Source organism: Zingiber officinale, chromosome 1B, assembly GCF_018446385.1.
Source record: "Zingiber officinale cultivar Zhangliang chromosome 1B, Zo_v1.1, whole genome shotgun sequence".
NCBI lineage: Eukaryota > Viridiplantae > Streptophyta > Magnoliopsida > Zingiberales > Zingiberaceae > Zingiber > Zingiber officinale.
Window position 1 is genome coordinate 7,119,239 of NC_055986.1, and position 71,747 is coordinate 7,190,985.

Genomic DNA, 71,747 nt, shown 5'->3' on the forward strand with positions numbered 1-71,747 from the left:
AATCTCAAAAGTACCAGAGAGCTGTTGAGCGGCCAACTGCGAATCTGAATGTATTGTCACCCGTCCGGCTCCCACATGCCGAGCTGCCTGCAAGCCGACTATGAGGGCTTCATACTCAGCTTCATTGTTTGTAGCTCTATAATCCAGCCGAACGGATAAGTGCATCTTCTCTTCTTGTGGAGACAACAATAACACACCAATACCACTCCCGAGCCGGGTGGATGATCCGTCAACAAATATCTTCCACATGGCTTCGGGCTCTGGCCTTTGTACTTCGGTGACAAAATCCGCCAAGGACTGCGCTTTTATCGCCGACCGGGGTTGGTATTGAATGTCGAACTCGCTCAACTCCGTTGTCCATTTGATGAGCCGTCCGGACGCTTCTGGATTCAGCAATATTCGTCCAAGCGAGTTATTAGTTTTGACAATGATGGTATGCGCCAGGAAATATGGGCGAAGGCGCCGAGCGGCGAGGACCAGAGCGAAGGCCAACTTCTCGATCCCCGTGTAGCGAGATTCAGCGTCTTTTAAAATATGGCTCAGAAAATATACAGGCTCTTCTCCGCTCGCCCTCACTAATGCCGAGCCGATTGCTTGCTCATTTGAAGATAAATAGATACACAGAGGCTCACCTACGGCTGGCTTGGCTAGTACCGGGAGAGAGTTCAAATATGTCTTCAAATCTTCGAACGTCCGATCACATTGTTCGTCCCAGTGAAACTTGGTGGCTTTTTGCAAGATTTTGAAAAATGGGAGATTCCGATCGACAGTTTTCAAGATAAATCTGGATAATGTTGTTATCCGACCGGTCAAACGCTGCACTTCCCTCAGATTTCTTGGAGGTGGCATATCTTGTAAGGCTTTCACCTTGCTGGGGTTTACTTCGATTCCCCGCTCGGTCACTATGTAACCCAGAAAACGCCCTCCTTTTTCTCCGAACAGACACTTCTGTGGATTTAGTTTAATGTCGTACCTCCTCAGCGTTCGGAAAGTCTCCTCCATGTCTTCGAATAGATCGGCCGCTCGGACGGACTTGATGAGAATGTCGTCCACGTATACTTCCAGATTTTGCCCGATCTACTCCTTGAACACTTTGTTCATCAGATGCTGATATGTGGCTCCCGCGTTCTTCAGTCCGAATGGCATCACATTATAGCGATATGTGCCATCGGCAGTGACGAAACTAACCTTTTCTTGGTCTTCACGGGCGAGCGGCACTTGATGATAGCCTTGGTAAGCGTCGAGCATACATATCAGCTCGTAGCCAGCTGTGGAGTCCACCAATTGATCGATTCGAGGCAGAGGATAAAAGTCGTTCGGGCAATCTTTGTTGAGATCCCGAAAATCTATGCACACTCCCCACTTGTTGCCCGGCTTGGATACTAATACTACATTCGCCAGCCAGCTCAGGAACTGTACCTCGCGTATATGGCCGGCCTCCAGCAGCTTCTCCACCTCCGCCCTGATGATGGCATTCTGCTCGGTGCTAAAATCCCTTTTTCTCTGCTTCACCGGCCGAGCGTCCGGTCGGACATGTAGCTCGTACCGCACTATGCTCGGCGAAATTCCCGGCAGCTCGTGTGTCGACCAGACGAAGACATCATAGTTTCTCTGGAGGCATTTGATCACTTCCTGTTTACGGCTTTCCTCCAGATCGGCCGCAACGAACGTTGTGGCCTCCGATCGGGTCGGGTGAATCTGCACTTCCTCTTTTTCTTCATAAACTAAAGAGGAAGGCTTTTCTGTTATAGCGTTCACCTCGATCCGTGGCACCTTCCGAGCGGAATTGGCTTCTGCTCGGACCATCTCAATATAACATCGCCGAGCTGCCAGTTAATCCCCTCGTACTTCTCCCACTTTGTCCTCGACGGGGAACGTGATCTTCTGGTGGAAGGTGGAAATGGCCGCTCGGAATTCACTGAGAGCTGGTCGCCCCAATATGACGTTGTATGCCGACGGAGAGTCCACCACGACGAAGTTTGCAGTACGCGTCCTTCTGAGCGGCTCCTCTCCCAGCGATATGGCCAGACGGATCTGTCCGACCGGCTGAACTTCATTGCCCGTAAACCCGTAAAGGAGGGTTGTCATGGGAAGCAGCTCGGCTCGATCAATTTGTAGTTGATCGAATGCTTTCTTGAATATGATATTGACCGAGCTCCCTGTGTCAATAAAAATGCGATGAATGGTGTAATTGGCTATTACCGCTTTGATGAGAAGGGCGTCGTCGTGAGGAACTTCAACCCCTTCCAAGTCCCTGGGCCCGAAACTAACTTCGGGTCCGCTCGCCCATTCCTGGCTGCAGCCGACCGCATGGATCTGGAGCTACCGGACGCTCGCTTTCCTTGCTCGGTTGGAATCTCCTCCGGTCGGACCACCAGCTATGATGTTGATCTCTCCTCGGGAAGTATTACTTCTATTTTCTTCTTCCCGAGCGGATGGTCGAGATCGTTCTCTAGACAATCGCCGCTTCTCCCGCCTCGGGGAGCGATGCCGATCGGGAGTCTGTTGTTGTCACCTATCGGCTTGCGTCCGATCGGCTTCATGAGTTCTCTGTCGCCTATCGGATGAGGGAGATCGTTGACCACCATTCCGGGGAACGGGATGAGCAATTAAGGGAAGACTTCGACAATCCCTTGTGTTGTGCGTATCCGTTCGGTGGAAGGAGCAGAACATCGGGGTTCATTTCTTCTTTGGCTTGGGCCGGGCGGCAGCTATCTCTTGCACGTGGGACCTGGCATGGGGGGAGCGGATTGCTTCGGCCCTCGGTCCTCTAGGTGGATGAGCAGCGTGCGGCTTCAGCTCGGTAGGAGGAGCCCGCTCGGTTGGAGTTTCTTTTTTCCGGGCTGCTTGGGCTTCCTCCAAGTTGATGTATTCGTTGGCCCGGTGTAGCATGTGGTCATAGTCTCGGGGCGGCTTTCGAATGAGCGATCGGAAGAAATCCCCATCCACTAGGCCTTGTGTGAAGGCATTCATCATAGTCTCCGAAGTGGCCGTTGGAATATCTATGGCCCACTCGATTGAACCGCTGAATATAAGCTCTGAGCGGCTCTCTTGGCTCTTGCTTGATGGCGAACAAGCTAACACTCGTCTTCTGATAACGCCGACTGCTTGCAAAATGATGGAGGAAGGCCGTTCGGAAGTCCTTGAAGTTTGTGATGGACCCATCCGGCAGCCTCCGAAACCATCGTTGAGCCGATCCAGAGAGGGTGGTTAGAAAAACTCAACACTTCACCCCATCCGTCTATTGGTGAAGGGTAGCAGTGTTGTCGAATTTACCCAGATGATCATCCGGATCGGTGGTCCCATTGTATTCGTCGATCGTCGGGGGCACGTAGTGCTTTGGCAGAGGATCCTTCAAGATGGCTTCTGAGAATTGACGATTAATCCGCTCGGGCGATGTATCCGCTCGGGGGGCTTTCCCTTTTCTGTCGTCTCGTCTTGGTCTTTCATCCAAAGAAGATCCCCGATCTCGGTTAGTTGCTGCGGCTTCAGGAGCGCGGAATAGGGCCCGATGGAATGCAACGGTGGCCTGAGGTGCTTCCGCTCGGCCTCCTGATGCTGATGTTGCTTGCTGCTCTGCCCGCTCGGCTGGTGCCTTCTGTTTTTGTTCGACGAGCTTAGCGGCCCTCAACTCGATCAGCGCGTCGAGTTCCTCCGTGGAAAGCGTCACCGTGTGCTGTCGTCCAGCCTCGTCCATTGTTTCCGTTCGGATGCAGGAGCGGTTCCCACAAACGGCGCCAAATTGATCCTGTCCGAATCACTGAACCAACGGACGCTGGGCACGTGGCGCTCTCCTAGTCGATGGCGTAGGCCTCCATCTGGTCGCACGAATCTCCGGCGAGCCTGCACAAAAGTCGGGCCGGGAAGGGGTTCCCGGCGACGACCCTCCGACGCTCAAGTCAGGCAAGCAAGCAGTGAAAAAGTGGCTCTCCAAATATTAGAACGCATATCTCCGGCGAAGGATGAGGGCCTTTATATAGGGTCGTGGAGAAGCGAGTGTACACATACCGAGGTGTACACATGTCTGCGGCCCATACCCCAGTAAGGGCTTGTCAGTGAGCTTACTTGACCCATACTGCTACAGTCTAAGCATGTCCTCGATGGGACAGCGAAACCACCTATCATAAGATTTGGAGTATGGTCTACATGTGAAACATACCCGCTGTCAGAAAAAGATGTCACTTGTCCTTTTGCCCTTACTCCCTGGAGATCGTCCGGTCGGTCAGCTTCCACGACATCCGGCCGGACGTATACGGTGGTTTACTTAGGGTGATTCTCAATCACGTGCTTTGTGGAGACTTAGCAGTATGCTACCTGATGGCTTTGGCCGAGCGTGCAGTCCGATCGGCCCTGCGATCTTGTCCGTTGAGCGCCGGAACCCTGACTTTCGATGAGACGCCTTTAATCACCAACTAGACAACGGCCGGTCACCCGGCCGGTCGAACCCACCCTCTCCGCCCGGCCACCTGCCACTTTAACTTTCATGTGGCGTTGACTCCATCGGACAGGGGACCAGTACTTACAACCGGATCAATCTTTAATCAATTAATTTGGAAAGTACGTATCAGAAAATCAATTGATTAAAGAATTAAAATTGTCGATTTAAAAACATTAAAATTGATTAAAATATTTAATTATAATGAAAATTGGTATTTAGTAATAAATTTATTATTATGGACCCAACGTAGATTTTTATTTTTGAACCGTCGAGTGCGGATCAATTATTCAAACCAAATCGAACCGGACCGAGCACAGGTTCAGGTTCAACCACACGATTTAGTAGTTCACAGCTATAACGAAGCAATTTCAATGGAAACAGAGTTCACCGAATACCTTCGAGACTAGCGATGGATTCAGTCGCCGACGCCGCCGATCGGAGGCCACTCCGTCTCTTCTTCGTTCCCTACTTTGCCTCAGGTCACCTGATCCCTTTGGTCGACATTGCCCGCTTCCTTGCCGTCCGCGGAGTCGATTCCACCATCCTAGCCACCCCCTGCAACGCCGCCCTCGTCCGCGCCACCGTCGACGCCGCAGCCGCCGCCGGCCTCTGGATCCAGCTACTCGAATACCCCTTCCCGTCAGCGGAGTCCGGCCTCCCTCCGGGCGTAGAGAACATCAGCGCACTGCCCCCCTCTGAGTGCCACAAGATCGACTACGCCATCCCCTTCACCCGCCCCACCCTCGAACACCTGCTCGGGCTCCACCGCCCGGATGCGATTGTCGCCGACGCCCATTTCCCGTGGACTATAGATATCGCTCGCAAACTCGGCATCCCGCGCATCACGTTCGGCGCGGTGGGGCTCCTGGCTTACTGTGTCTCGCAGAATGTATTGGAGAACCGGCCGTTCAAGGACGTCGCCCGCGACGACGAGCGCATTCCCATCCAGGACCTCCCTCACCCGTTGTTACTAGCTCGATCTGAGCTCCCCGTCTACCTCGTCCAGGATACTGTCTTCGGTAGCCTCATCAAAGAAGCCTCCGAAGACTACAAAGCAAGCCTCGGCCTCATCATCAACAGCTTTGCCGAGTTTGAGGGGATCTACCTCGATTACTTCCGACGAGTGTTCGAAATTAAGCCCTGGTTCGTGGGCCCTATCTCCCTGAATGATTCTGAATCCCGCAGCTTCGGGGTTCGAGGTGGCGGCGCCGACCCTTCCGCCGTCGGGAACAGAGCACGTTGCCTCTCGTGGCTCAGCGAGCAGAAGCCGAGTTCGGTGGTGTACGCCTGCTTCGGTAGCTGGAGCCAGTTCACGGGCGAGCAACTCGGGGAGATGGCGCTTGGGCTAGAGGCTTCCGGCCACCCATTCTTGTGGGTGGTGCGCGAGGCGGACGGAACCGAATGGATGCCGCATGGATTCGAGCAGCGGGTGAAGGGCCGCGGGCTTGTTCTTTGGGGGTGGGCCCCGCAAGTAGAGCTGCTCAGCCACGCCGCTATCGGCGCGTTCGTGACGCACTGCGGGTGGAACTCGATTCTGGAGGGCGTCTCCTCCGGGTTGCCGATGGTGACGTGGCCGATCGGGACGGAGCAGTTTATAAACGAGAAGCTGGTGGTGGAGCGATTCCGCGTGGGCGTCCAAGTGTCCGACAAAATAAGGAGCGCGACGGATCCAAATCAGACGATCGTGATGGCAGCGGAGCTGGCAAAAGCGATTGGGAGCATCATGGACGCTGGGGAGACGGCCGAGGGAATGAGAAGGCGGTCGAGGGAGCTCGCGGAGAAGGCGAGAGCGGCGGTAGCGAAGGGCGGTTCGTCCGACAAGGGTTTGAACGATTTGATAGAGGATATATACGTCTGGCACGACAACAAGAAGTCCGCCGCCGGTGAGGCGGTAGACATTTAGATTTAGCAGTGTGATCGTTGACTTGCGTATTCCTTTTTCGTTGCCTTGTATTCTGTTTCTACGACTTTTACAACAAATTGGCAATTGGAATAATTGAATGGCATCTCCTATTAGTTATATATATATATATATATATATATATATATATATATATATATATATATATATATATATATATATATTACTAGTATTTCTCCCCAGAGGAGATCCTCTGGTCTTGCAACTATCAAATTTTATTATACCGTTGCAAATTGCACTGTGCGTATTTCAAATTATATTATAAATATCATTAAGTTCTGCTGTAAGTGGTAACTTTAATATAATATTACTATTTTATATTACATCGCACATCAATTTTCTAGTTGTGAAACACAAGTTGCTGTCACTATTGCTCAGTAATGTTCGGGCCAAGGGTTGAGAACATGGCCAAGAAAATGGGGTCGGCCTTGCATAATGACTATCCAATAGAATCAAAAACAGACGTGCTAGACAAGGGTGGAGCCACCTTATGACCTACCCGGGCTATATAATCCGGAGGCCTGACACCGACAACGAGAATGAACGGCTGAATTTTCTATGAAAAAAAGAAAAAAATAGATGAGAAAGAGAGGAATGTAGCCCGGGTAAAAAAGTGAGAGTAATTAGGAGATTTTTTTTTTTATCCGATCAGTCCGATGGTTACAAATTTTGGGACCCATTGTTGCTGGAGAAGGAGAAATCCACCTACTAGGTGGGTACCAAAGTAGGCCTTCACAGAGATCTAACCTGCAAACACAGGAATAAACATATTAGAGGGCATCAGAGTTGTCTCCTTTTATGCTTAAGTTTTTAGAGATGTAGTGAGCAGTAAAAAGTATAAAAACGAGGGAGCGAGATCCTTTTTCAGCAAAAATCCAACATACCTTAGTATTTTATGGGTAGATTGAGAGATACTTAAGAAGACTGATCGATTTCAATCATTAATTTGAGTCTTAAAGACCATAGTTATGACATTTCTATTAACAATTATGGTGTCTATCTATTACATATCTATGAAAATGTTAAGACTATTAGTGAAATCTTCAAGATGCATGATCTTCAAGGACAATTAGAAAAATTAAAAATAATCATTACATTGATCGCTCATATTCACATAAATGAAATTTATAAATTTGTCTAGCTTTCCAGCTTTACCCAAAATAAAATAAAGTGACTGATTTTGAATGAGTCCCTTGGGACATTGTGAGCATTCCGAAGAAGTCGCCGATCACTTGTCCATTCCAATCCATCAACGTTGTCCCCTTTGGTCCGCACCTTCATACTTACACCCAAATTATTTGGGGCATTGCTTAGCTGTTCTCTGCATCCTCTTTAGTCTTTTTCTCTTCTTTATTATTACGGTAATATCACAGTTTATTCTTTATTATTACGGTAATATCACAGTTTACAATGTCACTGAAAATCCTTATCAAACTAAAAATGATTCTAAGTAAACCAAAATTGATTAATTTCTCATCACCATAGTGAAACAGCTTGGGGTTCAAGGAAGATTTACTTACCAATATGAAGAAGAAGCTTTTCCTGGAGAGCGATTTAGAAACCCTAAAATTAGCAAGAAGGTTAAGTAGAATAATGATGCAATGCAAAATAGAAAGGGCGATCATAACGTTTTGGATTTTATAAAACTCACTGTGCCGTGCAGGTATGCATTCCACCACGTCAATAATTTGATATTGCACCAGTGTTTGATCTTTGCACAAAAAGACGCTGATGATAATAATAAGCCTTGATGCATATGGGCACTCGCACAGAATGCCAAGCTAAGTCCATGTGTAATTACTTCCAAACCATCCTCTTTTGAATCTTGGAGTACCATCCCTTCCGTTTGCATCAAGTCTGGAATTGATCCATGGATTCCCCAGCAGGCTCTTCCTTCCTCGGCAGCTGCATCAACCCTCACTCCTGCTGCCTGGTTCCGCGAGATCAATCCCAGTTTCACCTCCTCGGACAGGAAGAGGAAGAAGATGGAGATTACGAGAGGAGGCAGAGGATCAACTGGCTCAGTATTCTCAAGAGATTGATGAAGAAAGGCAAGGGCATCTGCTGCTCAAAGCCACTCAGATTTGGCTATGATGAAGAGAGCTACTCAAAGAACTTCGATGATGGCCAGTGGAACAGGTGAGATTGGCTACTGTCAAGCTTATCGACCGGAAATTTGAAAGAAAAACTCTGCATTTGCTGAATTCTCATGCGCTGCAAAGTTCCAAGTCAGATGTAATGTCTTATGGCCATTTGCTTCATGTTTTTGGTTAAAATAAGAATTCCCCTGTTTTCGAGTTAACAGACGCAACCTTGTTAGATTTTTGGATAAGCAAATGTGAAGAGAAGATATACGTAATCAGCAAAATTATAGCTACAATCTTGTTGTTTTCTGCCCCATATCCTTTGATCACTTGGAATGCGGTCCAACAATAATGACTAGCTGCACGCAATCCAAAGCTTACCTGCATATTACCAAAAAACAAAGAAAAAAAAAGATATACGAAATGTAAAGAAGCAAAAGGAAATTAAAAATATATATATAAGATTGGTTAGCCCAATAAAGTACGTGGACGCACTTTGTTGTTCTTGTAAGCAACTACTTTGATTGATATGATTGCTATGCTTGATATGATTGCTACTTGCTAGTTACATGAATCCATGACTAGTTTCAAGAACCATTTGACAGAAATATTATATAGTAACAATACTGGTTTTTGAAAGTCTCACTTCATAAACACACCACGGTGATTACAGTCAACTCATCCGGATACATAATATACGAAGAAAGAAAAAAGTTACCATAAAATTGGATGCCTGATCTCTGGATCATTTATTTTACTACTATAGAGGTCTCAGCTCTGAGTTTGCTGATTGTGTTCCCTGTTGCAAATCATGCGATAGATAAGATCAGCATTAGGAGAAAGAAGTTTGTTTTTTGACTAATTACAGTTTCCTAAACTAATTACAATAAATGCAGGCCAAATATTAAAAAATATTAAATGAAAGATGCAACCAATGTAAGCTTAGATGGAAACTAGTTGACTTCATCATTAAATATACACTAATAGTTAAGGGAAACAAGATTATAGCAAAAATATATGTGCGCGCACACAAACATACTACATAGCAATCAAGTATGAGTCCTTGGCAAAAAAAAAATGAACATGTCCTCTGCATAGAACCATGGAATTGCCACAATCTATAGCACTCTCAGCTGCTTGTTCACGAATCCCGTGTCAATAAGCATCTTGTGAAGGAAGTCCACCATGAGAATGAAGAGGCAAACCTCCTTGTCATAAACCTCTTCTGCATTGGTCCAGCGGCCAAGTGGATTAAGACATGTATTGACTAGTTGACACTTTGATTTGAGAAAATGAGAATGATGGCTCAAGCCTAACAATAAGCGCATCCTAACATAATTTCACAGAGAATAATTTTTTTTAATGAAGACCATCAAGTTCTCTCAATCCTCCACTCCTCTCTCTACCTACTCTAGTGATATCTTCTTTTCTCTACATCTCTGCTACGTACTCCTCTCTTTTATTTAAGAATTTATCTTGGTTTACCTATCTCTACTCCCTTCTACCTTATTGCTCCTCCCTCTCTGTTGTCCTACCAACGGAAGACAAACGGCAGCAAAATCCTATATTTATTGAATGTCATATCCCATGTTTGATTTTGTTTTAATCTTTTGAATAAAAACTTGTAAATAATAATACTCAGGATTACTTCATATGATGGTTAATGGATATAAGCTAAATAGGCTAAGCTTGAGTATTAGAGATTGTAGTATAACTAAACTTTGCTAGTTAAATGCATCTCTGACATTGTGGATATAAGCCAACATAATTTCAAAATTTTCAAATACAATTCAATCCCTACATCATCTAAGTCTTATTTATCCTCGACCACGTTCATTTTGGATGTTCAAAATCTAGTTTAGTCAATGAAGATTTTTCTTTTCCAATAAAGCAAAGGGAATATCATTGCCAAGCCTCTATCCCGTGTCAGCATCACTTCACGCATTGAACACTAAAACTTTTATTGTTAAAATATACTCATAAGGACCCAAATCAGTCATTCAACCAAAGACAACAATGAATTGATTGGTAACACATTGCATCAAATAAGCATGGTAATGGGTACTGCAATCAAGATTACCAACTACTTGTTTGAGTAAAACCATTACAACCAACTAATGATGAAATCTCTAGTTTCATTATGCAGGTAATTTCTATTTCTCTAGTTTACAAGTAAGAAAAGTAGAACAGGATGAAATGGAAGCCATAGGAAGATAGAGCAATTGCTCAAACAAGTCTCGTGCATTCTATAAAAGAACTCGAAATGTACCTCCATGTGCAGCATCTATGGCTGCTTTCCGTCGAGTCTCTGGATGACAGTGATCAGCCCATGGCTGCCCATCTTCCCGTCTCCATTGGCCACCATCGCCAGGTACAATTGCTGGCACAATGCCGTCCCCGGCAACACCACGTCCTTCACCGCTTCCTCCTTTCCCTCGCCCTCTCCTCTTCTCAATCCCATCCCTAAGTCTTTCACCACGTACTCTGCAAATCCGCCGGGAGCAAAATCCCTCATCGTCATCCTCTTCCCGAAGATTTCCAACGCTCTCGACCCCGCCGCCCCACCACGCACCGCGTCCAAGAACAGAGGGACGTCCAGTCCGGCCCGTTCCGCAAACACCATTGCCTCACTGAGTCCCAGGATGGTGCCACTGATAGCGATCTGGTTAGCGATCTTGCTGCTCTGCCCGCTCCCCGCCGGCCCCATCCACGTAACCGTACCAAGCTTCTCGAACAGCGGCGACAGCCATCGAACTACCCCCTCATTGCCGCCGGCGAGGATAGCCAGCGTGCCATCCTTGGCCCCGACGTCCCCGCCCGAGACCGGCGCGTCCACAGTCCAGCACCCCTTGGCCGCCGCCGCCGCCTCGATCTCGCGCGCGAGGGTCGGATCGCTGCTGGTGCAGTCTACCGCGACTCCACCAGGGGGGAGGGCGGCGAGGGCACCGGTGGCGGGGTGGAGGAGGGTCTCGCGGACATCGGATGGATGGCCGACCATGGTGAATACGACATCAGCGCCGCGGGAAGCGTCGGCTGGAGAGGGAACGAAGTGGGCGCCGACACTGCGGAGGTGCTCGGCCTTGGAGGGGGTGCGGGCGTACACGGAGACGGAGTAGCCGGCGGTGCAAAGGCGAGCGGCCATGGCGGCGCCCATGACGCCAACGCCGATCCAACCGATCCGAGTGAGACCTGGGTGGATGGGTTGAGGATAAGCTCCGTTCCGTTCCAATTCCATGCCTGACTCCATAGCGACAAAACCACAGACACCTCGTCGACTAGCCAGGCGACGAGGGAAACGAAGACCCGCAAGGCCACAACGCCAATCTACCAATACCATCATCATCCTCGCGAGCTGTACAATTGAACCGGCCGGTTCAATCAATTAACTGGAAAATCTATTGATGTGGTGATGAGGGTCCACGGAGGTATTTTTGATATTTTTAATATTTTTTATTTTTTAAAAATTTTAATCTATTTAAGGATTTTAGAATTATAAGTCTTTTTTATTTTATTATGATTCCTTTTATTTCTTTATCAAATTTAGAATTTGAGTCTATATATATATATATATATATATATATATATATATATATATATATATATATATATATATATATGAATTATGGGAAAACTCTCTATTTCCAGATACAAATCTAATGTTTAAACAACTTAATAATAAGACTACAGAAGAACTTAACTGCATACATGAGTGGATACTCAAAACAGGAACTGATAACATTCCTTGTTTCTTTTGTAGTTATTATCCTTCTTTAGACAAAAGAGGAACCTGCAAAATATGTAAAAAACAAGCCTGTAATCTTTGTCTTCAACAACTATTCTCTATTACGATACCTATAAGCCAGCTCTCTAAAGGAGGAACTAGAAATTTTTTATTAGAAACAAGAGTTTCTGTATTAGAAACACGTATTAATAAATTAGAAACAGAAATTGAGATCCTAGATAAACAAATAAAAGAAAATCTTCCTCCACATTCTTCTTCTCAGGTTACCCTTGATAAAGGAAAAGGTTTACAACTTATACCAACAGATGTAATAGATCGAGATCTAGTCTTTATAAAAGCCTCTAGTATATGTAATACAGGAAAAACTTTAGACATTAGAGTCAAATGTCTAGTAAATATCCATGGCCATGAATTCACCCTACATGCCTTTTTAGATAGTGGAGCTACCAACTCCACCATAGATGAAAATACACTTCTTTCTGTCTTACCAAAAACTTTTATAAAAACAGCATCACAACCATTACTAAGTACACAATTTGATGGCCAACAGTTAGCTTGCACGCAATTTGTTACTAACACCCATCTAAGATTTTATGACAACTGTGGTAAATACGGCACACCACTCTCACTTCCTAAGCTATGGATTAAGCCACTCTTACATCCTAATATTCATTTAATCCTAGGTTTAAATTTTCTGGTAGCATCAGATAGAGCTTGTCTTCTAACTAAATATTATGCTCTTTTCTTTTCCTCACCCATAATATCTCCAATAGTATCAGACTATCCCTCTATTGTCCATCCCTTAAATACAAAATCCCACATAGAACTTCTACCTTCAGAAAACACATCTTGTCAATGTTCTCCTAAAAATGCCTGTAAACAACCTAGTAAGAAGACACAACCGGATAACCAGACCTGTGCCCTAGCTTTTTCTGACTACCAAGACTCGGAAAACTAGCCCCACTTGGCTGGTCAAGCCCTATAACTGATGACACCTGTATCCCATATGATCTTATACTCCCACAACAGTTACTTCAATTAATAAACACACATAAACCTGATTTAGACTCTCTCATTTCTAGATTAGAAAAATTAGAAATAATTGGAGAAAATCCTACTAAATATTGGGACAGAGATAAAGTATACTGCAAGCTATCAATCATTAATCCAGACCTTACAATTAAGACCCAAGACTTAAAATATACAAATTGGGAAACTGAAGAATGCAAAATGCATATTAACCAACTCTTAACTTTAGGAGCCATTCAAAGGTCTACATCTAGGCACCGAAGTCCAGCTTTTATAGTTAATAAAGGATCAGAACAAAAACGTGGCCAATCTAGAATGGTATTTAATTACAAGAGACTAAATGATAATTGTCAAGAAGACGGTTATAAAATTCACAACACAAACCAACTCTTAAATAAAATCCAAAACTCAAAATGGTACTCAAAATTTGACATGAAATCAGGATTTTGGCAAGTTAAAATGCATCCTGAGTCCATTGAATGGACAGCATTTTCCTGTCCCGAAGGACATTTTGAGTGGCTTGTTATGCCTTTTGGCCTTAAGGTCGCTCCTCAAATATTCCAAAGGAAAATGGATGACATTTTTTGAGATTTTTCTCTCTTCACTTGTGTGTATATAGATGATATTTTAGTTTTCTCTAAGACTAAACAAGAACATTATGCTCATCTTCATATTATATTTAATTTATTTGAGAAACATGGTCTGATTATTTCTCGAAAGAAAATGACAATAGCCACTACTCATATTGATTTCTTAGGAGCAGAAATAGGACAGGGACAAATAGCCCTTCAACCTCATATCTCTGCTAAAATCCTTGCTTTTCCAGATAAGATGGAAGACACTAAAACTCTAAGAGCCTTTTTAGGACTCCTAAATTATGCTAGACCTTATTTAAAAAATATAGGAAAAATCAGCGGCCCCTTATACAACAAAACCTCCTTAACAGGACAAAAACACTTTAATCAACAAGATATAGCACTTGTAAAACAGATTAAAGAATTAGTAAAAACAATTCCCATGTTAACACTACCACTTGATGCTGACTACTTAGTCATCGAAACAGATGGATGTGAAACAGGATGGGGAGGAATTTTATTTAGAAAAACATCCAAGTATGATCCTAAAACTACAGAAACCTTATGCAGATATGCCTCTGGAAAATTTCAAGAAAAAGGACATCTTACCTCGTTAGATTTTGAAATATTAGCAGTTATTTATTGTCTAGAAGCCTTCAGATTATTCATTTGTAATAAGCAAGAAATTACCATTCGAACCGACTGCGAAGCTATAGTCAAGTATAGCCAACAAACTAAAGGATTAAGAAAAGGATTAAGTACTAAGAGATGGCTAAAATTCACAGATAATATTATTAATAAAGGTTTACGTATTCACTGGGAACATATAAAAGGAATTAACAATTCTTTAGCTGATACTTTATCTCGTTTACTCCACTAACAATTTTTGTTTAGGTAATGGATCGGCCAAGGAAAGTTCGCACATCGTTTGCTACTAAAACATTAAGATTTGGAACACAAGAACTACAACAGTTTACACAGCAAGAAGATCAGTTTCGCTCTTTATTCAGAGACAAACTAGATCACATTCAACACTGTTTGATAGATAACATTTGGCACATTCCTACCATCCCTGGTAGCTCCGGACACAAGATAGCAGTCATAAATGCTTTAACAAACTACTTTCTAACAACCATACAAAAGCCAGCAGGCAAGAAATTCTCTTGCTATGTAGTCTTTTCTGGGCCACAAGCTGGGGTATATGCTACTTGGGAGGAAACAAATATGGCCATACAAGGCTTAGAACATCCTTTCTTCAAAGGGTATTATTCACTTGAAGAAGCCTTTAATGCTGCCAGGACTCAACTTGGTGCTAATTTCTTTATTAGCACTTTATTAAAAACAACAACTATGGTGCCAACTAGCTCACAATCAGAAGAAACTCCTACATATGCACAAATTACTGAAGGAACTCATGGGTCTCCTTCCTCTTCCACAACATTAGAAGAAAAGAAACCACAACGGGCCAATTATCTAACACTGGCCCAGTTAAAAGAACAAGCTGCTACAACTTTTGCTCAAAAAACATCTGCAGCCCATATATTGGGCCTGCCCAACACTATACCTGAGGATATCAATTCCTACGTTCGGAACCTAGCAGAACAATCTACACTACAGACATTTTTTGAATTATGTGAAGCATTAAAGGCCATATATATATATATATATATATATATATATATATATATATATATATATATATATATATATATATATGTTGAGATTTATTTTCTTTCTTTGAGTCTTAATGTTAGAGTGTATAAAAACACATATTTAATTGTTTGAGAAATTAATTCTCGAATATTAAATAAATTTTTTTTTTCGAAAAGATCTGGAGGCAGCGGTTATCTCTTCTTGCTTTCTTCTAATCAAGCCTCATTCTCATCAGTCTATAGGATAATCATTATCCTGTTCAACGTCAGGATGGATTTGAGAATGAGAGAATAGAATGATAGTAAAAGATAATATTTGGTCTGTGAGTTTGGGAATGACAATTTGGGAATAATTTCTAGATTTTTGGGAATCAACAAAACTCATATAATTAGGTGTGTTTCATTTGTATTCTCATTCTTATTTCACCTTATTATCAAATCTATGCCCACAATCAATGAAAAAACTCTTTCAACAAAAGTAGTTGCTGTTGGGATCCTTCGTACGGCTAGAGAGGGGGGTGTGAATAGCCGACCCCAATCTTTCTCGTTTCTTCCTACGATTAGGTTAGCGCAGCGGAAAATACAAAGAAACGAAAGAGAAGAAAAACAAACCTTAACACAAGGATGTAACGAGGTTCGGAGATTAGGGCTCCTACTCCTCGGCGTGTCCGTAAGGTGGACGAGTCCAGTCAATCCGTCGGTGGATGAGTCCCCGGAGAACCGGCTAATACACTATACTCCTTGTGGGTGGAGAAACCTCGCCACAAATGTTTACAACAGCAAACAAAGAGTACAAGAACAAAGAGTAAGCAAGAAATACAATAAGAATACACAAGCACTCTACCAATCTTGCTTTCTCGTCGACTGGAGTCCGGATGAAGCAGCAGCTTCAAAAACTCTAACAGCAGCAGCTGTTCCAGTCGGTGAAGCTCACGCGAAGCTTTGGACGAGCTCAACAAAACTCAAGCACAGCAGCACTTAGCAACAGGAAGGAGGAAGAAGAGTGGTCGCAGAGGATGCCTCGATCCTTTTATACTGCGAAGAAGCGGCGAGAAAACTGGCGTTGCGTCGCGGCAGCTAGAACTCGATCGGTCCGCAGACCGTCGGAGGAAGTGATCGTCACCGATCGGTGCGGACCGATCAGAGTGTCTGATCGGTCCACGGCCGATCGGCGCTTTCTCCCGAACTCCGCTATCGTGCTCCGATCGATCGTGGGGACCTACCTGATCGGTCCCCGCACCGATCAGATTACTGAAGAGTTGCCCGACTCTCGGAGGGATCTGATCGGTCCTGGACCGATCACCTCGGCGTCCTGATCGGTCCCGGGGACCGATCAGGCTCCATCTTGATCGGTCCCCGACCGATCGGTAAGCCTGAACCATGATCGCCTTCATTGGTTATCCGATCGGTCACCGCACCGATCGATACCCAATCAGACATCCGGATCGGTCTGCGACGATCCGAGCTTGGTTTTCCCAAACCAAGTCCCAAGTCTCCCAAGCCAACATCCGGTCAACCTTGACTGTTGGTATATCATGCTTAGCATCCGGTCACTCCCTTGACCTGCTAAGACTCTCCACCAAGTGTCCGGTCAATCCCTTTGACCTACTTGGACTTTTCCACACCAGACGTCCGATCATCCCTGATCCATCTGGATTTTCCTCTTCGTGCCAAGTATCCGATCACTCTCTTGACCTACTTGGACTTTCCAACACCAGAAGTCCGATCATCCCTGATCCATCTGGATTTTCCCTTGCCTGGTTTCACTCACCAGGACTTTCCAACTGCCTAACATCCTAGTTAGGACTTTCCCACTGCCTAACATCCCAGTTAGGACTTTCCCACTGCCTGGTTTCACTCACCAGGACTTTCCACACTGCCTAACATCCCAGTTAGGACTTTCCAACTGCCTAACATCCCAGTTAGGACTTTCCCACTGCCTAACATCCCAGTTAGGACTTTCCCACTGCCTGGTTTCACTCACCAGGACTTTCCCCGTGCCAAGTCTCCATACTTGGACTTTTCGCGTGCCAAGCTCCCTGCTTGGACTTTTCCAGTGCCAAGTCTCCATACTTGGACTTTTCCAATGCCAAGCTCCCTGCTTGGACTTTTCGCGTGCCAAGCTCCCTGCTTGGACTTTTCCAGTGCCAAGTCTCCATACTTGGACTTTTCCCGTGCCAAGTCTCCATACTTGGACTTTTCGCGTGCCAAGCTCCCTGCTTGGACTTTTCGCGTGCCAAGCTCCCTGCTTGGACTTTTCCCGAATCAGGTCAACCAGGTCAACCTTGACCTAAGGTTGCACCTACAATCTCCCGAACACCTATTCTTGTCAAACATCAAGAATACAACTCTCTTCTCGTCAAACATCGTCAAACATCAAAACACAACTCGAGTCAGGTCAACTCGAGTCAGGTCAACCAAGTCAACCTTGACCTAAGGTTGCACCAACAATCTCCCCCTTTTTGATGTTTGACAAAATCCAAAATCAAGTTAGGTTAACCCGATAACCTAACTTAGGTTTTCCAACCATCTTCCAATGTCCAATGTTCTTTCCTTGAACATTCTCTGGACATTCTCCCCTTAGGTTAACCCGATAACCTAACTTGGGTTCTCCAATAATTCTCCCCCTTTTTGACATACATCAAAAAGAATTCCAATGTTCTTCCTTGAACATTCCTTGACATTCTTTCCCTAGCTTAGGTTAACCCGATAACCTAACTTGGGTTCTCCAATAATTCTCCAATGAACACTCTCCCCTTTTTGACACACATCAAAAAGAACAAGGAGGGTATCAAGGTCAAGAGTTTCTTCCTAATGAAAGTCTCATACCTTTCATTTGAAACTCTTAATTTCCCCCTTGATACTAAACCCAACAATCAACTTAGTGATAATCCCATATCACTAATCCTCAAGGAGTAAAAACTCCCCCTAAAAGTCAACTCCCCCTTGACCATTGCACCAACAATGTCTTGGCGAGTTTCAAACCTTTAGAAATCCACAAAACCCAACTTCCAGCTGAAATTTCAGACCAACAGCTGAAAATCAGAAACTGGCACGCACTGATCGGTCCCCAGACCGATCAGAATCCCCCTGGATCGGTCCCCAGACCGATCCACGCTTCACTGATCGCACTGGATCGTCACTGATCGGTCACCAGACCGATCAGAACTTCCCTGGATCGGTCCGGTGACCGATCCACACTCTGAAATCAGAGATTTCTGATTTCCCTTCCCGGAAATTCAGAAACTCCTAAAAAATTCCAGAAAATTCGAAAAAATGTGAAATTTTGAGGATACATTCCTCATAACATATACTATCATGGAAAAATAGTTTTCTATGAGAATAGTTTCCATTTTTCAATCTTGATACAAAATTCAAAAACTTTGAAATAGTTCAAAGTTAAGTCAACTTTGTATCACAATGTTCAATGATGAATGCAATCACTAAGATGGCTTCATCAAGGTTTTCCAAATCAATTTTAAAATGATTTTAAAACCATTTGAATTTAGGACCATAATCTTAGGGCTAAATGTACATGACTTGTACACAAGCTTCCCTATGATCCTCCTTTTCTTGAATTAGGCTCATCTAGGTACAAAAACTATGCACCTTGATCCTAACTCATGATCCTAATATCTCACACACATCTAAGGTGTATCAAACCACATTCAAGTCAATTTGATGTGAGATATGGGTTAAGGTCAACTTAGGCTAAGTTCTCATGCATTTTCTAAACTACACTTTGATCTCAATACCAAAATGTGTTTTTATCCTTAAATCAATTTCATTGATTCTTAATGCAAGAGATGATGACATGGCATAAATTAATAACATAAGTGAAAGCATGTGCCAATGTCATGATGTCATGGCATAAAGTTTGAAACGAAACTAACACATGACATATAGATAACCTAAGCATTATCATGACATTTCAAATGATAATAAAATAAGTATGATGTCATGGCATGGCATATGGCAACCAATCATGGGAAGTTAGCACAAATAAAATACCTAAATTCCCTATCTAAGTATCCTTAGCCTTAGCTAACTTAGAATCTAACCCTAGATTGCCCATATATCCCTTAGAGAAAACCAAAATCCCAATTATGGTATTTCTCTAGGTTTTCTTAAATTGTGCCAAATAAGATTGAAATCGATATTTTTCAAATATGGCACAATTTACTCTTTAAGGAGTAACTAGTAATTCTATTTCATTTTCAAAGGTTAACAAAACCTTGAAAATGCTCCTTGAGTGTCAATTTCCTCAAAGTTGGGTTAACTACCCTTCTTATTGGAGTTGACACTCTCTAACCCATCTATGGGGTAGAGAAGATGCTCCTAGGAACCCAATACCTATTAGAGCTCATTGGGTTCACTAAATATTCACTAGGGATAACTTCCCTAGCAACCCTCCTAATGACCCTCTTAGGCTTTGAAGCCTTGGTCATTTGGGTCTCATCAAGGTCAACTATAGGGGTGACTCCCCTTGTAACCTTGGTAATGGTCTTCCTAGCCCTAGGTTTTGTTCCATAATCGAATGGAACATTGTGATAAGTGGGCTTGACCATTTGGGACTTAGGTTTGTGACCCAAACCCTTTTTGTCCTTGGACATTGGTTTTTGACCCTTAAACCCTAGAGATGACTTCTCCATGTTTTTAAGAGCCTTTTCTAAATTATCAAGTCTTGACCTCAAGACTTGATTCTCCTTCTCTAGTACCTCAATTTTTGATTTGTCATTTTTCTTTGAGGCATTCCTAGGCATGTGTCTAGTTGATTTGGGATTCCTACCTAGGTTCTCCTTAACCTTAGATGAGGTAATTCTAGGGTTGGCTTTCCTAGTGTTATCCTTATCTAGGCTCACATGTTTGGCACCTAAGCATGTGTATCGATTTCTAATGTTATCATGCTTATCATTATTGACTAGTGCAATAAAATTTCTAGCATGCATCTTACTAGTATTGCACGAATGAGACTTAAATGATACCTTAGGGTTTGCCTTAGCTCCCCCTATAGAAGTGCTCGGTCTCTTGCCCTTGTGAGGTTGCCTCCCCCTCGGACAATGACTCCGATAATGTCCCCTTCGCTTGCATTGGAAGCATACCACGTGCTCCTTGCCTTTGCGTGTCGGGACTCCGGCTCCCTTGACTTTTGGTGCCGGTGGAGTCTTCCTAACCCTCCTTGGACACTTACTCTTGTAGTGCCCATGTTTCCTACACTCAAAACACATTATGTGTAATTTGCTTGAAATCACAGTGTTTGAGTTACCTAGGGTTGTGGATGGAGATGAGCTTTCTTCTTCAACCCTTCCGGAGGTGGAAACTTCTTCTTCTTGCTCCGAACTTGAGCAAGAGGAACTCTCCTCCTCTTCTTCCTTGGATGTTGAGTAGCCCTCAACTTCCAATTTGCTCCCTCCATGATGTGAGCTACTTGGCTCACTAGGCTCCTCTTCATGGCTTGAAGTGAAGCTCTCCTCATGGTACTTGGCCAAGTTATCCCACAATTCCTTGGCATTGTTGTATTTACCTATCTTACACAAAATATTAGTAGGTAATGAAAATTCAATTGTTTTAGTTACCTCATTGTTGATCGTGGATTGGTGGACTTGTTCCTTCGTCCACTTGTTCTTCTCTAGAGGCTCTCCTTCTTTATCCATTGGAGGAGAAAACCCTTCTTGTACACAAAACCAGTTCAACATATTAGTCCTAAGAAAATACATCATCCTTACCTTCCAATATGTGAAGTTGTCGTTGTAGAAGGGTGGAATCGTGATGTCTTCTCCGAATTGATCCATCTCTAGCTTTGCTCCCACGGGTGTTGATCCGATGAAGAGCAACCTGGCTCTGATACCACTTGTTGGGATCCTTCGTACGGCTAGAGAGGGGGGTGTGAATAGCCGACCCCAATCTTTCTCGTTTCTTCCTACGATTAGGTTAGCGCAGCGGAAAATACAAAGAAACGAAAGAGAAGAAAAACAAACCTTAACACAAGGATGTAACGAGGTTCGGAGATTAGGGCTCCTACTCCTCGGCGTGTCCGTAAGGTGGACGAGTCCAGTCAATCCGTCGGTGGATGAGTCCCCGGAGAACCGGCTAATACACTATACTCCTTGTGGGTGGAGAAACCTCGCCACAAATGTTTGCAACAGCAAACAAAGAGTACAAGAACAAAGAGTAAGCAAGAAATACAATAAGAATACACAAGCACTCTACCAATCTTGCTTTCTCGTCGACTGGAGTCCGGATGAAGCAGCAGCTTCAAAAACTCTAACAGCAGCAGCTGTTCCAGTCGGGGAAGCTCACGCGAAGCTTTGGACGAGCTCAACAAAACTCAAGCACAGCAGCACTTAGCAACAGGAAGGAGGAAGAAGAGTGGTCGCACAGAGGATGCCCTCGATCCTTTTATACCTGCGAAGAAGACAGCGAGAAAACTAGCCGTTGCGTCGCAACGGCTAGAACCCTGATCGGTCTGCAGACCGATCAGGGAGGAAGTGGATCGTCACTGATCGGTCTGTGGACCGATCAGGAGTGTGCCTGATCGGTCCACAGACCGATCAGCGCTTTCTCCCGAACTCCGCTATCGTGCTCTGATCGGTCGTGGGGACCGATCAGGCCCTGTGCTGATCGGTCCCCAGACCGATCAGAAGGCTTCACAGAGAGTTGCCCAACTCTCTGTGTGGAATCTGATCGGTCCCTGGACCGATCCCACCTCAGCGTCCCTGATCGGTCCCGGGGACCGATCAGGCTCCATGCTGATCGGTCCCCAGACCGATCAGTAAGCCCACAGAACCATGATCGCCTTCTGTTTGTTATCTGATCGGTCACCAGACCGATCAGATACACAAACGTATCACTGGATCGGTCTGCAGACCGATCCAGAGCTTGGTTTTTCCCAAACCAAGTCCCAAGTCTCCCAAGCCAACATCCGGTCAACCTTGACCTGTTGGTATATCATGCTTAGCATCCGGTCACTCCCTTGACCTGCTAAGACTCTCCACCAAGTGTCCGGTCAATCCTTTGACCTACTTGGACTTTTCCACACCAGACGTCCGATCATCCCTGATCCATCTGGATTTTCCTCTTCGTGCCAAGTATCCGATCACTCTCTTGACCTACTTGGACTTTCCAACACCAGAAGTCCGATCATCCCTGATCCATCTGGATTTTCCCTTGCCTGGTTTCACTCACCAGGACTTTCCAACTGCCTAACATCCTAGTTAGGACTTTCCCACTGCCTAACATCCCAGTTAGGACTTTCCCACTGCCTGGTTTCACTCACCAGGACTTTCCACACTGCCTAACATCCCAGTTAGGACTTTCCAACTGCCTAACATCCCAGTTAGGACTTTCCCACTGCCTAACATCCCAGTTAGGACTTTCCCACTGCCTGGTTTCACTCACCAGGACTTTCCCCGTGCCAAGTCTCCATACTTGGACTTTTCGCGTGCCAAGCTCCCTGCTTGGACTTTTCCAGTGCCAAGTCTCCATACTTGGACTTTTCCAATGCCAAGCTCCCTGCTTGGACTTTTCGCGTGCCAAGCTCCCTGCTTGGACTTTTCCAGTGCCAAGTCTCCATACTTGGACTTTTCCCGTGCCAAGTCTCCATACTTGGACTTTTCGCGTGCCAAGCTCCCTGCTTGGACTTTTCCCGAATCAGGTCAACCAGGTCAACCTTGACCTAAGGTTGCACCTACAATCTCCCGAACACCTATTCTTGTCAAACATCAAGAATACAACTCTCTTCTCGTCAAACATCGTCAAACATCAAAACACAACTCGAGTCAGGTCAACTCGAGTCAGGTCAACCAAGTCAACCTTGACCTAAGGTTGCACCAACAGTTGCAACTGGTAAAACTAATGCTAACTCGACCAAACGATATACCAATGAAAAAAATTGTATTCTTGCCCGTTTCAACCATCTTTTTAGCAAGACTTCCCAAATCTTCAATCATAGAAAATTCACCTCGTACATTTTGAATGTAAATCTCAAGTTGGTCCTCAAGTATTACATGATCAGTCAATGAAAAGTCCTCCGGATAAAGTTTAGCAAGGTGAAGTAACTTACCAATATCAAATTGAGAAAAAGAGTCCTTTGGATCTAAGCAAGCAATGCAAGTAAGTACCTCCATACTTGATTCTGAAAATCGATTATTCATCTCTTGAACCATCATATCAAGAACCTAATATTGTAACAATAAAAAAATGAATAAAAAATATTATTAGAAAATTAAAATTTAATAAAATATTTAAAAATAATACCTGACAAAAGATTTGAACACGATAGTGATGAAAATTAGTAATCATTTGTCCATTACGTCTGATGCAACCACGAGTTCTCATATTTCTTCCATATTCGGTACTGGGATCATATGGTTACTACAAAATTTGTTGACGACATCAAAAAAATTCTCCCATCCTTCCTCTCTCAATTTTTGTAATCGATCTTTCATTGTCTTGATCAAACTGACAGCCAGTACAATGTTTTGATCCTTTTGTTGTAAGGCAAGTGACAATTCATTTGTGATTCCCAATAAAGATTTCATCAAATGCATCACAAACACAAATTCATAACTCTCCATTTTATCAATCAAACTAGTGGCAATACCACTATTATCATCATTAGTATCATCATCATACATATTTTCAAGCACTTTTAAAACAGAAGTCCACGTAGACATCAAACGGATAATAGTCATGTAATGTGAACCCCAACGAATATCCCTTGGTCGTTTTAAACTGATTTTCATTCATGGTCTTGGCAACCTCATCATTTCTTTGGATATACCACTCAATCAATTCAAGAAAGTTACCTTTATTTGAGGAACTCAATGACTCGTCATGCCCACGGAAAGACAAACCTTGTTTCAAAAGAAAGCGTGTAACATCTAAAGTTGTCATTAATCGAGTGTGATATGCAACCTTCATTCCACACCCCTATGCTTGTAGCAAATGTGACACACTTTGTCGTTGATTTTGAAAAGCCTCAAGTCGTGTTCTTGTATCATTGTGAGCAGCAACTACACCACCAACATACGTATTAAATACTTCCATTGCTTTTCTCCAATTAGTCATCCCTGAATTAGTAAATGCCTCATCTCCAACTCGACATCCTATATGAAAATTTTTAAAGAGATAACACCAAAAATAAAAAGCTGCATCTTTTGATATGTTGTACTCTAACCATGAAAATTTTTTAAACCAAGCAACTTGGAAACTTCTATGCTCTTTACCAAATTGTCTTTGGAGATAACTATGACCAAATAATTGACAAGGTCCTCTAATCAAATATTCTCTTCGAATCTGATCTCTAATAGAAATATCAAATTCATTAATTGGTTGCGTAGCCCTGGGTCACTAACAACATCATCTGGGTTGAATTCAACGCGAGAATATTTTTTCTTACTATTTTCTTCCATAGAATTCTTAAAAGACTCAATACTTCGTTTTAAAAATTTCTCCATAACCTATGTCAATTTATCAAAATTATTAATTTATGCAATCAACATAATAATTAATGTACCACCAAGTATAAATCGTGAAATTAGAAATTAGATGAAATAAGAAACAAGATTCACCTAAAATTGAAGAGATTTTGCTTGTTGTGGAGGATCACCGACAGAGCACAGTGGCAGCGACATCAACAGTGGCAGCGGCGTCGACGGAACAGCGAACCGCGAACAGTAGTGGCGTCACTGACGTGAGGCGTCGACGAAGTAAAGAGGCAGCAAAGATGAGTGCAATGATTTGAGGAGACCGGAGAGGGGGAAACAATGAGATCTCTTAGTGTGATTAGGGTTTTTGATTTAAAGAAGAAATGATTGGCTTAGAAAAAGAAGGTTCGACTGTTGAAAAAGCTACTGGAAAAAGGATCGACAATGAGAAAGGAAGAGAAAAGGTGTTTTTATGACACTTTTGTGAAAAAAGTCCAATAAATTAAAAAAATTATAATTATGCTCTTTATTCTTTAATCATGATTTTATATATATATATATATATATATATATATATATATATATATATATATATATATATATGATCCTGTCCGAAAGCTGAATCAAAGGACGCTGGGCACGCGATGCTCTCCAAGCTGCTGACGTAGATCTCCGGTTGATCGCAAGGTGCTCAGGCGAACCTGCACAGAAGTCAAGCCGGGAAGGGGTTCCCGGCGACGACCCTCCGACGCTCAAGTTAGGCAGGCGAAAAGCAAGAAGGTGGCTTTCAAGATCAGAGATTTTTCATCATCATACCTCCGGTGAAGTCTAAGGGCTCTTATATAGAGCTATGGGAGCTTAGTGCACACAAACCGAGGTGTACATGTGTCCTATACCATGTCGCAGCATGGGCTTGTCAGAAGAGCATGTCTGACGCCATACTGCTACAGTCTGAGCGTCTCCGTGATGGGACAGCAGAACCCTTTGTCGTACGATACTGAGTATGGCCTGGTCCTCAAACGTGTCTGTTGTCAGCAACAGGGGTTACTAAGATGACGTACCCGCTGTCCCATACTTTTTGCCTTCCGCTTCCCGGATCGGTCACCAAACCGCTCGGCCAAACTATTCGCCTTTGGTCCGGCGTTGATGGTTGTCCATCCGGGATGGTTTAGAGTCGTCGCTCGCTCGGCTCTCATAGCCTGACACCCTGGCCGAACGAGCAGCCGCTCGGCCTTTACTCCTGATTTGCAATGCCGCCGAGCGGACTATCCGCTCGGCCATATGCTCTTTTTCCCTTCATTGGAAATTTGGGCTCACGGCCAGATGGTTGTTCTCTCGAATGAAGATCATTGCCTAATACTCGGCCTGTCCCACCCGTTCATCGAGCCCATGAGGTTGACCTCCCTTTGACTGTTGACCTCCACGTATCGTTGACCTTGCCCTCATAAGGGCCCCCGGCCTTATCACCGGATCACTATATATATATATATATATATATTGTCAGAAGCAAGGGGTGCTTCCACACCCCCTCACGCCCCTATCTCCGCCCGTGTATATTCTCCTCCCTCTATACTTATAAGGCCGGCTTAGAGATTGTTAAGATAGTGGTTCTAATTTTTTAAATAAAGCGATTTATAAATAAATCAATGTCATGAGATTTTTGTTACAAATTTAATAAATTTATTCATTTAAAAGTTAATGACAGTTTCCTTGCAGCAGGGATCCTCTGATCCGCAAATTGCGGACCAGGGGATGGTCCACTACACGAGGACTTTTGATTTGAATGGACCCTACATATTTAAAGATGGGATCCATCTAAATCAAAGGTCATCATCAATGGATCATCCCTTAGTCCGCAATTTACGGACTAGAGGATCTGCTCTCGTTTCCTTCAAACATGTAAAATTCACGGTAGTCATCTCATTTTTGAGAGTGAGGTTTGAGATTTTAGTGTAAGAGCTAAAAATTTGAATTTATTTATTTTTAATTGAAAGTTAGCTTGTAATTAATAAAGATATTAAATGTAAGAGATATTGACGTGGCACATTAGAGATTACAAAAAAAATCTCTCTAACTATCGGAGATGCCGGAGTAATTAAGAAAAATCATTTTCCTTGTGAAAAATAAAAATAAATACTAATTAACACAGATTGATGGACAGGAAAATGGGGGCGCATCTGTTTATTTTGTGTATATTTCATGACGAAACAATTTACTAAAATTTCTCATATGGCAGACACACCTTCCAGAGAAGCCGCCGCCGACGACAGCGGCGGCGAAGCAAGATGGTGGAGAGCTTTTAGTTGCCTCGCCGACGCCCTGCTCCTCCCCTGCAAACCCTTCCTCTTCTTCCCCCAATCTTACAGCTCCGCCTCCTCCTCCCCCTCCGCAGTCGCAGCTCACGTCGCCGGCACCTTCTTTTGCCGCCCCCACGAGAGGGACCACCGCATCACTCTCTGCCTCCAGCAGGCAGCCGGCGCGGTCCCCGTGATAATCGACCTGCCAATCGGAGTGTCCGAGCTGAACGGCGCCGGGCGGGTTGCGCTGGAGTGCGACCGGCTCAGGTGGGCCGGGCCGCTCCTGGAAGCGCCTAGATGGGCTGTGCGCTGCGGCGGGCGGAGGGCGGGATTCGGCCGCCCGAGGCCGGCGACAGGGGCGGAAGCGCGAGCCCTCGAGGCCTTGAAGGCCGTCACCTCCGGGGCTGGAAGGCTGCCCCCGCCGCCGCCTAGCGGCGGACGGAGAGAGTTGTTTGCGTATGTACGCGGGAACTTCGAGAGGGTGGTGGGGTCCACCGACAGCGAATCCTACCATCTGGTGGACCCCACTGGAAGCTTGGGCCTTCAGCTCAGCCTCTTCTTCCTCCGCGTCTGAGAGTAGCCTGCGCAAATCGAACGGGTCGGGTTTGGTCCGTTATCCGGTTATAATTCTGGAAGCTTGACTGCATCTTGTATTTAACCCATCGAGGAGCTTGAATCTGTCGTTGTGGTATGCCTCCTGTTTAAGACACGTGACGAAGGCAATTTTTTTTTTTAAATTCTAGAGGACTTAAACCTTTGAGTTTAATATAATTTTACCCATTTTCAATTCATAAGGACAAATTTGTATAATTATGACATCATAAGGACACACAACCTCAATGGATAAATTTATGGATATATTTCCTACAAAATTAGGGATTGCTACAAGTTAGCAACTGCATACCTGATTTTAGACATGTCGATGAACATTAGTGGAGAATATCTTTAAAAGTTAAGTTATGTTTGACTCTTAAAAATTTTAATATCATAAAATTGAACTCATATTTATGATTATTTTGTGTGATATGTAGATTTGGATCTTAAGGATTTCAAATGTTAGATCTAATTACTCATATGCTTCTTCTATGTACTTCATCATGATAATATAATGAATCACATATTAATTTTATGTGTTTTAAATTTTTATTCTAGTTATATCTATATTTTTCTTGCTTTCTAACCAGATGACTTAGTGAGTCATATGTTAAAATTTTATTTCTATGTTTCTTTTAATTTTATCATGATAACATAATAAGTCATGTGTTAATCCTTTTATGTAATTTGGACTTGTTCTAGTTATGCCTATGTTTCATGTTCTAAGTTGTAATGGTATGGTGACATTTCACCTAACATTTTTAATGGATGACTTTTCATCTAGTCATAACCTTTCACCTAGCTTTTTTAATGAATGACTTTTCATCTAGCCATGACCTTTCACCTAGCCTTTTTAATGGATGATTTTTCATCTAGCCATGACATTTCATCTAGCCTTTTTAATGGATGACCCTCCATCTAGCCATGGTTGACCTATAAATAGCCTAGACATTGTCTCCCAAAGGCACACTTGAATCCTTTGAAAACTTCCTGTCCAAGTGCTACAGAAATTTGTCCAAACCTCATCACATTTCGTGCAAGTTTCTGTCCAAGTTTCGATCAACAAGTGCAAGTTTAAGCCTCGTAAAATTTCTGTCCAAAATCGAAAAACTTTCTGACCAGGTAAGTGGGCTTTTCGTTTCGAGTGTAGCTGCAGAATATATTTGCATTTCATCATTTTATATTACAAATTCATTTCTTTTTATTCCAAGATGTACTATTATGACTCAAGTTAAATATGGTAAAGGAAATTTTCAAAAATATGATAAGATATGACAAGTTATGACCCTGATGCAGTGGGTAATAATAATCGATATATGACCCTGATACGGTAGGTAATAATAACCGATATATAGCCTCACCTCTTAGAGGAATTACATATAGGGGGCTGATCAGTAAAGAGAATTTCTGAAAACATGATAATATATGACAAGTTATGGCCCTGATGCGGTGGGTAATAATAACCGATATATGACCTTACTCCTTAGAAAGGTAGATCCGCTACCTTAGCGGCTCCCTAGTGCCGGCCCCACGGATATGGAGGGAGGTTCATGCAGGTACACAGGCCATAGGCGCATGACGGGGTAAACCTCAGGTCGTCAGTTCCTGAGAATCGACCCCTGGCCATTACGCCAGAGATACCATGCGTCCACCGTCTGCGCTACGCCCTGGGGGCATGACCTTACTCCTTAGAGAAACTACATATAGGGGGCTGATCAGTAATACCATGGAAAACAAGATGATCAACAGTGCTATGTTTTTGATTAAGTGCTATGTTTTTCATTAAGTTATATTTCTGTCATGAATTCTGAATGTCTTGTTAAAAGTATATGTTTTCGATTAAGTTATGTTTCTGTCATATTTCATGAAATATATTTTCGTCATGAATTTCGAATGTCTTGCTATGTTTTGTATTCTGTCATGTTATATTCAATCGATTCCATTTACTGAGTGTTTCCCAAGCACTCACCCTCCCTTACTCCCATCCCCAGATAAAGACGAAGAACAAGTCGAAAAGGAAGAGCAAGAGATGTTTTGGAACTGGTAATGAAGTCGTGTCTAAGTGATTTGTCCTTTTAGTTCATGTCATCTTTATTTGTACACTTTCGCTTTTGGATTGTAAAGATAATATTTTCATTATATTATTACTAGTTTGATATACACTTTATGAGACTTGTTATTTTTTAGTATTTATATTCGCGAGCAACGCCGATGTCACGCGCCTAGATCACAGGACATGACAGCAATCCTTTAGAACAAACAAGTGATCAGAATTTGATTCTTTAGTTCTCAAGCTCATTGCATAAGGTGGTATAAAACATGTAATCCCTGGGATCATGGTATCATGGTAAGACATCCAGATTATCACTCAGAACTCGAGATTCGAATCCCAGTTACGACTTATTTGTAAAATATTTTCCTCCAAATAGAGGATATAACCAAAGGATGTTGGACTTCTGGACTCGTCGTCGCGTGCACTTTTCAATTTATCCTGATAACCGATGAAGAACTTTCGTAAGATCAAATCAATCACCTAAGGATAATCAATGAGACTAACTAAATATCCTCGCCGTGTAGTTCTTCACGTAATAAATTGATAGACGGAACACTCGATCTTTCATCTTCGGAATCATCACTTTTCATTGTCCTCCTCCCCTGAAAAATGCAAATGAGAAATTCATTTTGACCAATTATAACAAGCACTAAGGACAAATGCCTTCTAAGGGGTATCTGAACAGCAACTAAAGAAGATGCAGAAGAAATAATAGAAACCTTCCCCAACGGTCTTCCACTCTACAGACCAGGTAAAACCGGCTCTTTCAAATAGAGGCCGCCGGAAATGTGGCTACGAGTTAAACTAGCAATGTGAGAAATGGAAAAATAGAGAGATGTAGGAGACTAATTGGATGAACCGTATTCAGCTGACGACCTGTCCAAAAGAAATTGAAATAAAGATGCCTTCTGGTTTTAGAACACTATGAACACCTTGAAACATTTTCATCACCTTATTTAGTGTTTCGGGATGGGGATTCCATGGATCACCGCAGTTCACAAACAATACATCCTTTAAAAAGGATGTTTAATGACATAAAATTAAGACATTTATTAAAAGACTACTGTCAGCTCACAAAAACTAACTAATAAAATTAATGATACAAACTTATGAACATTCCTAGCAGTGATAAAAACAAAAGCATGAATTAAGATTTAAAAGGTTTCCATGAGGAAGATAAACTATCTGCAGCATGTCTATATTATCATAGTGAAAAATAATTAATTTTTTTGTGATAATTAAAAGTAGATAATCCTTCCACCCAGTCTAATTCTCGAATACTATAGTACAATTTCATATTTGATACAAAAAATTCAGATAATTTATCTTGGAGACATATGTCGAGACTATATCCAAGTTCTTGGAGACATTAAAAAACCAAAAATATATAGTTCACATATGTCAAGACTATATCTAAGTTCTTGGAGACATTAAAAAGCCAAGTACCTCACAATTACATGGGTATCTTTTGCACATTCTTTCCATAAGTCAGCCATATCTTGTCCAGTATAAACATGCATGACATCGCAAACACTGAATATTCTATACAAACAACATTTGTGAAAGTATTTGAGTTATTTCCATAAAGTAAATTAAGAAAAGAATGAGAGGATAGACAGAAAAATGAGCACAAGGAAATTGATTTGGGATAAGTAATAACATTTAGTTTGATTTGAAAACTACTATCGGGAAAGATGAAAGTGTGGAAAAGACCAGATCTAGATTTACACATTCTCACTTGTAGCTAGGTGGACTGGAGTAGATTAACTAGAGACATTTTTCAAAATATTGATAAAAAACATGCAGAGCCAAGACCTTTTGCTGGGATACAATTATGATTGATTGGTGGCCACTTGTCCCAAAAGCTTATTGATCCTGTCCGGACGCTGAACCAACGGACGTTGGGCACGTGACGCTCTCCGAACTGATGACGTGAATCTTCGGCCGGTCGTAGGAGTCTCTGGCGAACCTGCAAAGAAGTCGGGCCGGGAAGGGGTTCCCGGCGACAACCCTCCGACGCTCAAGTCAGGCAAGAGGAAAGCAGGAAGTGGCTCCGAATATCAGAGAAGGCGTGATCGCGTACCTTCGTCGAAGTATGAGGGCTCTTATATAGAGCTGTGGGGAGGCTTGTGCACACTTACCGAGGTGTACACGTGTCGTTTCTCATACCGTAGTATGGGATTGTCAGAGGAACATGTCTGACACCATACTACTACAGTCTGATCACCTTTCTGATGGGACAGCAGAACTTCCCGTTGTACGATTCTGCGTATGGCCTGGTCGTCAAACATGCCCGCTGTCAGAAAAAGATGTTCCCCAATGTTCCCTCTGCTTTTGTCTTCTTTTTCCCCGAGCCGAGTATCCATCCGCTCAGCAAGCATCGACCCGGTCGGACGTAGGCATCGGTCCGACCGGGTGCTTGGCTCCAACGGTTCCTTTACAATATCGATGCTTCAAGCCTTGGCCGAGCGGGCTACCCGCTCGGCCAGGCGACTCTATTCACCATGAGCGTCGGATTGCCTTTGCTTCTGCTTAGACCCCCGTTCGGCCAGCCAGCCCCCCTTTTCCGATCGGCCATTTGACCTTTGACCTCAACGTGGCGTTGACTTCCCTCAAAGGGGGTCCCCTGTTCTCACCGCCGGATCACTTGCCTCCCCTTCAAATCTAGTCGAAGGAGGTGATTAGTCCGACTGACTGGACGCCCGTTGTGCTGAGCGGCGCTTCCAAGAAACCATCACCCGTTCGGTCGGTGTGGAGATAAGTACGGCCTCAGTCAACGCCACCCTCTCTCGGATCTCCTCGGAATTTGCGCCAATCTCCGTCATTAAGGGCGAGCACGCGCTCTGTGCCTCGATAAGGCGCTTATTAAATGCTCTCCTGTGATGGAATGCCACGTGGCACCCCTGATGCCGTCAGCGTACGGCGGCGGCGTTACCTTCGATGGGACCGCCTTAGTTCGAAATGGACGGCGCGATGCGTGCTCCGGTTCTCGCGACCTGAATCCGACGGTGGAGGCTGTTCGGGGTTAACCCTATAAATCCTTCGCCTTCTCCGCCTTCGCCGCATTTCTGCTCTCGCGTGCCCAGAAGCTTCCTTCGGCGTTTCAGTGCTCCGGCAGCTTCGGTTCTCTTTTTCAAGCGATCCCTCATTCTTCGTCGATCCTCCTTCTCCTCTGTAAGGTTCTTCTTCTTTCTTTCTTCGTTAGCCTTGTGTTTCTTGTCGTGTTTTCGTCTTCTGCGCACTGTTTCGTCTATCATCTTCTTCCTTTTATCCTCTGCCTTTCGTCTTTTTTGGTTTCGTCCGCTCGGACAATGGCTAGCTCCTCCCAACCTCAAGATCAAGCCCTCGGCCCATGGTATATTACCATGGAGTCGCGCTTCGATCGGCGCGACGCCGATATTCTGATGGATACTTATGGCATCCCTTCTGACTTCGAAATTATCTTACATTCTCCCTCCGCTCGGCCACACAAACCGCCGCGCGGAGCTTTTTGTGTTTTCCGCGACCAGTTCACAGTCGGTCTGCGATTTTCCATTCATCCCTTCATCGTTGAAGTTTGCAACTTTTTCGGCATTCCGCTCGGGAGCCTAGTCCCCAACACTTTCCGCCTTTTATGCGGCGTTGTCGTCCTGTTTAAAATCCACAATATCCCCCTCCGACCGGAGGTTTTCTACTTTTTTTATTACCCTAAACAGTCCGAGCTGGGCACATATATGTTCCAGGCTCGGCCCGGTTTAGTTTTCTTCAATAAACTGCCCTCTTCTAATAAACATTGGAAAGAATTCTACTTCTACCTTCGGATGCCTGAGCGGGCCCCCTTCCGAACGCAGTGGCAGATCGGACCACCAAATTCCCCTGAACTAAGAAGATTCAAGACCCGGCCGGACTATCTTCATGCCGCCAACATGCTAGCCGGTCTGAAGTTTGACATCAACAAGTTCTTACCTGAAGGGGTCATGTATATATTTGGCCTGAGTCCGATCAGGACCCCCCTTCCAAGCGGCTTCGGTAAGAATTTTACTTGTATATTCGCCTTGATTGCTAACTGATTTTCTCCTTTTTCCTTTGCAGCGAACATTGTCATGGAGTCGGTGATGGCCGGCATTTTGAAAAGGAAAGCGGCGGCGCTCGAGGCCGCAGCTGCCAAAGAAATGAAGACACTTGGCATTGAGCCGGTCGGCTCGCATGAGGGGGAGAGCGATACGAATGCGGGGGAGTCAGCCGCTCAGGCTTCTCTCCCGGAGCCGACGGTTGGCACAACTTCCAGCCGAGGGCCTTTTTGAATATAATATTGACCGAGCTCTCTGTATCGATGAAAACGCGGTGAATAGTATAGTTAGCTATTACCGCTTTGATGAGGAGAGCGTCGTCATGTGGCACTTTGACTCCCTCCAAGTCCCTGGGCCCGAAACTGATTTCGGGCCCGCTCGCCCGTTCTTGGCTGCAGCCGACCACATGGATCTGGAGCTGCCTGACATTTGCCTTCCGTGCTCTGTTGGAGTCACCTCCGGTCGGCCCGCTAGCGATGATGTTGATTTCGTCGCGAGACGTGTTGCTTCTATTTTCTTCTTCCCAAGCGGACGGCCTAGGCCGCTCCCTAGACACCCGGGGATAGTCCTCGTGCCTCTGAGGATGATGTCGCTCGGGAGACTGTCGCTATCGCCTGTCGGATATACGCCGATCGGCTTCATGGTGTTGATGTCGCCTGTCGGATGACGGTGAGCGACGACGACTACTCCGAGGAGCGAGGTGGGCGATCAAGGGAAGGCTCCGGCAATCTCTTGTGTTATGCGTGTCAGTCCGGTGGAACGAGCAAAACATAGGGGTCCATACCTTCTTCTTTGGTTTGGGTCGCTCGGCAGCTACCTCTTGGACTGCTTGGGACCTCGCGTGGTGAGGGCGGACTGCTTCGGCCCTCGGCCCTCGGTCCTCTAGGCGGCTCCTGGCGATTGACAGGCTTCCGCTCGGCAGGGGCTAGCCGCTCAGTTGGAACTTCTTTTCTTCGGGCCGCCTGTGCTTCCTCCACATTAATGTACTCGTTGGCCCAGTGTAACATATGATCCAGTGTAACTGTAGCAGTATGGTGTCAGGCATGCTTGACTTCCGCTCGGCCCCCTGACGCTGACGTCGCTTGTTGCTCCATCCGCTCGGCTTGCGCCTTCTGTTTCTGTTGCTCCACAAGTTTAGCTGCTCTCGCCTCGATCAAAGCGTCGAGCTCCTCCGTGGATAGCATCACCGTATGCGGTCGTCCAGCTTCGTCCATTGCTTCCGCTCGGATGCAGGTAAATTCCCACAGACAGCGCCAATTTGATCCTGTCCGGACGCTGAACCAACGGACGCTGGGCACGTGGCGCTCTCCGAACTAATGACGTGGATCTCCGGCCGGTCGTAGGGGTCTCCGGCGAACCTGCAAAGAAGTCGGGCCGGGAAGGGGTTCCTGACGACGACCCTCCAATGCTCAAGTCAGGCAAGAGGAAAGCAGGAAGTGGCTCCGAATATCAGAGAAGGCGTGATCGCGTACCTTCGTCGAAGTATGAGGGCTCTTATATAGAGCTGTGGGGAGGCTTGTGCACACTTACCGAGGTGTACACGTGTCGTTTCCCATACCGTAGTATGGGATTGTCAGAGGAACATGTCTGACACCATACTGCTACAGTCAGTGGCGTAGTTAGGATTTTCAATTAGGGGGGGGGGGGCGAATTCAACAAATTTAAAAAAATAATACAACACAGAAAATGTATAAAAAAAATTATATATGAACTTCATATGTTTTTTACAATATCACTCTTCGAGATTTCATATTTTGAAAATGCTGAATAATAGCTTCATTATCAATGGTATCAAACACATCTCGCTCAATATATGGTATCAAACAATCATTTACCATATCATCTCCCAACCGATTTCGAAGTGAGGTTTTGATTATTTTCATTGCTGAAAACACTCTCTCTACAGTTGCAGTTGCAACAGGTAATAGCAATGCTAACTTCAAAAGTAAATACACCAAAGGATACAGACGATGTTTTTTCAATTGAACCATCCTTTTAGCAAGCTGGCTAATCCCCACAACCTCAGAGAATTGATTGCTACTCCGCATATCAAAAATAAAGTTATCAAGTTGGGGCTCAAGATGCATTAACTCCATTGGGGAAAAATCGGATGGATAAAACTGAGCAAACTGAAGTAATTTTCTCTTATCATAAGCAGAGAATGAATTTGATGGATCAAGACAACTCATACACAACAACAACTCCGTGTTCACCTCGTTAAAGCGACTGTTCAACTCCTGAAGTTGCAAATCTATCACTTCATAAAATGTTTCAACACGATAATAGTGAAGATTTGTCCTTCCTTCAATATTTCGTCGTGATCTCCCATGAAGGACGAACAAGTCTTCCATGTGCAGGGTGACTACCTCATACTTAACACAAAATAAAGAAACTTCATTCAGTAACAAATCTCAACCATCATCTCTCATAGTTTGCAGTTGATGTTTGCTTGATCTTACAAGAATCATGGCATTTACAATGTCTTGATCTTTTCTTTGTAAAGCTTGCGACAAATCATTCGTGACTCCCAAGATATTCTTCATTAAGTGCATCTGAAATATAAATTCATATTTTCCAATCAATTCCAACAGATTATTTGCTTGTGCCCTTTGCTTGTGATCTTTTCCCTCCTCTTCAACAAATAAAAGAACATCAATAATTGAAGGATACAAATGTATCAAACTTAACAATGTATTATAATGTGAACCCCAACGTGTGCTCCCAGCTCTTTTTAATGTCATCTCTTGATTCATACCTTGTCCAGTGAAGATATCACCATTGCAAATTCCTTTAATAACTTTTTCAAATTGTTTCTCACGAAGTATATCTCTTCGCTTGCATGACGCTCCAACAATATTGTTCAATTGTGCAACCACATCAAAAAAAGTAGAAATTCTTATATGATTTTCAGCAACAGCTACAAGTGTAACCTGCAGTTGATGAGCAAAACAATGAACATAATAAGCAGAAGGGTTCTCCATCATAATTAAGCTTTTTAAGCCATTGAATTCTCCTCTCATATTGCTAGCTCCATCGTATCCTTGCCCCCGCAAATTAGATATAGATAATCCATGTTGGCACAACAAAGAATCAATAGCAGTTTTAAGTGATAAGGCAGTAGTGTCGCTTACATGTACAAGGCCTAGAAAGCGCTCAACAATATTTCCCCTTTCATCTACAAACCGTAAAGCAACTGTCATTTGTTCTTTAACAGATATATCACGAGCCTCATCAACCAATATAGTAAATAATTCATCACCGAGATCTCCAAGAATAGAATTAGTGGTTAAATAAGCAATGGATCTGATAATATCTTTCTGAATATCAGGCGATGTCAATTTGAGATTTGAGGGAGCATTGTCTAGTGCAACTCTATTGATATCCTCATTATGGTCAGCAAGAAATCTTAACAATTCAAGAAAATTACCATGATTCAGTGAGTTTGTTGATTCATCATGACCACGAAATGCTAATCCTTGACGCACAAGAAATCTTATGCAATCAATTGATGCTGTCAAACGAACACGATAATCGATAGCTACTTGACTAGACTGATTGACCAAACAAGTTTCAATATGTTGTTTTTGATTCATTAAATCATAAGCCGCCATCATGCACCTGTTGTGAATGCTGCTCTGATTTCCAACATGTTCATTAAATTTTTCTTTCTTTCTCCAATTTTTAAATCCCTCAGTAACAAAAGAATCACCACCACTTTGACCACCATGATCCGCTTTGAATAAATAGCAATAAAGACAAAAAGCCGCATCTTTTGCAATGCTGTATTCTAACCAATTAGGATGAAGACTAAACCATATAGCTCGAAATCTTCGTTTCTCTTTGGGACAAGAACGCCAAGGAAATTCATGATTTTTAGGTTGAAAAGGACCTTTTTGCAAATAGTAACGTCGAACAATCTCCCTTTCATTAACATTATACTCAAGAATGTGCTTTCTTAGCCCAAGATCACTAGGATACTCATTTGAGTCATCATCAAGAGGAGCTGGTAGAGGAGGCGGAGGAGGAGGAGGTGGTGGAGGGGGAGATGACTTGTTTGAAGTAGGTTCATCTCGTATTTTCTTAAAATACCTCAACATTGTTATTTCACCTAATTTATCATCAACATAATATTTCAGAAACATAATCATCTAATTAATGACTATTTGTTTTCAACAATTTATATTCAAAAACAAATAATAAACAAAATTGATAGAGAGTTAATGATCCCTTGGTAGAGATATAAAGTCAAATGTTTACATTACAAAAACATATTTTTCTAATTATATGACTATCTAATTTTAATTCTTATCATAAAGATGATTCATTTTATATGCATATTATTATTATAAAATATTGGTGTAAATTATATGATAAGTCTATTCATGGAATAAATGATATGATTCAATTGATCAAATTTTTGAATGATCATTAATGGCATTCCTCACATTTATATAACAAATCAAACATCAAATGTACTTATCACCTCAATATGTGTAAACATTTAACATACTTGAATAACAAACAAAAATATGAATATATGCAAAATTAACACTACATATTTTTTTTCAATACTTAAATTCGTAATCGAAAGAAATCAAGTAAGAAAATTTTACCTCAATCAAAAGAAATTTATTGTGGAGCGTCGATAGCGTTGTCGCAAACGATAGTAGCGATAGTAGCGAAGCAATGATGGCAGCGTTGGCAGCAAACGATAACGGCGTTGGCAGCGGCGTGCGATGATAGGCCGACAATGACGTGGATGGCAACGGCAATGTGCGACGGAGGATTTTGAGGGCAAAATTAAGATTAGGGGAAAATAAGATGAAAATTAGGGGAGGAAGAAGAACATGGGATAAAGGAAAAAGGAAAGAGTAATGGTGGAGGATGAAGAAAATGGAAGAGGAAGAAGCTTCGCCGATAGGGAAAAAAATAGTGAAAAGGGAAAAATAAAAGTTTCGGCGGCGGAGAGAAAAATCAAGAGAAAAGAGAGATAACTTTTTTAGACAAGAGAGAGCAATTAAAACATGCCGCAAGTTTTGACTTTTGATTGGAGTTTTACATAAAAGCCCACATACTTTTAGATTTATAAATAAATGGTTTTTATTTTATTTTTAATCATATTAATTTTTTTTTACTCTAAATCTGAGGGGGTGCGATCGCACCCTCCCGCCCCACAGTAACTACGCCCCTGGCTACAGTCTGATCACCTTTCCGATGGGACAGCAGAACTTCCCGTTGTACGATTCTGCGTATGGCCTGGTCGTCAAGCATGCCCGCTGTCAGAAAAAGATGTTCCCTAATGTTCCCTCTGCCTTTGTCTTCTTTTTCCCCGAGCCGAGTATCCATCCGCTCGGCAAGCATCGACCCGGTCGGACGTAGGCATCGGTCCGACCGGGTGCTTGGCTCCAACGGTTCCTTTACAATATTGATGCTTCAAGCCTCGGCTGAGCGGACGGCCAGGCGACTCTATTCACCATGAGCGTCGGAGACCCGACTCCCCATCCGGTTGCCTTTGCTTCTGCTTAGACCCCCGTTCGGCCAGCCGGTCCCCCTTTTCCGATCGGCCATTTGACCTTTGACCTCAACGTGGCGTTGACTTCCCTCAAAGGGGGTCCCCTGTTCTCACCGCCGGATCACTTATGTTGTTAGAAAAGATGCCAACTTATGTTGTTAGAAAAGAACCTAATCAAGACTTATATGTTAGTAATAGCTATATAGAAAAAGATGTCCAGTGGATATTAAGTGGTTCATTGCTCTCCTTAAAATGAGCTATCCAAGCAAAAGAATGCAAATCTCATCTCTCATTTCTCTTTCAAACCCTTCCACCAAAGAAGCAATGCCCATCATTCCTTATGAAAAACCAACGCCCATCATTCCTTATGAAGAATTAACAACAAGTGCATGTGTTTGGAATTTTTTGTCAAGGGTAAAAAAGAATACCAGGATTAATTGAGGCTCATAGTCATTCAAACTAGCATTATTCGGTTAGTTTAACAACTTGAATAAAATAAAATTCACTGCATGCTAGGACATCTAACTAAAACTAAAGCCACTAAAGAACATGCATAAACTAATAGAAATAGTTCTTCAGTTGATTTCAATGACAGTAAGCATGTTGATATAATGAGACATGAATATCAACAATCAAGCAAGGTGGAAGAAAATGGAAAATGCAGTTATGATACAGATTGCAAAAGTGAATTATTCGTCCAAAGAGCATTTCAGCCTTTACCATGGTGCCTTTCCCGATCACGATATCGAAGGACTCACTTCCAAAAGATAGGTCTAGCATGTCGGCCTGAACCACCTTGATGCCTAGCGGTGCAAGGAAAAAAAAAACCTCCATGTCAGACCGTCAAAGTTGGCATTTCAACAAGCAACGCAAGAGCAGCGGAAATCCTACTCAGAATCATCACCTTCAAGTCCCTTGTCTCTAAAGCGGCTCCGCATCCTTTCAACCGCCACAGGAGAGATGTCGACGCAGGTCATGTCGGCCACGCCATCCTTGCGAAGCTCCTCGCAGAGCTGCGAGTTGCCGCAACCGATCTCCAACACCTAGCAATACCAAAGAATCTAAATTGAATGCTATAACTATGCACGCATGCCGGACGCGTCAGTGAGAAAGCGAACACGGTGAAGTTACCGAGTGGGATGGGAGTAGTCTTTGGACCATTCATAGTGCTCCTCGGCGGCGAACCTCTCGTCCCTATTAAGTCAGAACAGAGATTGAGGCAGGAAGCGAAGCGAAGGAAAATAGGGGGAGAAAAGTGGCGAACGGCCAGACCAATAGTGGGGATCGAGATAGGAGGTGGCGGTGCGCGGGGCGAAGTCAACGGGACTGCTGCTCTGTCGATTGAAGCTCTTGAGTTGGCTTTGAAGCAGAAACCAGCACGAAATGAATTATCGGGCCAGTGGAATAAAAAAAAACATAACACGCCGTTGCCGGGGATCGAACTCGGGTCACCCGCGTGACAGGCGGGAATACTCACCACTATACTACAACGACATTGATGTTATGCGGTTGGCTAAATTACTTGAGTCTTAATTAGTACAATTTCGAATACTGAGAGGGAGAAAAATACAGAAAAAGGATAAATTGAAAAAAAAACCCGGCAACCCAGACGCCAACCCAGTTAACCGCCTGACAAACGGGAATACTCACCACTATACTACAACAACATCGGTGTTATCGGTGTCTCATAAAAGTTTATAAATAAATCTTCCTTTCGTAAAAAATCGAAAGTATATTGTATCTCCATCGGCAAATATTTATTTCCAGACTTAAACTCTCCTGACTTGAATACAACGATCTCAACCTCTTATTTATGCAAGAGTTGAGTACATATAGTATTTCGATTGACAAATGATAGTTTCTGGATCTAGACTCCCTTGACTTAGAAGTAGTCAGGGTCGAGGTCAAAGGTTCGATGATGACAACTTCTCGCCCTCAATTGGGACTGAGCGCATAAGGCTCAGATCCTCTTTGTCGCTTAGCCGGATTTCTTATGAACTTCAATCGAAGTTTTCCTTTGACTCCTCTATCGGCAATGAATGGACCTTTCTTACAATGTTAAGATAACAAGAAGTTGGAAGATAGACAGTAAAACTTCCAACAGATTTAGCCCTCCAAAAGAAAATTAAAGATGTAACATTTAAGCTAGGTCGACTAGACTTCTTCAAGAATGCTATCAGTAATCTTTGATAAATTGATGGTTGTGGTGACACGTAAGATGGAAGACTCTCATTCTTTAGCAGTTGCTTCATTACATCTTTCATCCTATATTGCACCATCCTAACAATGCGGGTGTCGAGTAGATCATAGAACTACTCAAAGCATAGGAATTCTTTCTTCTTGGTAGTCCAGTGCTCGTCCATCTCGGTCTGATACTCTTAAACTTCTGCTTCTTTATTCTCTACCCTGTGGCCACCAATGCCACATGCAACTCCGACTTTGAGGCTTCCAAGGCCTCAAACTCAACTTTAGCTGCCTCTACCTTAGCTTGGGTAAACTCCAATTTGGTTCGCCGAGTCTCAACCAAGGACTTGTTTGTGTCGACTGTCTTTGGTGACTTCTAGTTCCACCTTTAGAAGCCCCAACTCAATCCTAGCTACTCGCCTCCAACTCAACTTTAGTCATCTCCAGCTCAGTTTTCTGCACCTCAAACATAGCCATTAAGTCGGCCAGAACCTTTCGCCACTTCTTTCGCCCCGACTTCATCTTTTTAACCTTGGCTTCTAAATATTTTACCTTTCTCTTCACTTTGTCAAGTCATAATGCGTTAGGCATTTCTCCACTATCTCGTCAACTACTGCTCTCTTCAGTCGGTCAATCTCCACATGTGCTGAGGCGGGGACTTGGTCGGTGAGAGCTAGTTGAGCCTCCAACTCAGTTAGTCGACCCTGCATAGCTTAGTACTCTCCCAAGAATGTGGGAAATCGTTGGTCGAACGAAACCAGGCCGGTCTAGTGCTGCAACATGCATTTAAAGCATCAACATCATTACCCAAAAAGAGGACCTCCAACGCTTACCCCTGTTCCTTGCAATACTATTGCATCGACTAATGACCTGAGGAACATGTTATCGGATGCCTCCTTAACATCCGACCATGTATCCACTAGCAGTTCAAAGTGGGAGATGTCAAGCCGATAGTCGGGATCTGCCAAAGCCTCTTGCTCTTGGGGCATGTCTGGAATAGTCGGGATAGCATCTTAGTTTACATCGAGATGGGGAGACTCTGTCGCAGGGCTACTCGGAGGAATCAGGAAACTAAAACCCAGGTGTGGATGCGAAGAACTTGCCTCAACCTGGAGACCTCCCGACCCAGCAAGTGAAGTCAGGGTTAAAACCATCAGTGACAAGGACGGACCAGATGGAGTCCTTAGCAAATGACGTCTCTTCTTTGTCATTCTTAAGGGTGTCCTCGACTCACCCGAGGGGGCTGGCTTCATAGCTTCCAATTAGGAGGCAACCTTTGGCGGAGCCAAGGTAGGGGCAAGTAATGTCTTCTCCTTGGGCACAACTTCATCCACGGTCAAATAAAAAACAGCACACCTCTCTCCACCAATTCAGTCTCAGTCGTCTTCGCCACTTTGTTGACAGAGGCTTTCAGCATGGTGTCGGCTACAAAAGTGGATAAGTCTTCAGTTAGATTTCAAAACTTATGAAGGTGAAAAGTCTTACCGAATGGAGTTTGAGAGGATTGAGACGGAACTCAGTTCGAATTTGTGAAGTAGCCCCTCCTCAAGTAATAGGTTGTTATCGAATTTCATCTCCTATAATTTCTAGGATGCGGCAAAATAATTCTGCTCCAAATGGTAATTCTTCAAGGAAGGATCTGCAAGTAACTCGAGTTGCCAATAAGTGGGCCAAGACTTGAGACTCGGAGGCTTCACGAAGAAAAAGTGAGGCTTCCACCCCTTTGTGTGAAGAAGAGAGTTTCTTCAAAAAGTTGAAGCCAGGTCGAGAGAGTAAAAGAAAAATACCTCGTCTTTCATTTTCATGGGATAAAAAAATAATGAAAGACTTAGAAAGTCAAAGGGATCAAATATAGTCGAAAGAACTATGCCAATGAAGATTTTGAAAGAGTTTGAACCAAGCTAGGAAGGGGAATGCAAAAATACTGAGACACTTTGGAAAAGAAAGTTGGGATAGAGATGTGAAACTCGTTCAATAAGTGACCATGGAAGAAGGTGACAAAATCAGGAAGAAGACGATCAGGATAATCATTTCCATTCGGAATTACTATCTAGTGGTCGACAGACACCTTATAGGACATCCTCATTAGATTGATCTAAATCACCTCCATTCAAATCTGATTCAATGGATCTGTACCAGACAGTGGAAGAAGATTCTACAACCATGGTGAGGTACAATACATAGCAATAGAAGATGCAACTTAAGGCTAGAAGATCAACAGTTGATCAAAGTGGAGGATGAAGACAAAGAATCGACACTTACTAAAAGGCTAGATGTAGAGCACTCAGAGACAAAGAAAACGAAAGCGGCAGTCATAAAAGCAAGGTTTCATAATAAAATCAACAACATTTCTCTTTGACCTAATATACCTTCGCTCCCCTCACTTTGACCGTTGGATCTCTGAAATTGAAATGACATAATGGATTTTCAACAATTTGATCGAGCACATGGATTAAATCAAATCTCAGTAATAAAAGGTCATCTATCCTCGTAGGTGCAGAGGGTAACTGTCTGAACCTAACTGACTTGTACTACTCTTCTTCTCTATTCTCCTCTACTGTACATTGACTTGAGTGTTTGAGTGACCGAACTGAAATACCCTTTGTTGTCATTCTAACTCTCTCCTTCCTTTACTTCTTCTTTCTAAATTATGAGAGACCTCTCCATAAATCTTTGTTGCCACTAGATGCTTGATCAATATCAAAGCCAACTCATGAATATTTTCTTCTTTTATCACCTTTTTTTAATCATTTTTATTCTTATATTTTTTTTATCTCATTATCTTTTCTCTTGTTTTTATCTCTTTCGTTTTTGCTTTCTTCTTGTTTTTTATTTTTATCTCTTTTCTCCTTTTTTTTTTTTTTTTTTTTTTTAATGCTCTCTTTCCTCTGTATTTTTGTTTCTCAATTCTACTGACAATGTCAATTTTGATCTTATCTAATATCACAGATTTTCAAACCAAAATATTTTGACATTATATGTGGAAAAGTCATCGGAGTAATCGCTCAATGTCTCTCTCCCATATTCTCACAGACGGTGCTAAAATCTTCTGATTTAAAAATACCACCACGATAGCGCAACGGTAGAAATCCATCCCAGCATAAAGAACAATGACGACGAGACCTTCTCCTAGATTTCATCTCGTAGCGATTTCCTATGAAAAATAACAAATATCAAAAGATTCACCTAGAGTTACCGAGCAAGACAACTTCGATGCTTAACTTAGCATGGAGATTTGATAGTAATAGAAAGAAGGTAGAAAATGAAAAGTATAGTTAGAGAATCCCCCTTTACCTTCTCTTCTCCTTACCTTTATAGAGAGAAATGTTGGATATACTTATCTCTATTAGGTGGGATTATTTGTAAGTTGCACATGTGAATACGTTCTAAACCCTTAAAGTGATCTAACTTATGTTTATTAGATTTCAGGTAATTGGATATGGGTTGAAATGTATAGAACCCTCTAGTCCAATCCGTTATCATTTATAGGCTGATAACAAATTAATTGTCTATATAAGGGGAGGTCCATAAGAGTTTAGGGAAGAATTATCTTGACCTATTTTCTTGTTTCCCATTGACAAGAAACTTTTCAGCGCTGTTATCCCCTAAGTTCCTTGGAAGATCCTTCTCGTTTACTTGTGCTTCTTCTTCCTCAGGATTTTATATATGACGTCAAAGGACAAAGACATGACTCTTCATTCAAGTTCTTCGTCATTATATTTATATATTTATTTTTTTTATGTCATGTTCTCGATGAAACGAAGATCCATGCTCATATGTTCTTGTATTTCCTGTATACGAATTCTTTATTGGACAAAACAATCTGATGCCGGAGATATTGGAGAATTAGTTGAATTTAAACTATATTGAATCAAAATTCAACTTATCTGTCAAGATGACCTGACCAAATAATCTTTGACTGCCAATAGAGACTGGTTTTCTGCCAAGTGCTGAAGGTAGACTGTACATTGACGACCGAGCGGGCTGAGAGGTCGAGCGAGCAGATCGGCTGTTCAGGTCGAGCGAGCTAGCAGCCACTTGTTCGGTCGGGAAAGAAGCTGATCGGGCGAGCTGAGAGGCCGAGCAGCCGAGCGGTCGAGCGGGCGAGTCGGGCGGCTGAGTGAGTGTGCGGCCAGCCAGGCAAAGCAGCTAAGTGAGCAGATCTGCCAAATGTCCGATCGGGCAGAGGGTCGAGCAATTGAGCAGACTGAGCGAGCGGCTAAGCAAGTGAGCGACCGAGCGGGCTTGCAGCCGAGAGGACAAAAAGGTCGAGTGAGTGAACAATTGAGTGAGTATAACACACTAGCTAAGTAGGACGAGCGACCGATCGGGCAAATCGGTTGACCGAGAAGAGCAGTCCGTGAATAGTGTCGCCCGAGCAAGAGAACGAGCCGAGTGGGAGAAGAATTTGAGCGGGCAAATGGACCAAGGCCTGCAAGGATCGCAGTTTTCTTGAAACATATTCGTCCACCTCCCGTTGTGCTTCGAGCTTTACTCAGGACATCTATTTCCCAGTATACAACGGTTAACCGTGATTTCCATCATGCATTGGTGGTCACGACAAACTGAGTGGTACCCGATTGCTATCACAGGTACTTCGCCGAGCAAGAGTTGCACGACAGAGGAGAAGGGGAATGGAGGTGGAGAGTTACTATTTCTTTCCTGCGTGTGTAACTTTTTGTCTATGGTCGCAATTTCCTTATATAAGAGCTCAGACCAATGAGTAGTGTTAATACATAGTGTTAATGATAATTATTTGCCAACATTTCACTCGTTGCATTAATCTTTAATGTTACACTCTTAAATAAGGGGCAAAAGGTTTAGTGGCAAAATGTTGGTTGTTCCACTAAGACAAATTTTGCCCCAACAGGTCCAGCATTTGGCACACGTAGGTCGTGCTCACATACGAATCAACTTGGTTCAATACAATCCAAACCCTATATTTACACCCCTTGTGCACTCACGCATAAGAGAGAGTTTTTTCCCATGCATTTGTTCACATCATCAATACATGTGAATTAATATAAACCAATCAATATGCCTTAAAACTCTCAATGTAGAACTAAAATTTCATTTACAATGGAGTTTCTTTCCCCTCCATCTTTTTTCTATTCACATATCTACATCATTCTTATACGATTCTTAGAATCCATACGCCTTAGGTTTTATATAAGTTTTATCAAGAAAGTCCAATAGACTCTCATTCAAGGTCATTATGAGGTTACGAAGAGGTCAATAAGGGGTATTGTAGTAACCGTCATATCCTTTATGCTATGTTTACTCTAGAGTGTGGATGAGGAAAGAAAAGGAATCAACGATAGAATGTTATCTTTGGAGGAAGAGAAAAGAAAGGGTGAAGAAATCTTTTCCTTTGCACATTTGTTTACCTTGATAGAGGAAGGTGAATATTTATGATGTAATTTTGTAAATAAAAAAGGGTGCATGCGTCATTTTTTTGGTACATAGTGTAATTTTGTGAGTTAAAAAGGCTACATGCGTCATTTTTTTTGGTATATGGTGTAATTTTGTGAATGCAAAAGGGGTACATGCGTTATTTTTTTTTTCATCCGCTGCTTTCCGTCCGATTTTGCGGTGATCGATTTTGGCTCCAAAATTATCCGCTGATGGATTACGTTACTTTTCCTTCGGAAAATTTTAATGAAGTAAACGGCGGAAAAGTTTCCACCGTGGAAACTTTTCCTTAATTTTGCTTTCCACTCTCCCAAATAAACAGACCCTTAATTTTAGTAACCGTCGCATGCCTAAAGCTCAGGAGGTCTGCAGATGGACAACTCAGCTACTCGGCAAGTCAGATCAGTTCAAAAGATCGGACCGGCTCAAAAAGTCTGATACTACTACATAACTCTTGCGTTCACCAAGTCCTGAAAGATGTCATCTGAACTCCCTATTGACCAATCCCGAGCCTGCCATGTGACCCTTATCATCCACATCACTATTGGAGATGCCCTAAGTACTCAACAATTATCACATCGAATCCTACTTAATTAGATGGCCACTACACTTGCATATCGACAAAGCACACATAAGCAGCCGGTACATTTAAGGCACTGGTCTTTAAAGTTCAATGGCTTAAAAAAAGGCAAGCATGGAGAAGACAAAGAGAGCTTGAGCTTGTGAGTTGTGCCCGTCATTAATTACTCCAAATTCCCCTTCCATAATCATGAAAACTCACACCACACTCTCTCCATGCATTTACTCCTGCCACCGAACAGTTAGAGGCATGCAAAGTGACCAACCCACCCTGATACAATGCAATGCTTCTCCTTCCATCTCCCACAGTTCATTGCACATTTAATGCAGTGGTACAAGAATCATTAGGCTTTATCAGTCCAAAGTCGGTATGAAAATTAAATGCTTTCTCATGCAACAAAAAGGTTGTGTAGACTACTATATACTTTATACATAACATAAAAAAAAAAAAGCCGATGCAAAAAAAGAATTCATCCACTTTCCACTGATAGGGTTTTGAATGAATCATTAATTTGCAGTTGATGTACTTCTGTCAGATCATGTTCATTTAGGAGACCATTAATTATTGTAGTATCACTCATGCTACATCGCAAGAAAAGAACAACAATAAAAATTGAACATTTCTAGCATGCAGAAATTTGATCAGAGTTCAATAACTTAAAGCTCGATCGTCATACAAAACTATAAGAGCATGATGATATATTATTCCCAGGTATGCATAGAGAAAGTAAAGCTGGCTTAGTTAATTACAATCGTTTTATGTCGCTGTGGCTCATCCTGGGCAAAATGTCTTGCAGTAGACCATGATCGGCCGGCACTTGAAGCTGGGGAAGATAAGGAGGTGTTAAACTTGGCAAATACGTGCTAGGGTTTGACAAGAATCCTCCACATGCAGTGTAAAGCTGATGCATATCGTTAATGCCAGAATTTCCTGACGAGCACATTACTCGGTGATCAAAATGCCCAAAGTTCGCCGGCGCCAATGCCACCGCCGGAGAGCTCCTAATTGGGTTCACTGCTGGACTGTGGTGATTGTGCTTCCCTTCATAAGTTGTGATCACGGTGGTTGGATCTCGGTGGCACCTTTCGACCATCTTCTTCACATTGCACTTCTGAGCCGTGCAGCGGTAGTAGCTTCTGCATGAACAATTGTTGAAGACCAATAATTAATTTCACAATTGATATCGATCGATCATAATTGCCATAGTCTGTGAACATCTAATTAACCTCGGATAACCACTGTTCTTGACTGCCTTCTGGCCATACTTTCTCCACCTGTAGCCATCTTCAAGGTTGTCGACCTTGCTCTTGGTCATGAAAGCAAACCTGGGTTCCCTCTGCCTTTTCTCTCCTAATTTCTGCTTTGCCTGCCTGTTAATCCTGCGTGAACTGTACGTCGAAATTGCATCGCAGTTAGCAAATTAATTGTGATAATTATTAAAAGATTCAGTGATGCATAAAAAAGGGGAAAGAAATTCTCTTTTTTGTTAATTAATTCGAACCCTAATTTCTGAGCACGGGAAAGGACGGCAGAAACCCTAAAGATAAACAAATCTTCATTCCAACGAAAATAAAGAACAGGTAGGAAGACAATTCAATCAAGCTTCCACAAATTAAGAAAATTAACTAGTTATTCAATGCAAAATCAATTAGCTTGCAGTAGCAATTGACCGTCATCATGAACACAAGAAAGGGGGAGAAGCTACTTAAAGTTAATTAACAAATTAAAGAGAGGTAATTAATTAATTAATTAAGCCAGTTACACTTTCTTGAACAGCTCACTCCCTTCGCCATGCTTCTCCTCCTCCTCCTCCTCCTCCTCCATCTTTTCCTTCTTCTTGCTGCACGGCCAGGAGTCCTCCTCCCCTCCGAGCTCGGCCGATGTGGATGACATCGAGAAGTTGGGCGTCACCGGAGTACTCGCCCTGGCCGCTCCATGATCACGGGCCGGCAGTAAGTAATCCATGGTCAACGTCGACTCGTCCAAGAATTCTCTCATGAAATCATGCCGCTCGCGATGTGTCGGCGAGAGATCGTCGTGGAAGGAGAAGTCACAGTGGCGGCTGAGCTCATCTCCGTCGACCTCCCGGCCGGACATGGCGAGCGAGCTTTGATAATGAAGGAGAGAGAGTGAAAAGTGTACTGTGCGATGGTTGGGAAAGGACGAAAGGTGGAGTGCCGCTTTAGTCTTCCTCCCCACTTTTTGTTTCGGTGCACATTTCGTTATCATTTTAATTATTATTATTATTATTATTTTAAAATTTATTTTAATTAAATTTGATTTTATAATGTTGATGGGGAATTGACGCGAGGAACTATTGACGGCGCGGTGGCCGGCGACGTGGGGAAGTAGAAGTCCGTCCGGAGGTTCGCGTGGGACCGGGGCACCGGCAATTGCGGATCGCCCGAACCGTTGATTCCAATTATGCGGCGTCACCTTCACTGCCGTTAGTCCGGGTCGGACCGCGCTACGGGCGTCGTCGGATCTGAATCGGACGGCAGTAGGCAGTGGCCCTTCTAAATGAAATTGGCCAACCACGAATAGCTCTTACCCAATAATTGAGCTCTTTTATTGACGTTGGGATGCGTGGGCCCAGGGGTGGCAGGGATATGTTTGTGGGAACGGGGAGGGGTTCGCGTGGACGTGATCGAAATTGAGATCTCTATCAGAATGGTGACGTCACGGCGAGCGGGAGCATTTAATGAGCTCTTCTATTATGAACAATGAAGTAATCTGAAAAAGTAAAACTTTACATCGAAATTTCAGTAAATTTAGTCGAGAAGGAGATATTTTACTTGGCTAAGAGGTAACGTAAATCTGGATTTAGAGGATGAATGATTATATTGATTGATTAATTTATATGAATTTTATTTATTAAATAAATAAGATTTATTAAAATTAATCAATAATTTTTTAAGATCCATTATCTAGTCCATAAAGTAGATCAGAGAATTCTGTCGGATCAAAAGTCAAACTTTATGATTCTTCACCTCGCCACTTTCAAATTTCACTGTATCACATATTTCATGATATTAAATTGGATAGTGCACGATCTCCTTCTGGTAAAACATATTAAAGTAAAATATTTCTCATAATTTATTTATTTATATTTTTTATGATAATATTTAACCTTTTAAAATGAAATAATATTAAATTGTATTGGATGCTTAATTTTTACATTTATTAAAATAAATAATTATTTTTATTATATCCTCTTTTATATAAGGTCTAAAACTCATAGTTGATTGTTAATTTTCTCTAATATGTAATAAATCAAATGAGTTAATAAGAAAATATTTTAAAATTGTATCGATTTTAAAAATTCACAATTCTTTACTTGAGCTGTAATAAATCAAATAGGTCTTTCTCTTATTATATTCTGATTGAGTTTTAATTAAAATTTATTGATAATTTTAAATACCTTAAAAACACTAAGTTCATTATACTTAATTTGACACAAGCTGATTAATCAGCATCAATAAAGGATTCCTAAAATTCCCCCGATTCAAATCATACCAAGATTTTAAAATTTTAGAGATTAAGATCATCAGCGAATTTTGATCAAAATTAGTTAATGGCCTTATGAATCACATAATCATTTCAAATTAGGACTTTTACAATTTTAGATGTCTTCTAAATGTAATCATGAATTCAAATTAACTTGTATTCCATAATCTAAATTGAGAGATGTGCAATTTGACATAAGCTCCTTAAAGATTGACGATCAATATTATATTTAGTCACGAAAGGATTCTTAGACTCTCCTAATTTTAGATAATGTCCTAAATTTAAAATTTTAGATAGGCTATCAATGACTTTGATGATCTTAATCATCTTAAAATATTTTAAATCAAGCTTATTGTACTTCTTATATCTTTTTAGTATAATCATGCACATAAATTTCACAATCTAAATGGAGAATTATGTGTTTTTCAAATTGATATAGTCTTAAATTATTTAGTTACGAGAATTCGTTAAACTGTCACATAATAAGAACATAAAAAAGTTTAATAGTTATCTGTTCATACAATAATTGATTGATGAGTGATCGGTAGTAGATTATCAATAAAGTAAGGGCGTAATGAAAAATAATTATGTATTTTGATAAAAACAAAAAGTTTGATAAATTGCCGTTTAAATTTCTTAGGATCTTAGCTACGGCATAGGAAAGTAACTTGTTGTTGCCAGCTTGCACATCCTTCATTTCCTTCTACTTGGCCTATGCATTACTTTAGTTTCTTGCAATTAACGTTATTCTCTGCCGGAATATTCTTTTATTTGGATTATATTACCAACCACAATGACGATTATGAACAGTGAATAGCTTATTAGTTTTCTCTTTTAGTGAAAGCACTAAAACCTGGTTAAATAATGAGTACGGTGAGGAACTTCTTAGTTAGTTGGCTTAATGATGCAGTGTCGGAGAATATGGGGCGGTTGCTTGATGTCTGCTATTCATATTCTTGCTACACGAAGCTGACGGCGATCTAGGAAGAAAAGGAAGAAAATGAGAGTGAGATGGTTCACCAACTAGAGATCTTCTAGCCAATTGTTCGTCCCAAAGGGACAACACATCATTTATTCACGATGGTAAAAGTTGGAATATATCACCCTAGTGAGACTGATTATCTGTGAAGAAGTTGTTGTTTCCGGTAAATTCCGGAGTATGCAAACTGATCGTCGAGGTTAGTGTTCGACACTATCTCCGTAAACGATATTGCTCCGCTACGGTGCTTAACGGATTGTTGCAATTCGTTCCCAAGATACAACGACGACAATCGTCTCGGAATCGTAGCACTCCGACTTCCGAGACCAGCGAACCTTCTCGTAGGCTTCTTGGACTCTTGAATGCACAAGATGAGTGAGTGAATACTTGAGGAAGAGAAGATTAAGTTGAGTGATTTGATTCCAATCTGGAGGGTTCTATTTATACAGAAGGAAGAGGCTTTAGGGAGGGGTGTGACCTTTGGGTGGATTAATCTGGGCCGTCCGGACTGAAGAGTTATAACCCTTCACATAGCCCCTTTAATCTCATCCATCAGATATAAGAGTTGTGACCCTCGGATCTATCAGCCATCGGATCTGGATCCATTGATCCGATGCTTCAGATTATGTCTCATCCCAAGCCGTCAGATCGTGACTCATTGTGATCCAACGCTCTAGATCGCATCACAAGCGATCCACCATACTTCTTTGATCAACGTTGATCAACTGTAGCCATCCAGTCATCTCCCTTTGCCCACGAGGATGCCACATAGGCACTGCCATGTCAGGTACTAGCCTGACACGTCACCCGAGTGCCATGTAGGCACTGCAATGTCACCTGGAGCATAAATTTAAGCTCCTCGCGACGATGCGAAGTGCAAAGTGCGTCTACAAAGCGCCCATTGCGCACGTGCGCACGTGGCGGGTGGCGGGCTCACAGGTGCGAGCACCTGCTCGCCCCTGAGCAGAGAGTACCTGGTACTTTTCTGAGTTAACTCCAATAACTCAACATCATTAATAAGTAAGGAATGCACATCGGAAATTTCCGATGTGGAACTATTCTCCCTTGCATTTCCTTAATGAATAACCAACGTTATTTTGGGCCGACTTTGAACATTAATTTCTCATTCACCCTTAATCGATTTTGAGCAAATTAATAGTCTAAATCTATCTACGCGAAACGTAGATTTCAATTTTGAAGTCAATTACGACTTTCAACAATTGATGGCTTCCGATTTTTCCTCCTCAAAATCGTATTGGTCCATTTAGGCCCCAATATCCAACAATCCCCCACATGAATGGAAATTAATGTAATGCGTGTATGCATGCTGACACTTTACAAGAGTCCAATCGATAAGTCACTGCATCGGGAGAGGTAGCTTGTGGCTTTGAACCTTCCGTAGTGGAATGCTATCGAGTATACTAGGTTGCGCAGTGAACGTGATGTCTTGAACTGCTCAGCTGTATACTAAGACAATAACACCCACACAGAGACCTATCTCACCTACTTTAGGTTCTCATGGTTGGTTCCGTTTTGGCCATGGACACCATCTTGGATTCATGAGTGTTTCATTGAAGCGGCCTGTCTTCACACTCACATAGGTGACACTTCTATCAAGAGTATCCTACCATACTCCACCTTATAAGGTATAGAAGTCACTAAAAGCATAAGCTTAACCTCACTACATGAGGTAGGACAGCACAAATTCATCCTAGGATTGGGATAGAGATAAACTATCTCCTGTGCTGAACCACAACTTCTGAAACTTTGTTGTCCCATTGAACCAAGATCTTGGGATCTCCAGTCAACAAGGTTGGGTTTTCCACTTCAGTCGTTTTCAGTTGTAGATTTTTTTTTTAATCCCATTCCTCTTGATGAGCAGTATACTTGATCTCGACTCAACCCTTTCGTAAGAGGATCTGCCAAATTATCTTTGGACTTAACATAGTCGATTGCAATCACTCCATTCGAGATCAACTGCCTAATGGTATTATGTCTACGACGTATATGTCTTGACTTCCCATTATACATACTACTCTGTGCCCTTCCAATCGCCGATTGACTATCACAGTGGATCAGTACGGCAGGTACAGGTTTTTCCCAGCTCGGAATATCTTCCAAGAAGTTCCGCAGCCATTCAGCTTCCTCAGCTGCTTTGTCTAGTGCTATAAACTCGGATTCCATAGTTGACCGAGCAATGCACGTCTGCTTAGTGGATTTCCAAGATACTGCTCCCCCACCGATCGTGAATACATATCCACTAGTGGATTTGGAGTCTTTTGTATCTGATATCCAATTAGCATCACAATATCCCTCCAACACAGCGGGATATTTTCCATAATGTAATCCATAGTTCATAGTATATTTCAAATATCTAAGAACTCGCATCAATGCCTTCCAATGGGCGTCGTTTGGATTACTGGTGAAACGACTCAGCTTGTTGACCGTACAAGCAATATCCGGACGTGTGCAGTTTGTAAGATACATCAAACCGCCTATTATCCGAGAGTATTCCAACTGCGATATGGTCTCACCATGGTTTTCGCTAAGTGTTGACTTAGATCCATAGGTGTTTTACAGTAGAAAGATCGTACGCATTGAATCTTTTCAATACGATTCTACATAATGGGATTGTGTTAGAACTATCCCTCCGATGTCCCGAGAATTTTAATTCCCAATATAACATCCGCTTGACCCATATCTTTCATATCGAAATTTTGGTCAACATTTTCTTTGTAGTCATGATTACATCATGATTACTACCCATTATTAGCATGTCGTCTACGTATGCAGACGATTATATAGCCTTGGTGTGTTTTGACATAAATGCATTTGTCACATTCATTTATTCTGAATTCGTTTGATAACATTACTTTGTCAAATTTTTCGTGCCATTGTTTAGGCGCTTGCTTAAGTCCGTATAACGACTTAACAAGTCGACACACCTTTTTCTCATTTCTTGGAGCTATGAACCCTTCGGGTTGCTCCATATAAATTTCTTCTTCCAACTCACCATTTAAGAACGCAGTCTTAACATCCATTTGATGTATTTCAAGGTCATACAGTGCTGCAATGGCTATTAGCACTCGTATGGACGTAATCCTTGTCACCGGTGAGTAGGTGTCGAAGTAATTAAGGCCTTCCTCTTGCTTGTACCCTTTGGCTATAAGTCTGGCCTTATACTTGTCAATTGATCCATCAGCTTTATACTTGCGTTTTAGTATCCACTTACAACCTAATGGTTTATTACCAGAAGCAATGTCTACTAATTCCCAAGTATGATTATTCATGATAGACTCAATCTCACTATTGACAGCTTCTTTCCACATTGGAGCATCGGGACTAGAGAGAGCCTCACTTAATGTTCTTGGTTCCATTTCTGACATGAAAGTCATGTAATCTGGCCCGAACGATTTCTTAACTCTAGCCCGTTTGCTACGACGTGGCTCTTTGTTTTGATCGTCAATAGTTCTTTTATAACAGCTAAGTTCGGTAACGACATTCTCGTTTGAACTTCCGTTGTTATCATTTTCAACATTTCCCTTCTTATTTGGGAATACGTTTTCAAAGAATATTGCATTCCGAGATTCTATGGTTGTTTCCACATGAATATCAGGAATGTCTGATTTGTGAACTAGGAAACGATATGCACTACTATTATGGGCATATCCGACAAATACCGCATCGAACGTTTTAGGTCCGATCTTTACTTGCTTTGGTTTAGGTACTTCGACCTTTGCCAAGCACCCCCACACTTTCAGGTATTTGTACGATGGCTCGCGGCCTTTCCATAGTTCATAAGGGGTTTTATCACTTTTCTTATGAGGGATTTTGTTGAGAATGTGATTTGCCGATAATATTGCTTCCCCCCCACAAGTTTTGAGGTAAGCCTGAATTTATCAACAAGGCATTCATCATCTCTTTTAGTGTCCGATTTTTACGTTCGGCAACACCGTTCGATTGAGGTGAGTAAGGTGTCGTTGTTTGATGAATAATGCCAGATTCTGAACAAAATTCATTAAACGGTGCACCATATTCTCCACCTCTATCGCTACGAATTATTTTAATTCGTTTGTCAAGTTGATTTTCAACTTCTGTTTTATAAGTTCTAAATGCCTCTAGGGCTTCGTCTTTACTTCTTAAAAGAAAGACATAACAGAACTTTGTGCAGTCATCGATAAAAGTAATAAAATACTTTTTACCTCCTCTAGTTTGCACAAATTTCAAGTCGCATAGATCACTATGTATTAACTCGAGAGGAGTCGTTGACCTTTCCACCGAATGAAAAGGTAGTTTCGTCATTTTTGCTTCCACGCACACTTCACATTTGTGTGTTCCGTCAACATTGACGTTTGGTAATAAATTTAATTTGACGAGACGTTTAAGAGTATTATTATGCACATGTCCGAGTCGATCATGCCACAAATTAAAACACTCAACAACATAGCTGGAAGCATTTATTTTATTACCATCAATATTTCGGAGTACAGGCATTACAACCATTTTGAATAGACCCTTTTCTAGGTACCCCTTTCCTACGAAGATATTATTCTTCGTAAGTATAAAGTTGTCTGACTGGAACACTAGCCTAAATCCGGCCTTAACTAGTGCCGCTCCAGAAACTAGGTTCTTACTGATGTCGGGAACATGGAGTACATCAATGAGTGTTAGCTCCTTTCCGGACGTCATCTTCAGAACAACTTTTCCGAGTCCGACAATTGGCGACGTCGTGGAATTACTCATATAGAGCTTCCTGCCATTTATCGGAGTATACTTGGAGAACATCGCCTTATCGGAACAGATATGACGAGTTGCTCCAGTATCAATGAACCACTGCTTCGGGTTGGTATCCACCAAGTTGGCTTCAAATACAACCGCAGTGAGATCCAAGTCCTCAAGAGAGGTTGCGACGTGGTTCGCAGCATCCTTTGGCCCCTTGGTTGGCTTCTTCGGGCGTCTGCAGTCCTTGGACAGGTGTCCTGCCTTTCCACAGTTGTAGCAGGATCCCTTGAACTTCTTTGCTTGTGCCTTCTTCTTGAACTGTTTCGGTTTTTTAGCGTTCGGCTCGACCAGGTTGGACATATCGTCTATAGTCCGCTTGGTTCCTCTGCAGTCGGATAACTTTCGATTATCCTCCTCTATTCGTAGCCTCAGGATCAGGTCTTGCAGCCCTATCTCCTTTTGCTTGTGCTTTAGGTAATTCTTGAAATCCTTCCATGACGGAGGGAGCTTCTCAATTACCACAGTAACTGCGAATGACTCGTTCAGCTTCATTCCTTCGGCGTCCAGATCATGCAGTATTAATTGCAAATCTTGAACTTGAGATGAGACGCTCTTTGAGTCCACCATCTTGAAATCCAGAAACCGGCCGACGATGAATTTCTTCAGTCCGGCATTTTCGGTCTTGTATTTCTTCTCAAGCGATTCCCACAAAGATTTCGCTATCTCCAATGAACAATACACGTTATACAACGTGTTGTCCAAGGCGTTGAGAATGTAGTTGCGACACAGAAAATCTCCGTGCGTCCACGTATCGCAAGCAGCCTTGCTACCGTCCGTAGCGACTGGCGGGTCTTCACGCAAAAATCGTACAAGGTTTAGCGTTGTTAAGTAGAACAGCATCTTCTGCTGCCATCTTTTGAAGTCGGCTCCGGTGAATTTCTCCGGCTTTTCTCCGTGCGGAATGGATGTCGGAACGACCGTCGGAACAGCGGTCGGAATGGCGGTTGGAACGTCGTTGGTAGCCATATCAGTTTGTACGGAATATCGTTTACGACTGTTGTTTCCGGTAAATTCCGGAGTATGCAAACTGATCGTCGAGGCTAGTGTTCGACACTATCTCCGTAAACGATATTGCTCCGCTACGGTGCTTAACGGATTGTTGCAATTCGTTCCCAAGATACAACGACGACAATCGTCTCGGAATCGTAGCACTCCGACTTCCGAGACCAGCGAACCTTCTCGTAAGCTTCTTGGACTCTTGAATGCACAAGATGAGTGAGTGAATTCTTGAGGAAGAGAAGATTAAGTTGAGTGATTTGATTCCAATCTGGAGGGTTCTATTTATACAGAAGGAAGAGGCTTTAGGGAGGGGTGTGACCTTTGGGTGGATTAATCTGGGCCGTCCGGACTGAAGAGTTATAACCCTTCACATAGCCCCTTTAATCTCATCCATCAGATCTAAGAGTTATGACCCTCAGATCTATCAGCCATCAGATCTGGATCCATTGATCCGATGCTTCAGATCATGTCTCATCCCAAGCCGTCAGATCGTGACTCATTGTGATCCAACGCTCTAGATCGCATCACAAGCGATCCACCATACTTCTTTGATCAACGTTGATCAACGGCTGCCATCCGTTCGCCCAACCAACTGTCCAGTCATCTCCCTTTGCCCACGAGAAGTGCAAAGTGCGCCTACAAAGCGCCCAAAACGCCCATTGCGCACGTGCGCACGTGGCGGGTGGCGGGCTCACAGGTGCGAGCACCTGCTCGCCCCTGAGCAGAGAGTACCTGGTACTTTTCTGAGTTAACTCCAATAACTCAACATCATTAATAAGTAAGGAATGCACATCGGAAATTTCCGATGTGGGACTATTCTCCCTTGCATTTCCTTAATGAATAACCAACGTTATTTTGGGCCGACTTTGAACATTAATTTCTCATTCACCCTTAATCGGTTTTGAGCAAATTAATAGTCTAAATCTATCTACGCGAAACGTAGATTTCAATTTTGAAGTCAATTACAACTTTCAACAATTGATGGCTTCCAATTTTTTCCTCCTCAAAATCGTATTGGTCCATTTAGGCCCCAATATCCAACAGAGGTAAATTGGAAAGTTATAGTTAATCACTACAGGAAAAACTTTTTTTCTTTGACTTTATCAAAATTCAAACCCTCATCCTATATGATACGTATATGGCTTGAGGGGCATAGGAGGAAATAGGGTGAGGAGGAAGGGCAATTATGTCAAATCATTGTTTAGGGATTTAGAGGAGGAGGAGGCTTGGTTCGAGTGGAGGATCTTTTTTGCGCGCCAGGGAAAGTATTCACCCCTCTCATGCATCTCGCCGGAGACGACGCCGACGCCGGCCGCCGGCTTCCTACTCTTCTTCTTCCTCTTTCGCCGCCGCCCTCGAGCAACACCAGTGACTACTGCCTCTCCTCTTCTTCCTCCTCGCGATGTCGCCGCCGGCCACTGCTCCCTCGCCTTCTCTCTCGCTCTCAAGTCTCTCCCCCTCCCCCTCGCGCCTCAACCCACGGGATTGACTCGCCGGAGCAGGAGCAGCAGCGGAGCCACCCCTCTCTCTCTCTCCTTCCTCTCGTCGGCAGCATTCCCGCCTCCTCCTCTCCTCCCACCGGAGCTGCCCCCGAGCAGTCCCCCTCTCTCCCTCTCGGCACGCCACAGCCGTCCTCTTCTCGTCATCACTATTTGCCATATTCGACGCCCATTCAGCCACCCTATCGACGTCGCTATAGCCGACTCCGGCCTATCTACTATCGTTACCGCTGCTTCCGGTGCCGATCCGATCATTGCTATGTGTCGGCCATCGAGCCACTATGTCTCGTTCTTCGTATTGCTATTATGTGTCGGTCTTCGAGCCGCAATGGAGTACTGATCTGTGTGCTAATGTTGTATCCCGACCTTTTGTCATTTTATATCGTGGCCTGCGTGCCGAGCCCATGTCTCGATCTACGTGCTGGTATCTTATCCCGGTCTACGTGCCGGTGCCTTATCCCGGTCTGCGTGCCGGTATTGTATCCCGACTTGCAGCTCGTCTTCCCGGTCTGTACCTCGTTCAGCTTCTCGTCGTCAGATCCAGCTCTCTATCCTGATCGGGCGCCGTCTACTATTCCGGGTCGCGACAACTCGAGCCGTGTCCCATCCGAGGGCGCCCCCCTGGGCCAGGGTAACGTTGATCAGAGGACTTTTGAAGACTTGGTCAACACGGAAGCCATCTCAGCACACACCCCTCCGGGACGTCGCGATCAGCACACCCCCTCCGGGACGTCGCGACTTCGTCAACATTCTCGCCACCTCACCCAACGGTCCGTCTGACTCAGCTTCCGGACCGGATCAATTTGGCGTCGTCTATGAGAACACATGCACCTGCTCTGGAACGTGAAGATGGACGACGTCGGGAGGTTCTCTGCTATTATCACAATCCCGGAGGAGCTCGACGAACATATTATCTTCTATCCTCACTCCACCGGTATTCAGGAGTCGAGGGATCGAGTAGAGCTTCAGCTGGTTGACAGGTTAATTTTTTCGTTATGTTTTTTCCCTGACTCCACGAGTATTCGGGAGTTTAGGGATTGAGACAAACCCTTAGCCGGTTGGCGCGGCTCCTCAATCAGGTACGATTACATGCTCTGCTCTCTTTTTACAGTTATATGAGCTGCTATATCTTCCTGATAAGAGAGTAAGATATTAGTTCATTGATCAAAGACTAGGGCCTTCGATTTTTTATCGGACACTAGGGGCCCAGCTCCCCGCACATACACTTGGGACATAGCTCCCCGCTCATACACTTGGGACACAGCTCCCTGCTCATGCACTAGGGACAGCTCCCTGATCATTGACTCGCAGTACGACTTCCCGATCAGGATCTAAGGGTCTCGCTCTTTGATTACAGGCTAGGGGCCTTACTCTCTAATCAGGGACCAGGGGCCCAGCTCCTCGATCAGGTGTATTATAGGCTCCGCACCCTTCACCATGAGGCTCTGCATCCTCTTACTGCTACATGCTCTGCACCCTTTACCATGAGGCTTGACATCTTTTTATTCCTATAGACTCTGCACCCTTCACCAGGAGGCTCTACATCCTCTTACTACTATAGGTGCTTCACTTTATTATTATTATATGCTCTGTATCCTTCACTTGTTTTGCAGTCTCTTACATCTACAGGTGTTGCTATCTGCATCTACAGTGCTCTGCTTCCTTCTGTGGTTATGGACTCTGCTTCCTTATATCGGCTTCACGCCCTTTATCCTATCCCCTCGCTCCACGGGTATTCGAGAGTTGAGGGACTGAGATAGATCCTCAGTCAGGTGACACCACTCCGTGATCAAGTATGATAAATGCTTTATTCCCTTATATTGCTACAGGCTTCGCTTCTATGGACTTCAAGGCTTATCCTCCCCCGTTCGGGGTTGAGCGGTTTTCACTGGTCTTGGACCAACTTATCAGATTTCATATCTCTCCCGTTCGGGGTTGAGTGGTTTTCACTGGTCTTGGACCAGCTTATCGGATTTCATATCTCCCTCGTTCGGGGTCGAGCGATTGTCACTGGTCTCAGACCAGCTTATTGGATTTCTTATCTCCCCCATTCGGGGTTGAGTTTTCGACACCGGTCACGGACCGAAGTATATCATCTTTTACCTCCCCCATTCAGGGTCGAGATATCGCCACCGGTCTCGGACCGGAGTATCACTACTGGTCTCGGACCAGCGCCATCGCCACAGGTCTCGGACCGGAGTATCACTACTGGTCTCGGACCAGCGTCATCGCCACCGGTCTCGGACCGGAGTATCACTACTGGTCTCGGACCAGCGCCATCGCCACCGGTCTCGAATCGGAGTATCATTACTGGTCTCGAACCAGCGCCATCGCCACCGGTCTCGGACCGGAGTATCATTACTGGTCTCGGACCAGCGCCATCGCCACCGGTCTCGGACCGGAGTATCATTACATCGCCACCGGTCTCAGACCGGAGTATCAGTACTGGTCTCGGACCAGCGCCATCGCCACCGGTCTCAGACCGGAGTATCACTACTGGTCTCGGACCAGCGCCATCGCCACCGGTCTCGAACCGGAGTATCCCAGACTCTCGCCCCAGTGCGAGTTATAAGTGAGCAAGGCTCTCACGCCCAACGACCGAGCTGCTCGGTCGGCTGTCCCAGACTCTCGTCCCAGTGCGAGTTATAAGTGAGCATACTCTCACGCCCAACGACCTTTCGGTCGGCACTCATCACTCCATTCACTTGCCGCTATGCCCGGCACTCCTCATGCTCACCGCTCACTTACAGCTCCGCCTGACCCGCATCACACTTGATTCACTCGCCGCTCTGCTCGGCACTTATCATTCGCGTTTCGCTGTTGCCCGATCGGTGCTCACCGCTTCACTCGCCGCTCTGCTCGGTACTTATCATTCGCGTTTCGTTGTTGCCCGGTCGGCGCTCACCGCTTCACTCGCCGCTCTGCTCGGCACTTATCATTCGCGTTTCGCTGTTGCCCGGTCGGCGCTCATAGCTCCACTCGCCGCTCTGCTCGGCGCTTATTACTCGCGTTTCACTGTTGCCCGATCAGCATTCATCGCTTCACCCGCCACTCTGTCCAACACTCATCATTCGCGTTTCGCACCGCTCATCGCTGTTGCTCGATTGACATGCATCGCTTTACTTGCCGCTCTGCTTGATCCTCGCCATTCACGTTTCGCTCATTGATGTGCTCAGCCGTTTGCTCGATCACTCGCTGGTCCCACTCAACTAATCGATTTATGCTGACTGGCCTATCGCTTAAGTGCTCGCTCGATCGGCACTCGCTCGGTCGCGCTCACGACTTTGCGAGTCCATCATTTTCTTTATTATCCAGTCGGGACTTACCGTCGCTCGGTCGTCACTCGCTCGGTCGCGACCACGATTTTGCGCGCCCATCATGTTCTTTATTGCCAGGTCGCAATTTACTGTCGCTCGATCGGCACTCGTTCGGTCACGTTCTTTATTGGCAGGTCGCGATTTACGGTCGCTCGGTCAGCATTCTCTCGATCGCGCTTACGGATTTGCTCGTCCCGGTCTCGATTTACTGTCACTCGGTCGGCACTTTCTCGGTCACACTCACGGATTTACTCGTACCGATGGCGATTTACGCGGACGACATTTTCTCGATCGCGCACTCACCATTGCTCGTCCATCGTCTTTTCATCTCGCTCGGTTATCGCTCGATCACCCTGCTCAGCATCGCTCGATCATCGTCTCGATATCGTTCGACATATGCTAGATCGTTCTTTTGACGCTCGCTCGATACTATTTAAGTCACTTGCTCGGCCTCGCCACAGCAACTCATTCGACGGAATAAGATGAGCCCAACAATCTGATTCCGCGCTCGGTAGCGATTATGTTTTGGGCTTGGTCTAGTTAGTCGGACTTGCGCCTCCTTCGACTAGACTTGAGGGGGAGGCTTGTGATACGTATATGGCTTGAGGGGCATAGGAGGAAATAGGGTGAGGAGGAAGGGCAATTATGTCAAATCACTGTTTAGGGATTTAGAGGAGGAGGAGGCTTGATTTGAGTGGAGGATCTTTTTGTTGATACAGTCTGACCTGGATGTTGTTTTGATGTTGACACTGATTTAAGTTTGAATCAGATATTAAATTAACTCAGATTAATTACTAATCAAGGTTGACTTGGTTAACCTGATTGACCTGATTGGGAAAAGTCCAAGCGAGGAGCTTGGCACGGGAAAGTCCTGGTGAGTGAAGCCAGACAGTGGGAAAGTCCTAACTGGGATGTTAGGCAGTTGGAAAGTCCTGGTGAGTGAAGCCAGGCAGTGGGAAAGTCCTAACTGGGATGTTAGGCAGTTGGAAAGTCCTGGTGAGTGAAGCCAGGCAATTGGAAAGTCCTGGTGAGTGAAACCAGGCAATTGGGAAGTCCAAGTGTGGAAGCTTGGCATGTATGGTCGGAGAGGGTTCGGTAGCACGCTCTCAGGAGTGAGGCGCAAGCTTGGAAGCTTGACTCGAGACTCATACTTTGGATCGGTCTGCACCGATCCGGCATGTTGCACGGCTGATCGGTTCAGAGCCGATCCGCTGCTCGATCGATCCGCAGATCGATCAGCAACACTCAAGAGCACATCGAGTGTATCGATCGGTCCGGGACCAATCGTGCAAAACTCGAGCATCGAGTGTATCTGATCGGTCCGGGACCGATCGATAACACTCGAGCACATCGAGTGGATACCGATCGGTCCGGGACCGATCGATGATCCTCGATGCGGAGTGGATACCGATCGGTCTTACGGACCGATCCAGGTGAGTCCTGACAGACCGATCAGACTTCGGTGCCGATTCACGTGAAGGGGTGGATCGGTCTTGGGACCGATCAGACAAGCACCTGATCGGTCACCAGACCGATCAGTGACGATAAATAGAAGCGTGGATCGGTCTACTGACCGATCCACAGTATGGCTTGTTTTGCATGCGCTTTCTCTTATTGTTTCTGATTCGCAATTGCTTTTTACCTATTTCGTTTCTAACCATCTGTTGTAAGCTTTCTCGAAGTTACAGGTTACAGATTACTTGATGTTGGGTGAATTCAAATTAAGGATCATTAGTAGAAGGCGACGAAAAAGCTTTTGCTGTGTCTCGCTGCGGACAAACCAGTTTTGGTAGCAACGTCTCGTTTGCGATCTGCTGGCAGCCGTTTGGTCGAAATCAGCTTGACTTGTGCTGATAGGTTCAAGCTCAGAGGTACCAGTGGAAACGAGGATGCCATTGGTGGGAGCTGAGACAATCAGACAAGGAAGAAGTGTGATTGGCGACGTCGTGGACGGTTGCAGGGATTTGCAGGGATTTGCTGCAGGTTTGGCAGAGATCCGTTACAGAGCAGAGAGGCATATGAAGGTGGAGAGGAGAGGCTCTCGTGACAATGCTTTTTGTGCTCTTGCTGTGAAAAACACTGTGGAGAAAAACTCTCTGGAAGATTGAAGCAGTGTGCTTGTTCTTCGCTGATTGTGGCTGTGAGCTTCCTTTGATCATTTTCACTTGAGCCACTACTGTAAGTCTTGTGCTTAATTTCTTACTGCTGTTAAAGACTTTGTGGAGAGGTTACTCCACCGAGAAGGAGAATCCTTTAGCCGGATAGCTTCCGGGGTGTGATCTACCGAAAGATCAAGAGGATTCGTCCACCTTACGGACACGCCGAGGAGTAGGGGCAAGTTATCCCCGAACCTCGTAAATCTCTGAGTTAGTGTGCTGTGCTTTCTTGTTTTAGTTTTCTAATTCCGCTGTGCTAACAAAGTTCTTGAAGAAATTTGTGTTTAGTGTTTTTCAAAGAGGCTATTCACCCCCCTCTAGCCATCTAAGGTCCCAACACTTTTTTGCGCCGCCGCCAGGGAAAGTCTTCTCCCCTCTCATGCATCTCGCCGGAGACGATGCCAACGTCGGCCGCCGGCTTCCCACTCTTCTTCTTCCTCTTTTGTCGCTGCCCTCGAGCAACACCAATGACTACTGCCTCTCCTCTTCTTCCTCCTCGCGATGCCGCCGCCGGCCACTGCTCCCTCGCCTTCTCTCTCGCTCTCAAGTCTCCCCCCCCCTCCCCCTCGCGCCTCAACCCACGGGATTGACTCGCCGGAGCAGGAGTAGCAGCGGAGCCGCCCCTCTCTCTCTCTCCTTCCTCTCTTCGGCAGCATTCCCGCCTCCTCCTCTCCTCCCGTCGGAGCCGCCCCCGAGCAGTCCCCCTCTCTCCCTCTCGGCACGCCACAACCGTCCTCTTCTCGTCATCATTGTTTGCCATATCCGACGCCCATTCAGCCACCTTATTGATGTCGCTACAGCCGACTCCGGCCTATCTACTATCGTTGTCGCCGCTTCCGGTGCCGATCCGATCATTGCTATGTCGCCCATCGAGCCATTATGTCTCGTTCTTCGTATCGCTATTATGTGTCGGCCTTCGAGCCGCAATGGAGTACTGATCTGTGTGCTAATGTTGTATCCTGACCTTTTGTCATTTTATATCCCGGCCTGCGTGCCGAGCCCATGTCCCGGCCTGCGTACTGGCATCTTATCCCGGTCTACGTGCCGATGCCTTATCCCGGTCTGCGTGTCGGTATTGTATCCCGACTTGCAGCTCGTCTTCCCGGTCCGTACCTCGTTCAGCTTCTCGTCGTCAGATCCAGCTCTCTATCCTGATCGGGCGCCGTCTACTATTCCGGGTCGCGACAACTCGAGCCGCGTCCCATCCGAGGACACCCCCGGTCCAGGGTAGCGTTGATCAGAGGACTTTTGGAGACTTGGTCAACACGGAAGCCATCTCAGCACACCTCCCTCCGGGACGTCGCGACTTCGTCAACATTCTCGTCACCTCACCCGACGATCCGTCTGACTCAACTTCCGGACCGGATCACTATAATAACAACAACTTTATTCCATACTAACCAACTTCACCCTACAAATAGATCGTGCATTCACGTTTGCACCTCAGTTGCCTACAAGTTTGATGGAATTAGTACATCTCGTGGACTGAACTCATGCCGACAGATATATAATATGCTACGAAACCATCTAATACTTTTAAAAGTTAGATATCAAGTTATTTTCTAGGATTGTGATGTTGACATGCATGATACAATTAAGACGCGAAAGAAAAATGAAAGGCAGATCTTTTTGTAATTAACGCAAAGAGGCATGCACATTTTTATCGTGCTTGAAAATGACTAGCTTTGGAGGTTGGCTAAAGATTAACATAAAGGCGATGCTTTGCGTGTTGCGGCATATTTTTATATTAAGCCTAGACGAGACATGGGAAGAAAACAATATACAACTTCAGGGGCCTAAATTACGTTACATTGCTGTACTAATTACATATTGGCTAACCTTAAGATCCTCCTCACAATCAAAATTACATTACATTGCCATTGATCCTTTTCTTTTGTATTTGACAAACACCAAGTATGTATATTGTGACAAACATCCGGAACTTCTCAACTAATAAACCCCAGCAAATGTATCTGTACAGTCTGGTAAACAAACCACCTGATTAGAATAAAGTTACAGAGAAAACCAATTTCTATTTTGTAAGCAAAGGATGAACAGTTATCATTACTGCCACGTTTACAAGAACTTTTTTACGTGTTTGCCTTCAGAGTAAGAAATGCACATGTCAAGCATGCATTATAAAATTGCCACTTCAATCGCCCGGGCATAATATGCCATCCTATCCTCTGTGCTTTCTGCATTCAATTCTCCTGTCGTCTTCCCAGTGGCTGCTACTCTTGGCATTTCAATTTTCCAAAACCCACCTTTCATTTTCCTGCTCATCCCATTTAAATCTGTGATCTGTGCCTAATACATCTTGGTCATACCAAACTGAACAGCGCCAACTTTTCTATGCGCTACAGCACCTCCTGCTGCGGCTGCTACAAGTCCATTGTAAGGAGATTTTGCATGCACCAGGCTTGCTTCTAGTATGCTGTTGTCCCTCTCGATCCGCTCGGTCTTAGTTCCTGTGAGATAAAATGGGGATGTTCTCATCTCGAGAGCTATATCCGATGTCATCTTATTGTGCAAGTGTGGTTGTGGAGGCTTATGTTGAACGGATTCACTTTCGGCTTCCATTGGTTCTCTATTGTAGCTATCCAACTTGCCCGAGCTACCGGGAAAACAATATGCTGAAGGTTGTGGTGTAAGAACAGGATTCCTAATGAACCGTCTAGGATCATAGGCATCTTTCACAGTCACACTATCGTAAGGCAAGACAGGACCAATAGCTTTTCCTGGCCGAGCTGAGAAACATACCATACAATTATTGTGAGTGCACCATCACCATTACATATGGTCAATTTGAATCTAAAACAATTACCAGTTGGAACCCGTTGTGGTGCCTGCGAAGTCCTTGTTATATTTCCAGACAACCTTTCGGTTTCTCGAGGATTCTTGCAAGCCTCATCACTGCCTTGTCTGTCTCTGGAAGTGCCCATATTGGTTTGTCCCATTGGAGAAGCAGTAGAGGAATGGACAACCGTTGACCTAACAGATGCCAAAGAAATTTTAAGCGTCCTATGAAACAGTGAAAAATTAGGCATATCTGAAGCTGCTGCACATCATGTTGCATGATGAAAGAGAAAATGAAACATTTCAAATAAAACTGCTTTATGGTTGTCTTTTCTACGCTTGTTGCGCTTTACTGAAGAGGTTATATCTGCTATTCTTTCAGCATGACAAATAATCACAAGATAAAGCTTTAGATCTTGGATAAAATATAAGAGCAAGATATAAGAAAGCCATCGATCCAACAACAGAAAAATTAGCTTCATTCATTATTTTGGTTTCAGCTATTAACTCTAAAGGAAATAAAAATGAACCTGAGAGGAACAGCAGTTACCCTTTTCTTGCAATTTAAACTAAACTCGTGTGCATAATACAATGCATATTTTTGATGTATTATGACACAAAGTGAAAGTATATAATACAATGGCTTGCGTGGTTTTTCACAATGCATTTTATGTTCTCAACCTATGTATATAACACTATGACTAATACAAGATAGATGATTATATTTTTGATTATTCAACAAGGAATAATAATAAGCTTGACAGCATACTGAATATTGAAGAAACAGAAAAGAAACTACTTCACTTCGAAGAATCAGAATGAACTTTTTATATTGTAAGTCATGCAGAAGGAAAAAAAATACACGTTCATGAAAGAACTTCCAACATAATTACTTTGAAGGTTTGTCAAAATTTAAAAGACATTCCAAAATCTATTAAAACTATGTTTATTTTACATTGAAAAAAAAAATATACATTATGTTTTAAACACAAGATCTCTTGCATGATCTAGTGTTCTAATCATAAGATTAACTTAAACATTATCTACATACAAAAAAAAGGCATAAAGATCAAAACCAGACTAAAATAAAAAGGTATACCTAGGAAGAGAAACATGTTTCCTATCTAGTGGAATTACAGGTCCACTTTTACCACCATTCTCCTCAAGGTAAGCAAATTGCTTTCTAAACTGATCCACAGCACTGCATAAACAGAAAACAGGGAGTATTGAGAATAAGAAAATACCTGAGAAAGAGATGTATAAAAATATTGAAGGATGGTGAACATGAACATCAAACCTAGGATACAGAAAATTTGTTCTTTCAGTTCCATTAACGTAGTCTTTGAGTAACTGAGGATGATACTCCAATATCTCACGAAAGATAAGCTCTCGAATGTCATCTTTAGTCAACCTTCTGCGCTCAAACTCAAACTCCATTTTTGTGATGGGTTGGCAAAATGGTTCCCTCTCTACTTTGGCAAGACCTTTAAAATATGGATCAGCCAGTGCCTAATAAACAAAAAGATGTGTTAGCTTCCGTGGACACAAACACCCAAAGTTTGAGAAAGATGTTAGTAGTATTAAATACAATGTGGTTACTGGTATACTGAGCACAACAATGACAATACAGCCTTATCCCACTAGGTGAGGTCGGCTACTAATATACTGAGTAATTGAGTCTATTTCCACAATAGCTGCACTAGGTAGCTCTAGCTTTCTTTAAAAAAAATCTCCCCAAAACTTAACAAAAGAATACTGGACAGTGGATAATATTTTTTTTAAAAAAATAATTGGTAATAACATACCTCTTCAGCAGTTGGTCTATCCTTAGGATCAAAGGCTAGCAGCCTCTCTAAAAGTTTTAATGCCAATGGATCTGCATTGGGAAACTTCTGTGCAAGTGGTACTGATTGTTTCTTCCTCATGCTGCTCAAATACCTCCTTGCTTTCTCATTTCGAACCTAGGATTAGATAGAAGAATACGTTCAAAATTAGGCATCTTTTCTAATTTTCGAAACAATCACATCCAATACAGAGAGTTCTGGTAAACCAAAGTACCCGAGAAATTGTATCCAAGGAAGGTGTCCCCAGAAGATCAGTCATCAAATCCAACTGATGAACCACATTTTTGCCAGGGAAGAGTGGCTTGCCTGTTAGTACTTCAGCAAATATGCAACCAATGCTCCAAATATCAATAGCAGGAGTATACTGCAATTTGATTACTGCTAGTCAATATCTTTCCAAGAAAAAGTAGTTCATACTTTAACACAAAAACAGAAAAATAAGGAACAAACTCCATACAAGTACCTCTTGCTAATCATATTTCAGCTTGCAGGGGAGTTCAAAATCCTTCCTGAACAAGCATTGTTTTAATGTATAATCTATACCATCCCTAAAAAATTTAGGAGAAAGACACTAAAATAAACCAACTGCTTGAGAAGAGCAATAATTTCCACTCCTAGCTTAAATGATTTAAAATTTAGACCCATCAAGTATCTCGATAACGGCAGAATCCTAAAAAAAAACAAAAAAAAAAAACAAGATAGTTTAACTAGGAAGGTCATCTTAGTTCATACGACAAAGCCAGCATCCAATTTCCCTGCCCTTTACTGTTCAAAAGTCTAGCAGAAAAGTGTAAGACGCAGGGACAAACATGGATACATTGTGATGATATAAGCCAGTAACATGATTCAAGTTCAACTAATTAAAAAAAAAGTACCTAGTGATATTGCATCATGTAGAGCTAAATGGAGGAATAAGATTCATGTAGCCAACCCAGAATAGTTGGGACAAGCATGGCTTGATGATGACAATGAATTGGTTCAAGAAAGTTAAAATAGTTTTTCATATGGTTGGTTCTCAATGAACAAGTTAAATAAGCATTTTTTTAAAGACAAAAGGCATTTGTTGCAACTATCTGAAAGTGGTTTAGATCTACTGACAAAAATGTCTCACACAATAGTACATACCATACCCCAAAGGATCTTCATTGTGTTTGTTTAATAATGGATAGTTAGCTATAGACCTTGTAAACATCTAAAATACCAACAACAGTGTCCAGACTGGCATCTGACCCATGTTTAAACCCTTGGTGTAGCTAGATAGCTAGATGATTATTTCAGTTGTGTTATTATAATAGCATTACCTAATCAAAGCATTCATCTCTCCACCAGTAACCATCACTTACTAGGCACTGTCAGAAGAAAAGTTTTGCCACATGATAGTGTCTTTAAAACTGAACCAAATTGGTCAGTTAAATCATATAAACTAGGGATCGAGGTGAATTCAGTTCAGTTGAAAAATATATGCTTTCTGATTGAACCGAAATTTTGATTGGTTCAATCAGAAAAATTAAAATAGGAGTTAATAATCAATTCAAGTCCTCAATATGAATTTAAAAACACTAATGGTTACTGGTGGACAGATGGAAAAAAACAACACTAATGGTGGTGTGTGATGGAAACAAGTTAGAACTCATGAAAATAGAAAATATTAATAGAAATTTAGGATTATTTAACAGAGAATAAGATTACTTGATTAATTCTACTACTGTAAAAAAAAAATTTACATTCATAGATCATCTTAAGTTTCTCTTACCTGTTATTTTTGTATCAAAAGATCAGTAGAGCCAATCAAATCAACCCACTGATTATACATGGGCTAATACAATCCTGTTAAGTCTAAGTTCCATACGTCACAATGGTTGCAAAAGGAAAAAATTTCTATAATCTTGAATCATTTTTCATTTACCGCTTTAACATTAAGTATAGTAACTGCCACCAGTCAGGAAGGCATCTTATTGACGAATCCAAATCAAGGTGCTTAGCATTTTGATAGAAAATTGGTTTTGCATGATGAGAATGTAGATCTACACAGTCAGATCTAGCATTACCATGTATCAGAACAGTGCTCGTAGCACAAGCAAACAAGTGAGGAGTTGCAACTTTCTTTAGAATATGCTTTAATAGCTAAATAAAGCAGTGCAAATTTTCCACAGTTGCAGATATTAAAATTGATGAGGAATATGCCAATACCTTAGAAAAAAATGATCCACATAACTCAGGGGCCCTGTACCATCTGGTTGCAACATAATCCTGTTACACATTATGACTTTAGAAAGATGAAATTGTACCATTAACATCTTAGCTGTTGAATCTACAAA

General features: G+C 43.3%; 5 protein-coding genes, 1 non-coding gene and 1 pseudogene across 8 annotated transcripts in view; 2 read left to right on the plus strand and 5 right to left on the minus strand.

Annotated features, from left to right (window-relative positions):
• The first annotated feature begins 4,718 nt into the window (after nt 1–4,718).
• Nucleotides 4,719–6,434, plus strand: LOC122048419 (scopoletin glucosyltransferase-like). The gene has a single exon (XM_042609989.1). The coding sequence runs from the start codon at nt 4,848–4,850 to the stop codon at nt 6,339–6,341; it is 1,494 nt and encodes a 497-aa protein (XP_042465923.1). The 5' UTR covers nt 4,719–4,847; the 3' UTR covers nt 6,342–6,434.
• Nucleotides 6,435–7,304: 870 nt separating this feature from the next.
• On the minus strand, nt 7,305–11,804 carry LOC122048428 (probable 3-hydroxyisobutyrate dehydrogenase-like 2, mitochondrial). The gene is made up of 4 exons (XM_042609998.1): nt 10,713–11,804; nt 9,162–9,242; nt 8,011–8,824; nt 7,305–7,922 (listed from the first exon to the last, which is right to left on the minus strand). The coding sequence occupies exon 1, from the start codon at nt 11,784–11,786 to the stop codon at nt 10,728–10,730; it is 1,059 nt and encodes a 352-aa protein (XP_042465932.1). The 5' UTR covers nt 11,787–11,804; the 3' UTR covers nt 7,305–7,922; nt 8,011–8,824; nt 9,162–9,242; nt 10,713–10,727.
• A 15,294-nt stretch (nt 11,805–27,098) lies between these two features.
• On the plus strand, nt 27,099–27,740 carry LOC122023877 (protein MIZU-KUSSEI 1-like). Its single transcript, XM_042582324.1, has one exon. It carries the CDS (start codon nt 27,099–27,101, stop codon nt 27,738–27,740), a length of 642 nt encoding a protein of 213 aa, XP_042438258.1.
• A 2,576-nt stretch (nt 27,741–30,316) lies between these two features.
• On the minus strand, nt 30,317–43,723 carry LOC122023951 (annotated as a pseudogene).
• On the minus strand, nt 40,797–40,868 carry TRNAD-GUC. Its single transcript has one exon. It is a non-coding gene; the product is annotated as a tRNA-Asp (tRNA).
• A 4,418-nt stretch (nt 43,724–48,141) lies between the features above and the next one.
• Nucleotides 48,142–49,756, minus strand: LOC122048438 (WRKY transcription factor 71-like). Of its 2 annotated transcripts, none has more exons than XM_042610011.1 (3): nt 49,319–49,756; nt 48,777–48,938; nt 48,142–48,686 (listed from the first exon to the last, which is right to left on the minus strand). In XM_042610011.1, exons 1-3 carry the CDS (start codon nt 49,645–49,647, stop codon nt 48,296–48,298), a joined length of 882 nt encoding a protein of 293 aa, XP_042465945.1. In that variant the 5' UTR covers nt 49,648–49,756; the 3' UTR covers nt 48,142–48,295. The 2 variants fall into 2 exon arrangements, with proteins under 2 accessions (XP_042465945.1, XP_042465940.1); XM_042610006.1 differs by having other exon boundaries at nt 49,313–49,755.
• Nucleotides 49,757–66,638: 16,882 nt separating this feature from the next.
• LOC122048453 (mitogen-activated protein kinase 10-like) overlaps nt 66,639–71,747 on the minus strand; it is a 9,248-nt gene continuing 4,139 nt past the window's right edge. The window contains exons 4-10 of one of the 2 annotated variants that reach the window (XM_042610026.1): nt 71,620–71,679; nt 69,644–69,793; nt 69,391–69,546; nt 68,883–69,094; nt 68,685–68,786; nt 67,614–67,780; nt 66,639–67,536 (exon numbers count right to left, since the gene is read on the minus strand). In XM_042610026.1, the coding sequence (XP_042465960.1) occupies nt 67,097–67,536; nt 67,614–67,780; nt 68,685–68,786; nt 68,883–69,094; nt 69,391–69,546; nt 69,644–69,793; nt 71,620–71,679 (1,287 nt within the window). In that variant the 3' untranslated portion in view covers nt 66,639–67,096. Of the gene's footprint in view, nt 67,537–67,613; nt 67,781–68,684; nt 69,095–69,390; nt 69,547–69,643; nt 69,794–71,619; nt 71,680–71,747 lie in introns of both variants that reach the window. The other variant, XM_042610019.1, reaches the window with a different exon arrangement.

Coding starts and splice junctions, on each gene's coding strand:
- LOC122048428 (XM_042609998.1), bottom strand. CDS start 11,786: ATGATGATGGTATTGGTAGATTGGCGTTGTGGCCTTGCGGGTCTTCGT.
- LOC122023877 (XM_042582324.1), top strand. CDS start 27,099: ATGGCAGACACACCTTCCAGAGAAGCCGCCGCCGACGACAGCGGCGGC.
- LOC122048419 (XM_042609989.1), top strand. CDS start 4,848: ATGGATTCAGTCGCCGACGCCGCCGATCGGAGGCCACTCCGTCTCTTC.
- LOC122048438 (XM_042610006.1), bottom strand. CDS start 49,647: ATGTCCGGCCGGGAGGTCGACGGAGATGAGCTCAGCCGCCACTGTGAC. Junction 48,939..49,312: donor AGTGAGCTGTTCAAGAAAGT/GTAACTGGCTTA, acceptor TTCGACGTACAG/TTCACGCAGGATTAACAGGC. Junction 48,687..48,776: donor AAGAACAGTGGTTATCCGAG/GTTAATTAGATG, acceptor TTGTTCATGCAG/AAGCTACTACCGCTGCACGG.